We start from the raw sequence: 72089 nt of genomic DNA, 5'->3' as shown, positions 1-72089 counted from the left end.
TTGAGGTACATAACGATGGCCTGAAGGCATCAAGTGAAGCTGAGACCGAAAGTGTACTCATCAATGACGTTTCTAACAGTAGCTCCAAGAAAAAGAACGAAGCTGGAGACGAAGCTGGCGGCACCCTGACTGAAACAGTCATTCACGAGGTAATTACTACATCTGAAGTCAAACAGACCACAAGTAAAACATCACGCGCTGAAATCAAATTTGAGGTACTTAATGATGGCCTGAAGGCATCAAATGTAGCTGACACCGAAAGTGCACTTATCAATGACATTTCTAATAGTAGCACCAATGAAAGGAACGAAGCTGGAGATGAAGCTATCGACGTGACTGAAGCAGCAATTCCCGAGGAAACCAAAGAAAAACGTCACAAAGGCCGCGTCCGCAAATTTTTCAGCGACTGCTTCTCATGTTTCAATTTCCTCAAAAGGAGGCGTGGTCGGCGATCTTAAGTCATTCTGTTCCTATAAATGCGCACTCTCACACAACACACACACAAATACATCCCCCCACATAAATAATAAACACCCTTACATCCATACGCAACCAGAACACTCCCACTCCATCCAACACACCCCGACACCTCCACATTATACAAAGTCATACCTATATTATACATCCACCCACATCCCACATTCACAAAACCATTTTAATAGTGTGCAGAGGAACAGTTTGTCCTTTAGAATTTCGGCAAATGTTTGGCCATTAAACTCTTCAATGGCAGAGAAATCAGGACCATATAAGGTCAGAGGTGCTGTACTTCATAACACTGGGTAAGCGACAGCAATGACCACTTCTAAGCCTCGTGCAACAACACCTGCTAGCTCTGAAGCCATCATAACAACCTGCTGAGCAACCCGACTCCTGTGGAGATAGCAAATATGAGGGAAAATACAGTGTCGTCATTATGAAAGGTAGGCAAACAGTAGCTGGAAGAGTAAGCATGTTTTTTTTTAACTATGTCTCTCACCCAGATGACATTGTTATTAAATACTATTTCATTGTCATTAAATGATTCCCTTTAAGATAAATGACCAAGTTTTGCGTAATCTCTCACAAAATTACTTTTTTTTGCATTTCGGTATAAAATTTTTACATATTTTACAATTTGGCAATGTTACTATTTTGTTCCTTATGATTCGGTACGAAAGAACACCGCAAAATGGCCCTCCTGTCTAGTTACACGATCTGGAATGCTAGGCATGAGCTGGGGCTCCGAAGATCAGCCCCACATCAGTTTTTGATCGCACTCGTCGCCCTGCCATTTTGTTGGGTTCTTTCAGTCCTGCTTGGTATTCCTGATGTGTTCCGCTTGTTTGTATATTCTTGTATATTTTTGCTAATGTACAATATGTCACCCTGCATTAATTTGGGCATCATGTCCAGATTTTGTCCTGGGTTTTTGTTCCTTATTCTTAAACGTGATCGGATCATGTTGATTTTTTTTAAAGTTTAACTTAATAGCAACCATCTTGGATTTGATCCCTTTAACCTCGTCAAAACAATTGGCAGCATAGTTCATTTGATTCAGTGGTCCATGTAGATTGGATTTCAGTTCAAACACCAAAATAAACATGAACTTCTCACCAAATGACGTAAGGCTCCAGACTAGGCCTACAATAATCTGTTATTTATGTGTGAATGAAGAAGTCGGTCTTCAGATTTTATGACGTAGTCTACAATCTACATCCTCCTTTAATCAGTTCCCGACCCAGCTCAGTAAAATCAAGTTAAAGACCTTTTAACGGCTAGCAGCTGCCCAGCAAACACAAAAACGTTTTTAAAACGTTTTTAATAAGTGATATTTTGGCTTTTGGTTTACATAAAAACATTTTAATAACATTAAAATGTCGGGTTATATAAAGGTCATGAAAACGTTTTAAAACGTTCAAGTATGAAAACATGAAAACTACAACAATATTTTTAAAATGTTTTCAAAAATGTTATTGTAAACTATTTTTGCAAAATTTTTTTTGCCAAATATTTTGTCAACACTGAAATAACATTATGTTAAAACATTTGCACCCAGCAAACACAGAAATGTTTTTAAAATGTATTTTTCAAAACGTTTTGATAACATTTAAATGTCGGGTTATATAAAAGTCATGAAAACGTTTTTAAAACGTTATTGCAAATATTTTGGGCAAACATTTTTCGCAAAATATTTTTTCAACCCCAAAATAACATTCTGTGTAGAATGTTTTGTATCAAGTTCTCAAAAATATTTTTTGGAATGTTATTAAAACGGTTTATACCCTTTATATAACCCGACATTTAAACGTTTTCTGTAAAACATTTTTTGCTTGCTGAGCAGTAGATTATCAAAAAATGATTTTTAATGTTATGAAAACGTTTTATACCCTTAATATACCCTTTATATAACCCGACATTTAAACGTTTTCTGACAACCTTTTATAACCTTTTGCGAATGATGTCGAAAACGTTTTGTGTTTGCTGGGTGTATGTCTCAAGTTTTTTTTTATCAAACATTGTGTTTCCTTTTTCTATTCCAGATTACCACATAGTCCATCTCTAGCTCTCTTCACGTTCACACGGTGACAACGGTAAACCATTGATTTCAACAAACAGCAGCCATTTAACAACATGGCAACTTCCGTCCGTGCATATGGGAGAAATTCTTGATTCCTTGGCTGTATCTGCGAGAAGCGGCGTTCGCTGCCTGATGTGACAAGCGCTTCCACCGTGAAACAATAATGTCATTCATTTCATTTGGCTGCAAAGCTAACTGGACTCGCTGACGACAAAACTGGTATAGTACGAGGTCTTGGCTCTGGCGATTTTCAGGAAGGGTATCAAACGTTATGGAGCGACCGTCTAGAAAGAAATCTCCTTTGTTATTCCAGAGCATGTTTCAATAGAATCGTATCGCACCGGCACCAACTAAACCATCAAAAAGCTCAATGTTTCAATGTATGTCAAGCTATTATATCCTAGATGTATTTTATATAATCTACCTTGATAACCTTCAACATATGCCCGTAACTCTTTCAGTTCCAGTGGGGACGATAAGGACGACCACGAAGAGATTAAAGAATCGGACAGGGTAATGAAAATGGAATCGAACACAGAATTGAAGGCAACCGTGGCAATGGCAAAAAATGCCAAAGTGCCATCGACGAAGCGAGTCAGATAAGTGGAAATCATAGAAGGCGACCAGTATGAAAAGAAAGATCGAGTTTATTGAGGTATATCTTGGTTTATTGAGGCGTATCTTGGTTTATTGAGGTATATCTTGGTTTATTGAGGTATATCTTGGTTTATGAGGTATATCTTGGTATGAGGTATATCTTGGTTTATTGAGGTATATCTTGGTTTATTGAGGTATATCTTGGTTTATTGAGGTATATCTTGGTTTATTGAGGTATTTCTTAGTTTATTGAGGTATATCTTGGTTTATTGAGGTATATCTTGGTTTATGAGGTATATCTTGGTTTATGAGGTATGGCCGTGCATTTTGAGTTGGGCCAGTAAATAGGTGGAGATGTTACATGCGCGCGACATTTTAGGGTTCATCTTTTTAATTTTCTCAGTTAATATGTAGCCTATGTAGTCAAATTTGGTGTCAAATTAAAGCTTGTGATGAGACCAATACAGTAAACCTTAAAAAAGTTGTATTAACATTTGAATAATTTGCATCTAATTAGCATAATGTGCGGGGTGGAGGAGGATCAGGAGGAGGAGGATCAGGAGGAGCAAATTTAATAAAAGTGACCCCAGGGGTCATATGATGCAAGAGGTCCATTTCTTTTTTCACATTTTTACAATTCACTTTAAACTGCATACTATAACACCATACACTCATATTCCAGGTAATTTAATTTGCTTTGAGAAGCAATTTTGCATATTTTATTTTCCGTTCGGGTTACACATTGAAGTCAATGGGAAAATATGCCTTGAAAGAGGCTGGCGCAAAATCATTTTAATTTTATTGAACCCTATGATGTTATATATGTATTTAAAGCTCTGACTGAGAGGAATTCAAATATGGAACTTTTAAATATGTGGGGTGAAGCTAACTTTTTTTTTTAATTTGTCAAATTTTACATTTTTCCCTAAAATATTTGGTATTTTCAGTTTCATAACTCCTTAGTGTTACACCCTATGTCATTTTAAAGTGCATTTTTGGATTCCTTGGTTCATTTGCAGCCAGAAAATGCATACTTTTATATATGTTGGGTATAATATGTGAAAGATATTCATATCTAAACGAAAAACATGCAATTTTCATCTCGCGAAAACATGTAACGCATTACCGGCCCAACTCAAAACGCATGGCCGTATATCTTAGTTTATTGAGGTATATCTTGGTTTATCGAGGTATTTCCTGGTTTATTGAGGTACATCTTGGTTTATTGAGGTATATCTTGGTTTATTGAGGTATATCTTGCTTTATTGAGGTATATCTTGCTTTATTGAGGTATATCTTGGTTTATGAGGTATATCTTGGCTTCTTGAGGTATATCTTGGTTTATTGAGGTATACTAGTATCTTGGTTTATGAGGTATGTCTTGGTTTATTGAGGTAGGCCTATATCTTGCTTTATTGAGGTATATCTTGCTTTATTGAGGTATATCTTGGTTTATTGCTCGAGGTATTTCTTGGTTTATTGAGGTGTATCTTGGTTTATTGAGCTATATCTTGGCTTTTTGAGGTATATCTTGGTTTATTGAGGTATATCCTGGTTTATTGAATTATATATCTTGGTTTATAAGGTATATCTTGGTTTATTGAGGTATATCTTGGTTTATGAGGTATATCTTGGTTTATTGAGGTATATCTTGGTTTATTGAGGTATATCTTGGTTTATTGAGGTATATCTTGCTTTATTGAGGTATATCTTGCTTTATTGAGGTATATCTTGGTTTATGAGGTATATCTTGGCTTCTTGAGGTATATCTTGGTTTATTGAGGTATATCTTGGTTTATTGCTCGAGGTATTTCTTGGTTTATTGCTGAGGTATATCTTGGTTTATTGAGATATATCTTGGTTTATTGAGGTATATCTTGGTTTATTGAGGTATATCTTGCTTTATGAGGTATATCTTGGTTTATTGAGGTATATCTTGGTTTATGAGGTACATCTTGGTTTATGAGGTATTTATCTTGGTTAATTGAGGTATTTCTTGGTTTATCGAGGTATATCTTGGTTTATTGAGGGTTTTCTTGGTTTATTGAGGTATATCTTGCTTTATTGAGGTATATCTTGCTTTATTGAGGTATATCTTGGTTTATTGCTCGAGGTATTTCTTGGTTTATTGAGGTATATCTTGGTTTATCGAGTATATATCTTGGTTTATGAGGTATATCTTGGTTTATGAGGTATATCTTCCTTTATTGAGGTATATCTTGGTTTATGAGGTATATCTTGGTTTATGAGGTATATCTTGCTTTATTGAGGTATATCTTGGTTTATTGAGGTATATCTAGGTTTATTGAGGTGTATCTTGGTTTATTGAGGTATATCTTGGCTTTTTGAGGTATATCTTGGTTTATTGAGGTATATCTTGGTTTATTGAGGTATATCTTGGTTTATGAGGTATATCTTGGTTTATTGAGGTATATCTTGGTTCATGAGACCTACATCTCGGTTTATGAGGTACATCTTGGTTTATTGAGGTATATCTTGGTTTATTGAGGTATATCTTGCTTTATTGAGGTATATCTTGCTCTATTGAGGTATATATTGAGGTATTTCATGAGGCATATCTAGGTTTATTGAGGTATTTCTTGGTTTATTGAGGTATATCTTGGTTAATTATTGAGGTATATCTTGGTTTATTGAGGTATATCTTGGTTTATTGAGGTATATCTTGGTTTATTGAGTTATATCTTGGTTTATTGAGGTATTTCTTGGTTTATTGAGGTATATCTTGGTTTATGAGGTATGTATTGCTTTATTGAGGTATATCTTGGTTTATTGAGATATATCTTGGTTCATTGAGGTATATCTTGGTTTATTGAGGTATTTCTTGGTTTATTGAGGTATATCTTGGTATATTGAGGTATATCTTGGTTTATGAGGTATATTTTGGTTTATGAGGTATATCTTGGTTTATTGAGGTATATCTTGGTTTATGAGGTATACCTTGCTTTATTGAGGTATATCTTGGTTTATTGAGGTATATCTTGGTTTATTGAGGTATATCTTGGTTTATTGAGGTATATCTTGGTTTATTGAGGTATTTCTTGGTTTATTGAGGTACATCTTGGTTTATTGAGATATATCTTGCTTTATTGGGGTATATCTTGGTTTATTGAGGTATATATTGGTTCATTGAGGTATATCTTGGTTAATTGAGGTATTTCTTCAATAAACTATTTCTTGGTTTATTGAGTTATATCTTGGTTTATTGAGATATATCTTGGTTCATTGAGGTATATCTTGGTTTATTGAGGTATATCTTGGTTTATGAGGTATATCTTGGTATATCTTGGTTTATCTTGGTTTATGAGGTATATCTTGCTTTATTGAGGTATATCTTGGTTTATTGAGGTATATCTTGGTTTATGAGGTATATCTTGGTTTATTGAGGTATATCTTGGTTTATTGAGGTTTATCTTGGTTTATTGAAGTATATCTTGGTTTATTGAGATATTTCTTGGTTTATTGAGGTAAATCTTAGTTTATTGCTCAAGGTATTTCATGGTTTATTGAGGTATTTCTTGGTTTATTGAGTTATATCTTGGTTTATGAGGTATATCTTGGTTTATCGAGGTAAATCTTGGTTTATTGAGGTATTTCTTGGTTTATTGAGGTATATCTTGGTTTATTGCTCAAGGTATTTCTTGGTTTCTTGAAGTATATCTTGGGTTATTGAGGTATATCTTGGTTTATTGAGGTATATTTTGGTTTATTGAGGTATATCTTGGTTTATTGAGGTATATCTTGGTTTATTGAGGTATATCTTGGTTAATTGAGGTATATCTTGGTTTATGAGGTATTTCTTGGTTTATTGATGCATTTCTTGATTTATTGAGGTATATCTTGGTTTCTTGAGGTATATCTTGATTTCTTGATGTATATCTTGGTTTATTGAGGTATATCTTGGTTTATTGAGGTATATCTTGATTTATTGAGGTATTTCGTGGTTTAATGAGGCATCAGAACCATTAATGATTATTTGAGGTAGTTGCACTGTGATCCGTTTGTTGTTTTGCTTTGGTTTTAATTTCTTTTAAAGTTGCAGCAGTTCAGGGTAGCGAGGCCACTTGTGTTTCACCTTGTTCTGTTGTTCTTTAGAGATTTATATTTGCATTTTTTTGTTCATTTATTAGTTTGTTTAGATACAATTATAATATCTTTTAAAGTTGCAGCGGTTCAGGGTAGCGAGGCCACTTGTGTTTCACCTTGTTCTGTTGTTCTTTAGAGATTTATATTTGCATCTTTTTGTTCATTAATCATTTTGTTTATATACAATTATAATATCTTTTAAAGTTGCAGCAGTTCAGGGTTGCGAGGCCACTTGTGTTTCACCTTGTTCTGTTGTTCTTTAGAGATTTATATTTGCATTATTTTGTTCATTAATTAGTTTGTTTAGATACAATTATAATATCTTTTAAAGTTGCAGCAGATCAGGGTTGCGAGGCCACTTGTGTTTCACCTTCTTCTGTTGTTCTTTAGAGATTTATATTTGCATCTTTTTGTTCATATATTAGTTTGTTTAGATACAATTATAATATCTTTTAAAGTTGCAGCAGTTCAGGGTTGCGAGGCTACTTGTGTTTCACCTTGTTCTGTTGTTCTTTAGAGATTTATATTTGCATATTTTTGTTTATTTTGTTTAGATTTAAATTTGTATTTATCAATTTATTTTATTACTATGATATTGTCATGTGCATGGCTGTATCATTTGAATGGTTTTTTTTAAATTGTTGCTGCTTTCTTTATGTTTAATGTTACTGTTGAGTTCGAAATTGTCTGTGTTGCAACTACCTCTCAAATGTCATTTCTTGGTTTATTGATGTATTTCTTGGTTTATTGAGGTATATCTTGGTTTATTGAGGCATATCTTGGTTTATTGAGGTATATCTTGGTATATTGAGGCATATCTTGGTTTATTGAGGTATTTCTTGATTTATTGAGGTATATCTTGGTTTATTGAGGTATTTCTTGGTTTATTGAGTCATATCTTGGTTTATTGAGGTATTTCTTGATTTCTTGAGATATATCTTGGTTTATTGAGGTATTTCTTGGTTTATTGAGGTATTCCTTGGTTTATTGAGGCATATCTTGGTTTATTGAGGTATTTCTTGATTTATTGAGGTATATCTTGGTTTATTGAGGTATTTCTTGGTTTATTGAGGCATATCTTGGTTTATTGAGATATATCTTGGTTTATCTTGGTTTATTGCTCATGGTATTTCTTGGTTTATTGAGATATATCTTGGTTTATTGAGATATATCTTGGTTTATCAAGATATATCTTGGTTATTGAGGTATATCTTGGTTTATTGAGGTATATCTTGGTTATTGAGGTATATCTTGGTTTATTGAGGTATTTCTTGATTTATTGAGGTATATCTTGGTTATTGAGGTATATCTTGGTTTATTGAGGCATCATATCTTGGTATATTGAGGTATTTCTTGGTTTATTGAGGTATCTTGGTTTATTGAGGTATATCTTGGTTTATGAGGTTATATCTTTGTTTATGAGGTATATCTTGGTTTATGAGGTATATCTTGGTTTATTGAGATATTTCTTGGTTTATTGAGGTATATCTTGGTTTATTGAGGTATATCTTGGTTTATGAGGTATATCTTGGTTTATTGAGATAGTTCTTGGTTTATTGAGGTATCTTGGTTTATTGAGGTATATCTTGGTTTATGAGGTATATCTTTGTTTATGAGGTATATCTTGGTTTATGAGGTATATCTTGGTTTATTGAGATATTTCTTGGTTTATTGAGGTATATCTTGGTTTATTGAGGTATATCTTGGTTTATGAGGTATATCTTGGTTTATGAGGTATATCTTGGTTTATTGCTCAAGGTATTTCTTGGTTTATTGAGGTATATCTTGGTTTATGAGGTATATCTTGGTTTATTGAGATATTTCTTGGTTTATTGAGGTATCTTGGTTCATTGAGGTATATCTTGGTTTATTGAGGTATATCTTGGTTTATTGAGGTATATCTTGGTTTATGAGGTATATCTTGGTTTGTTGAGGTATATCTTGGTTTATTGAGGTATATCTTGGTTTATTGAGGTATATCTTGGTTTATTGAGGTATATCTTGGTTTATTGAGGTATATCTTGGTTTATGAGGTATATCTTGGTTTGTTGAGGTACATCTTGGTTTATTGAGGTATATCTTGGTTTATTGAGGTATATCTTGGTTTATGAGGTATATCTTGGTTTATGAGGTATATCTTGCTTTATTGAGGTACATCTTGGTTTATGAGGTATATCTTGGTTTATTGAGGTATCTTGGTTTATTGAGATATTTCTTGGTTTATTGAGGTATATCTTGGTTTATTGAGGTATATCTTGGTTTATGAGGTATATCTTGGTTTGTTGAGGTATATCTTGGCTTTTTGAGGTATATCTTGGTTTATGAGGTATATCTTGGTTTATTGAGATATTTCTTGGTTTATTGAGGTATATCTTGGTTTATGAGGTATATCGATTCTGAGCTCGATTCCATTTTCATTACCCTGTCCGATTCTTTAATCACTTCGTGGTCTTTTGTATCGTCACCACTGGAACGGTAAGAGTCAGGAGCATATTAATTTGAAAGTCATCAAGGTAGATATAGGAATACATGGGATTATAATAGCTTGACAGACATTTCCTAAATAAATAAATAAATAAATAAATATAAAAAGGAGGATGTCTCTTGAAGAATTTTTCTCATTCAGTGTGACTCATAAGTTAGGGTGATATACATGATTGTATACATATCTGTGAATATATTCCGTGAATGCCTGTATAGAATGGTAAACAAATTATATCATCCAGGTGTCGAATATTCAAAGAACTCATGAATATTCAAAAGCCTCATAGATATTTTAGAGCTTCGTGGATATTAACAATGCACTCATGCATATTCAAAAGCCTGAAGAATATTCTCCGGGGAATATTCAGTGGACAATAGCTTTCGATAGTCTCATGGCCATGATGATTGATTCATATCAGGAGCCTCGTGAATATTCAATAGTCTTAATGAATTTTAAGTGGACTCACGAATATCCAGTAGCCTCATCAATGGACTCATACATTTTCAACAGCCTCATGACTATTCATGAGTCTCCTGAATATCCAATAGCCTAATGAATATTCAAGTGCATGGCCCATGAATGTTTAATAGCCTAATGAATATTCAAAAGCCTAATGAATATCAGTGGACTCATGGATTTTTAAAGTCTCATAAATTTTCAAGTGGACTTGTGATTGTGAATATTCAATAGCGTAATGAATATTCAAATTGATTAATAAAAATCCAAAATGGATTCATGAATATTCAATAGCCTCATGAATATATTTGTTATTGCCTTAGTGAAGGATAAGTCATTAAAATTGCCAATTAGATATTTTGAAATGAAAAGTTTGCCCCCAAAAGAGGAAAACAGCAGTAGGGGGGGGGGACTATTGACAAAATTGAAAGTAAATCTTATTTTGTTTTTAAAATAAAATACACGTTCGGCTTTTGTATGGTTTAAATCACTAGAAAATCTTAATCTTTTTATACGATCATCCGGATGAGAAAGTCACTGAATAGGCATTACAATGAACTTATTAAAGTTGACAATCATTTTATAAAAATACAAAATGATGCTCTTTTACACAATGAACTCAAAATAGATGGTGCAAAGTTATTATTGTCATTTTATGCCGTCGTATCTGATATTTTGAACAAATCAAAATGGCATTTTATGTCATAAAACGCTGGTAGGGCCTAAATATAACCAGTTTTAATTATTGTTATTACCTACCCTAAGGCTGCGATCACATAGAAGTATACTATTCGGGTATACGGTGCACGTTTTGCCGGTGCACGCGTTATAGCTTAAATCGAGCAAGGTAATTTCATAGTACCGGGTCACATAAGAGATATTCGAAAAGGCCGTATACCTGCGTATAGTTTAGTATAGTGGGAATCGTGCGTGTTCGATTTTAGTGCAGCGTATACCGTCCTAATTTTAATAAAAATTCCCTTTAAAAGGGAAGGCCAGCCTCAATGCAGAAGAGGTCTTGTAAATAGTTTGGGTCACCGTGAAAGGCATTTTTTAGGATCACGCTTACATCCATGTTACATGACAGTTCACCAAACCATCAATGGTAATAACATGCACACTGAAACAGCAAAAAACATTAACTCCTATAACTCCTGTCATCTCTTTAATTCATTACTCCAAATTGTTCTGCATTTTTGTCTTTACTGCTTTACCCATGCTTATTATTAAAATCAAGAAATACACTGCAGTTGTTAGTTAATTCGCTATGTAAACTCAACTTACATGCACATTTTATTTTAAAATGATTTTATATTATTTCGCAATGTATAGTTTACTATAAAGTAGATAGTGGCAAGCACATGATAAAGGACTGATCATTCACTACAATCTTCACTTTTAAACTGTATTTTTTGAATGTGTTGATTGTTAGTCCGAAACTCCTGCAAAGCTATGGACATGGCATCTTACCTACTCCATTCTGTAATAGTCTGCATTGTGTGTTTTCTCAGTCTTCAATCATTTTGTTGAATGTAATTTTATGAATCAAATAAAAAGATAGAAAGTGGCTTCACTTTAGTTATGTGTCATTTCTATAAGTGCATGTCAAAATATGGGATATATTGTTCAATATTATAGCTAGCCCCTAAAAACTTTATTTTCCATCGGATTTTTCCAGTTGAAAAGACAAAACTGATGTTAGAGATAGCAATAACATTTTGAGTCAATTTTATCCATAAAACGATACAGGATAGGATAGATAATTACTTTGACTTCAATGTGGTCCATATAATGAAGATTGTGATTCTACAACATTATTAGATCTGTTATCAACATATCAATTATGCACTCACAGGCAACCAAACATCATGCTATGCTCAGTAGTCCACTGATATGACCTCGTTCCAGTGATCATTCCCCGCTAATTACTAATTGTTGACCATGTCATATTTTTGATATGCTGATTGCTGAACAAGTTTATGTTTATATGTGTAGGCCTAACCTATGATAACTTTTTAAGTCATAATTAATTCAAACATAACTTTGGCAATACTCAATCGTTTTCGTTCGTTGAAACGGCAAAACATACTTTCTTTTCCTTGCAAATCGAATTAGCAGACATCAAAAACATTTCCACCACAAGAATTAAAAAAAAAAATTCATACCAATAGAAGAAGGCTATAATCTTAGCTAATCTTTAGTGTACACAAATCCCATCTCAGAATTAGGTACCAGCCCTATGGGCTGGCGAAAACCTAAACCATATGTGGGTAAATTCATTTTTTAATAGATGCACTATCTAATTCTACACATTATGACACCTCATTGAATGCAGAGTGGGTTGACATTCAAATTTTAGATGCCTCTTGGACATACATTAAAATTGGGTATCGCTATAAAATGTGTCATAAAAACAAAACGGTAAATAAAAACAAAACGGTAAATTCCTTGATTTTTTCACAAAAGGTCACTAATGGATATATCATTTATAAAATGTTTTCAAACTTAAACTATTCAGCTCGGTTCTTGAATAAAAATGTATTCTTTTCTCTATTGCACGTTTTGACTCGCCCTGTACCGCTCTTCACTGCACCTGGTTTCCCAACTTTTCCAGTCTTGATTTGAAATAGTCTTTCTTTTTACAGTCTATGATTGATGCAACATGGGCAGTAAAATCTTCCACAGTGGGCGTGTGGATTTTAAATGACGAATAAAATACATGTACAAAAATAATAATCATAATAATGACGAACTTGTTTAGTATTTCAATTTTACAGTTATCTGAATTTGTGGTTACAGTACAGTAGGCCTATTGTACTCATTTCAATCAACAACGTGGGTTATGCACTTTCAGTGTAATAGATTGAACAGGAAACTTAATGGCAGGTGCAAAAGGCACGGGGGGGGGGGGTATTTTTTTTAAGGCAAGGCAAGTTACGCGCGTGACGCATTAAGGGTCTAAAAAACACTGATTTTCAAGAATAAGGGTAGTTTCTGAATCTGAACAACTTGTTTAGGGTACCTTTTCAAATTGTTGGTAAATTACGAATCCAAAAAGGGTACATTTGTTGCATAGGCCTACTAGCCAAACACTCAATAGGGGTCAATTTCATATTAAATTACCTTATTAAGGGGCTAAATTTGCTGGTAGGGTAAAACTCGTTTAGGGGGTGTTTGAAAAAAATTTGGTCACGCATACGTAGGGGAGAGCGGGGAGTGTTCGCCCTAGGGGTAGGTTCGCCCACCCCTTGTTTCTCAGCACTACGGCTATCGGGGAATTTGGTGATGGCAAAAGTAGGTGACATAGGTCATTATAAACTTCTCATATTAGCTACGCGACATATAGGGATGTGTTCATCGAACTGCAGCCAAAACAAAAAAATTACACCCAAACGTAATTTTTTCTTGCATTAATAATGTTGTATTATCATTGATACATAAATACAGATGGTTTTAATGGATATCTGTATTGGGAACATATGGGATTTGTCAAAGATTTAATGCAGTTATAAATTCCTTATTCGATTTGTATTTTGCATACCCTGAAGAAAATACAAAAATGTGCACAAGGGGCTAGTTCGCCCTTTTGAAGATGGGGCATGTTCGCCCTGTATCTTCCCCGGGCGGACTTACCCCAAACTGGAGGGCGGACCTGCCCCATCAGCGTATTATGCAAAATATTTTTAATTATACCATTAAACAAGGTAAAACTAATGAAAAGCATGTTTTTTAAAGTTATGTGGTATCAGTATTACTCATACCACCGTTTATGTCCTAATCCATAATCTCCCCGAAGTTGTAAACATGATACGTTTACACTCACTTTGGACCCCGACATTTTACCCTGACCCGATACCTGCAACAAATTTAGTGATTCCCCAGAAGAGAATGAAATTCCTGTATACTCTTGCTAAATGTTTGCACTTAATATGTTATTGTTATGCTATGTTTAAACCTTTTTTTTTTGTGATTAGGGTGAACTTACCCCACCTTATGGGCGAACCTGCCCCAATATGGGGCAAGCTCGCCACTTTGCAAAACTTTTTTGTTTGCTCTATCCTGTTGCTATTGTAAGGACTATAGTGCTGGGATTGTGGCTGTATATAGCTAAGACATAGGGCTTTCACATGGGCTAATCAGGTCATCCCTAACCTTAAAATTGACATCGCTAGGCTGGTCAGAAAAATATAGGGCGAACACTCCCCGCTCTCCCCTACACTGCCATATTTGAGTGGTCCCCCCTGGGGCCAGACAACGGCAGGTTTGGAAACAGGCAATTGTTAACAAACTGGCAGGTTTCTATACGTCTACTAAGTTACACCTGCCGGCAACTAAACCAACTTAACGTAGCTAGCCAACGTAGCGTCCGCGTGCCAACGCGACACTTCAACCAAGTAGGCCTACAGCGCAATACTAAGTAGGCCTAGTTTGCATGTGTATTAGCTCAAAACAGACGGTCATGGCAAGCAAAAAACAACGTAGCAGTGAAGCACCCAGCAACGAGGTAAGCAACAAAGAGATACCGGTAACATGTTTATCAGCAGTGGCACCACTGGGGAGGGCAGGGGGAAGGTATCCTGGAGGGGGTTCTCCCTGGTTGAAGGTATACGGGGATGTGCCACGGGTTTTGGGGTACCTTTTCAGCAATTTTGGTATATCAATGGGTGGGTTTTCAGTGGAGACCAATGCGCCCAATTGGGAGCATTCGGGAAAAGTGCCCCTAAAAGTGCCCAATTAGGGCAAATTTGGGTGCTTTTTGGGTGTTTTTTGTGGAAAATTGGTATAGGCCTACTGATGAGTGGCAAAATCAGCAAAAAGTAGGTATAGAGAAAGACAGCATCCGAAAGTCTGCGTGGCACATCCCCGTATTTTTTTTCGAAGACCCCCCCCCGGGGAAGGTACAAAGTGAATTCAGTGTGGGTGGGGGTGGGCAAAAGCAATAGTTTGTAAATGTTCGTAGTTTTGGATTTTTACGGGGAATAGAGAACGTTAATCGTTTAAAACGTTAAAGCTTCAATTAATTTTAATAATTTGTGATAAAATTTGTATTATATCGCGAATTAAAAAAAAAAAAATTATTTGGTATCAAAAGGACATTCCTCGTAATCATATTCAAAATTCAATTCGATATGTCTGATGTGCTCTTATGTCCCACAAAAAAAAAAAAAACCCAAAAACTAGAGCGGTTACCGCACCATAGCTGAACCATGGACCTTTGGCAGTATATTATGGTCGATGTGAGATATGGGGTATACCTTCTTGAGATTTTGAGATAAGACAAAGACCCAAAATATGAATATTGACCCGAGTCTTATGAGGAGTGTCACCCCTGAGCGGGGAAATTATTTTTATTATAATTATTCTTCACTTTTTTCTCTTTCGTTTGACACACCGTGCGGGTCATAGCTTCTTTGGATCTTGAAAGGACTCAAAATAGAAATATTGACCCGGGTCTTATGATAATTAGCACCCCCGGGTGTGGAAATATTTCTATTAAATTCTTTATGTTTTCCTCTTTCATATGACACCACTCATGGGGTCATACTTTCGTGGCATTTAGAGATATGTCCATATCGGACCAAAAAGTTAGTCATAGTGCACTTACGTCCATGGCGAATTCACCGTGACCTTTCCAGCCATAAACCCGCTTATTGAAGATTAAACCGATATATGCAGTACTAAACCATTATATTGTAATCTATTGTCCAATGCAAATTTATTACCACCTGATAATATGGATCCAATGAGCGACAAAATTGTCCGCTACGGACGACCAATCCAATCGATAATGACTCTATTGACATGTACGAACGGAGCCCCACTGATCGTGTTTTGGGATATTTTTCACTGGCTTGCAGCTATTTGCTGTCATTTACTCATCAAGGCGGAGTACCGTTATTATAAGGACTATGCCAATTATTTAAAGATTGACATGTAGAGAATAAGCTATTATTGATTGACAGAAAGTACTAAATTTGTACCTATGACGGTTTTATGACGCCAATATTCAAAATACGATCAAAAAATGGCTGCCCGGTGAAGTAAAATGTGCATTGGAATAACACGGCGAGTTTGGATAGATGGTAGGATTCTTTTTAATAAAAATGTATGTTCCCCCGTTATTAAAGATTGTACCGGGTTGAAGATTCAGATATTTGGAAAAGAATAAGTATTTGAAACAGAGAAAAAGTACTAAAATCATAGCTTTTATACTTTTTGATATATGATACTAACTATAGTTCGTCCTCAATAGCTACAACACGGCGCTACCAGTAGGGTTCAATTGCCTATTGTGAGTGCCCCTGTGTTGTGTGCATACATGTAGTTAACAATAACTGCATGATGTTAGTAAAGCTAGTATTAAAGTAAGCTACAATCTAAAAATTATTGTGTTGGGACACGTGGTCAATTTTACTCCTTGATTCCATCCCCACACAGTGTCATCGCCCCGATATCTTCATGGCAGAAATCGCCATGGTAGGTTGAATCCACCGCCACGCATGGCCATTTTGTTCCGACCTGTTTAACAGTTTTGAAACGCATAATGGACCGAAGGACATCTGACTAAGGCTACTGGCAATAGCCCGGTGACTGACCTTGCTGTGTGTAAGTGAGCAAGGTATACGCCATAGTTCATCTGCTTTTAGACTACCTCCACGATTGGCCTACACTGCACTATAGTTCGGCACATATAAAATCAGAATTTTGTCAAGTTTTTGAGTTCAAGACGCAAGCTTCTTTCTCAAGACGCTAGCTAACGACTATCATATCCGTTGAACATATATATTCAAGTGCAAGGAACCAAATTTGGTTTCTTTAGACGAAATCATTTACGGGAGATATTCATCATTTTCTACCCCGGTATCCAAAGATTTTCGTCTAAATATGAAATCCTGCATAGCACATTCACGTGTATCGATCCCGGGTATTGATTTTAGTATCTCTGCAGTACCAAGTAATTATTATCCAGGCGATGTCGGTGTGCCCCAGTCACGTAAATTTTGATGGACGTTTTTCAAATTTTAGTTCATGGTCCTAAACTGTCCCAAAACTAAATTCTATGATTGTAGTCATATGGAAAGGTTTCTATACAAAAACGATTCTCTTATAAACCATCATGCGCACAGTTTCCACCTCGATACACCTGAGCACCAATAGCTTCCAAGCAGAGAACAACAAGCAGCGAATTGTCTCCACACAGTCTTTAATTGCACTGCACGGTTGAGTGCATAGCAATGTAAGAGCTGTGGAGCTTCAAGCTGAAAAATGAGCCTCTTTGATTGGTTTTTGTCGAAACCTCAAGTGTTCCCTTTATCCAATCAGAATTTTTTAATATCAAACGAAAGCTAACACTTCCCCCTAAAAACACCTTTCGTCACTAGGTCAACAGATAACGCAATTCAATGTTATAGCAAGGCGAATGTGGAAAATTTGTTGAAAACTACCTATCCAAGCACATTTTTTGACCAAAATGTAGGTTTTAAAAGTCAAAACCTCAAGTGTTAATGCTTACAATATTTTTTCAAATTTTATGTCATTAAATGGAAAAAGCACACTTATAGTGTCCATATACTAGCGTCACTAGAATGAGCAATGGCCAATTCTCTTTAAATTGCCAATCTTGTGCATAAAGTTATTATTTTCGCCTGTTTTGTCGCGGTTGTAAATTTAATGAACTACGACTTTGCTAAAGAGTGCCTACAAATTACAATATAGCAAACAATGAACTGAAGTGAAGCTAAGTACAACAAATAATTTTCATTGCAAAATAAACTATATAAAATGAACTGCTTTAACTACAGCAAAATTGTATAAAAACCGGAGATCTCCGGTCTTATTCAGAGTTCACCGAGTGCTTGCTCGTGAATGTCAGCTCATGTATAGGCCTACACACGTATTATTGATTCAGGTGACGTATAAACTGTGTGCATATCGCTATTCGTCTTACGTCTTATTTATACGTCTCAGCTGCGTGAAGCTCCGCTCCATATCATGATAATACGATTGGCGAGCTAATACGCGCATTGTATAGTAGGTGTTGGATTGGAATGAAATAGTATTTTTTTTTGTTTTACCTCATTTGGCTCGAAATTAAAAGGAGACAATGTGATCAATGAAAACTAGCATTTAAATAGGAATCTGTTCTTTATGCAAATCACACATTATATTGCTTTAAACATATTATATTGCCTAACATTGAATCTCTGACATAATACTCTTTTAAAATAGGCAACGTACGAGTGTTCGAACAAAGATAAACCATTGAAACGGCATTGGTATGTTGATACGGCTGATTACGGCAAGGATTACGGTGATTGGTTCCTGTCCAGGAAAGATGGAAACTGGGTGCTTCAACCTGCTGTTGACGACGGTGAATTCCCAGGTACGTAAGCTTACCCATTACCTATAATGTGACTCGACCAAGCAAAATGAAGACAATGTCGCCAAAGTTGTTTTTGAGATATCAAGGTTTTATTTACCATTCAAAACTCTCTCTCTCTCTCTCTTTCTCTCTCTCTCTCTGTTGGGACAATTGCAGCAAACCAAAAACCTTATGAAATAAATACGAGATATGGTTCAAAGCAGGAGAAAAAATGAAAGGGAACATTTACAACCCTTTACATTTTAGTGCATTAAAAAGTTGTTCTTTTTGTGACTCGTGTTACATGTTAAAATTATTCAACTTGCCATGCCATCATGGCTGTTACCAATACAGCTTCCCAATTTGTCATTCTTTATATTAATAAAATAAGTATCAAACAGCCCTGTCATAAAAAAGAAATATTTTTTTTTTTTTTTTTTATTCCGGGATACAGTGCAAAATGTGCATGAAGGTCGTATTCATAGGTAATTTAAGTTGGTGCAACATGTATCTCATTTTGATAACGCTAGTCAAACACCTTTTACACCAATCAATAATTCTATTGTTGAAGAGGATAATAAGCTTCTACCTATGTCTATTGAATTCTTAAATAGCTCTAGCCTTTGTTTGCTTCGGCTTAATCCTGTTCAAGTGGTGGGTTACAAAGCATTGTATTTTGTCTAGGTATGTATAACCAACAATGAACAATAAGAGGACATTCCTGAACCTCGTTGACTTGGGGATGATTTGAAATGACCGCCAATTATGACTGTTTGATATTTATTACCAGCAAGGTGGAAAAGAGCCACATGTAAAACCGAAAAGGTACCATTTTGTTGAAGGAGCAAAGTTCAACAAACCATAACCCCCGCTTCTGGATATTTTTACCCAAAAATGTCTTTACAGAGGATATAACATCTTCAAGGATCCTCCGCAATTAATTTCAATCTTCTCCGTTACGTAGCCGTGGGTTTGCCAATATTGTCGACATAAATACATGCTGCGACACTAAGGACACACCTTCTCTATACTTTTATGACAAATCCCTCTCTGCCGGCATTTCAAATGATGAAACACATACACCGCAACAATTATCTGCAAAACTGCCGCCAGAAAAAGAATAGTATAAGGTCACTCAAGCGTAACAAATTCTTCATTTATACAAGGATTGCTTCGTGACATCATAATTAATTGATAGATATCGACTATTTTGTAGAAATAAGAACATCAGATCAGAACAAAACAAATGTACCTGCATATCATTTTCCAAATAACTTTGTGGTGAACGGTTAGTAATTTTCAAAATAGGTTGTTTTGTCCAAACTTCTTTTAGTAATATCCTGTAACTTCTATTAGAAATGTTCAATATCTAAAATCTAACATTCCTCAGAAAGCTGAATATAATTATGTAGATTTAACACAAATTAAAAATACTACCAATAGTAATGATCTTCATGCCTTAAAAATGCAACTTTCCCAGTATAGATCATTCTGGGACACCCTGTATATATACAAAGAAACAATACAAAATTGACCGGGCCGACTTTACGGCTCATTCGTGGTGTACGGTCACATATGAGAAAGAAAAGACAATTACTTTTGACTATCTGCTGTTAACAAAATGTTGGTAAATACATGATATCCCTTACATCGACGCAAAACAAATAGCTGATATATTCAGTTGAAATTGTTATTTTGTTAACTTTAAAAGCTTTTAAAGGTGTATACTCAAAATATATCATCAATTTTGTAAAGTTCATATATATTTAAAAAACAAATCCGTTTTAACATGGAATTGCCCTCTTCTGTTTTCCTCTTTGTTTCAAAACAGAGGAAACATTTCAAGCCGAGGAAACATATCACAGAGGACACATATTTCCTCAATCTTGAAAAAACTAATAAGGTTAAAAGCACTGTTAGATGTGTCCTTAATGATGATGGTACAGAGTGTGTAGATAACGAAAGTATTCTAAAAGAAATTAAGAAATTTTACTCTACATTGTATTCTCCAAAGGAAGTGGATTTTAATACACCTCATGCTCATGAATTTTTGAACAGTCCATATATTACTAAATTATCTGATGATGATAGTAACATGTGTGAGGGAGAACTTTCCTATGATGAGTGTTATAAGATACTTTGTAAAATGAAAATTGGTAAATCACCTGGCAATGATGGTCTTTCTGTATTATTTTATAAAACATTTTGGGTAGAATTTGGTGTGTATTTAGTTAATTGTTTAAATGCTAATTATCGTATGGGTGAACTTTCAAATTCATAAAAGCAAGGAGTTATTACACTCATTTTAAAAGATGGTAAGGATAAACGCCGTGTTGAAAATTATAGGCCTATAACACTCCTTAATGTTGATTTAAAAATAGGTTCCAGAGCTGTCGCTGAACGTATCGCCATGGTAACACCCAAGCTAATTGGCCCATATCAGTCTGCTTTTGTTGAGGGAAGGTACATTGGGGACTCTGTGAGGACTGTCGCAGATATGTTGTATTAAACAAAAGATAAGAACATCCCTGGCATTTTATTGTGTATTGACTTCGAGAAGGCGTATGATTCAATTGACCATGAATTTTTGCATAAGGTTATGAAAGCATTCAATTTTGGAATCTCCATTCAAAAATGGGTTAAGACCTTCTATACCAATATCACCAGTTGTGTAATGAACAATGGAATGTCAACTGGGTACTTCCCCATTCAACGCGGTCTCAGGCAGGGCGATGCGCTCAGCTGTCAGCTCTTTAATCTGGTTCTTCAAATTCTATGCATTCAGTTATACAATAGAGATGATATCAAGGGTATTCAAGTGGGTCCAAACACACAGGTGAAACTCTCTTGTTATGCTGATGATATGTGTTTATTTTTAAATGGAGTTAATGATGTTACATGTGTATTGCAGGTACTAAGGGATTATCAATCCCTCTCGAGTTTAAAAGTTAATTATCATAAAACGGAAGCAATGTGGCTGGGATGTATGCGCAATAGTACGACAAAACCAGGGGATGTTCAATGGACAAATATTGTAAAGGTGTTGGGCATTTATTTTACGTATGATGATAATGCAATGGTTAATTTGAATTACAATGAGAAACTTAAGTCTCTTACGAAATGTTTGAATATGTGGAGAATGAGGGATCTTTCTGTTATGGGAAAAATTGTTATCGTGAAAACATTTGGGTTATCTAAATTTTTGTACACTTCGTCTATGATTGGAATGCCAAATAAGATTCAAAAGAAGGTGAATGAAATTATTTATCAGTTCATTTGGAGTGGTCCAGACAAGATAAAACGCTCTGTAAGTTGTAGAAAGTTGAATGAAGGTGGATTGAATATGGTCGATTTAAAATCAAGGGTCAATACTCAATCTGTTATGTGGCTCCAACGCTTGGTGATGCCAAATGAGGCTGGCTGGAAATATATCCTTTTATCTTACTTGAATAAATTTGGGGGACAAAATATTCTCAATTGTAGTTATGATCCCAAATCATTATTTGGTATACTTCCTCCATTTTATTTTCAGTGTTTTTTATTGTGGTCTAACCTTAGTTTAAATAACCCAAAAAATGCTAAAGAGGTGTGTCAACAAGTTATTTGGAATAATAGATTTATTCTCATTGGAAATCAGTCTGTTTATTATGCAAAATTTGAGGAAGCAGGTTTCCACACAATATATGATTTCTTTGATGATAATGGTTATATAAAGAAGCCTGACTTACTTGGTGGGTGCAACTTTAGCGGCATTGATATTATTAAGGGGCTGTGCAATAATTATGAGCCCTGGGGGGGAGGGTAAAATTGGGGGGGGGGGCAAGAAATTTTTGGCGAGACGAAAAGGGGGGCTTGCAATTTTGGCAAGCCGAGAGGGGGGGCAAGCGATTTTGGCACGCATTCACGGGGCACCTTTTAATAAAATGCTTTAAAAGGCTTAGGAAAACGGTACGGAAACGCTTAAATATGCAAATTTTCCTGCTCGCTGGGCTCGCAACATACATCTAGACCATTCAAAGTTTGGAATTTGGGATCCCAAAAATTTGGCATGTTCAAGGGGGGGGCAAAGAATTTTGGCGGGCCGAGAGGGGGGCAAGCGATTTTTGGCGGGCCGAGAGGGGGGCAAGCGATTTTTGGCGAGCCGTTCGAAATTTTACCCCCGGGGGCTGATAATTATTGCACAGCCCCTAAGTGGTATGGTCTTATTGATGCAATTCCTAAACATTGGCGTGATATGATCCGAAATGAAGGTATTTTTAGACCTAATAATATTGATGAGGGCTTGACCCTATCAAATGGCACAACACCAATACCACTTATCAAATTAAGATCAAAATATATTTATTCTTGTTTCATTGATGATATCAAGAAAGAACCAGTGAGTCAGTCTTCTTTGAAAAGAGTATACAATCTTTCTGACAGTGAGTGTTGTAAAATTTTTATTTTGCCATTCAAAACTACTCTTAATTCAAAATTGAGGTGGTTTCAGTATAGAATTATCCATAACATCCTTCCAACAAACGCCTGGCTTTTTAAGATTAATTTGAAGGACATTGATGTATGTACGTTCTGTCATAAAGAAAGGGAAACTATTACACACATATTTGCATATTGTGAAGTTGTTAATTTATTGTGGCAAACAGTTAAGGAATATTTTGATGTGATACCTGACCTTACAGCTTTTATTAAATTGTATGGTCTTATTGATACAGATTCGGAGGATTCTCTAATAATCAACCAAATCATTCTCATTGTGAAATATTATGTTTATAAATGTAAATGGGATGAGTCTAGATTGTCTTTTAATGCTGTTAAAAATATGATTGCTGATGTAGAAAAACTTGAGAATTATTGTGCTAAAAGAAACTGTAAAGAAGAATTTCACTTGAATAAGTGGAGTCCTATCATACATTTGATTTGAATATTGAATTCGTTGCTGGGTGGACGTGGTGGCGTGATACAGCTTCAATGGTCGTTGAAGGGACACAGTGAGGTATCGGCTTATATCTTTTACCTGATGCGTCACTGTGTAAATTCAGCGACTGGATCGCTTTTACGTCGCTGCGTCTTTTCGGCGATGAATTAGTCTTATTGTATCTCATTAATTGATTTTTAAATTTCGGTAACGTATATTTGTAATGTATTTGTAATATCATTTCCCATGTTTTTATGTGCCATTTTGTTGCAAGAGGAAAATAAAAGCCCTGTTTGGGGGCATGAGAAACAAAAAAAAAATATCACGGCGTATACAGGGCTGTCAACTTTTTGGAATTGCTTGGCGTGAGACAGAGACGTACCGGGATTTGCCGACTCCAATGTTCATTTTGTACCATGATTATTTGAGCCACGGCGCTCGAGAATGTGAAAAGCGGGGGGGGGGGGGGTAGGAGCAACAAATTATTCATGACGATGCGTGAGATTTTACTCATTTTCCAGCTTTTTGCGTGAGCTTTACTACCTTGGCGTGAGATTATACTACCTTGGCGTGAGACCGTGAGAAAGTGACCCAATGCGTGAGACTCACGGCCAATGCGTGAGAGTTGACAGCCCTGCGTATATCCAACCCTAACCCTATAGGCTGGCTGATAGACTTGTTTCCAGGACGAGATACGTCTATGGCAAGCTAAGCGGCTCATTACGTGGAGCCTGCTACGCGTAGCTTCTTTAACGTTACTCGCAGCTTATTAACCAATCAGGTTCGGTGTTTACAATCACGTGATTTACCTCACTGAATTTTTAAAATTCCTTTTTTACACGATTAAATTGTACTTTATTAAACCAATATACCCTGCAAAAATCAAGACTCTAAGTGCTGTAGTTTTGTCAAAATCCGAGATTTTGAATAAAACGCCGGAACCGGTGCTATATTATTGCGATGGAATTATTACTCGAACGCATACACGATGTTCATAACACACAGTACGTCACGGCGTGCGCGACGGTGATATACACAACAAAGGGTCGTACCACAACATGACCGAAGGAGTGGTACGTATTGGCGACATGTGCGCTGGTGGTAAATTCCAATTTTCTTTGCTTTGCCGTAGTTGTTCGGCTCAATAATAAAAGGGAATATATCTGACAGTAAAAGCTAACATTTTATGGCAAAGAAATGCTAATCTATTTTGTTTGAAAATGTTATAATATTGCTTTAATTTATTCTTGCCCTTTTCAGCCGGAAGCCAATTCTTGGTGTATACATTTACTGCCTCGACCTCCCCACAAGGGTTAGCAATTATGCAAATTCAGGCCGCTTCGTACAAGTCGACGGCTAAGGATTGCCTGGCAGTACCAGAAGAGACTTCATCGCAGCTGGATATATTAGTGAGTTTAGCTCCTTTTTTGCTGTTTGATTCTTCAAAGTGTATTGATTAATTGTTAAATTAACTCTGTATATATATAGTGTGGGCATGCACTCTTATGTTTTTTACATGTTCCTCGTATCATGCTCGACAATATAAGGTCTTGCTTTTTATTTATTTCACCCGTTATGTATTTCTTTATTTTTGTTTTAAGGGTAGGTCCCTATATAACTATAGCGCCCTCTATTATTTTGGACCTATTTCTTCGTGCGAATTGGTATTCACCGATTCATTCTTTCCTATTCGAAGGTGGTAACCACTATTCGCCTGTTTTTTCATGATTTCTTCTGAAATACATCGAATTGGATCGTCAAATTTCAGAAAATATAATATAACAGTAAGAAATGGTGGCGGATGCGATATCGCCATGACGCATGATGCAGTCATGTCTACAGTAGAATTCAATTCGACCTTTGCTTTAACCCCATTAAAAGCTATTAAACCAAGATAACACTCATTGAAAACAGCTCAATTGATTAAATCATATCTTCTCTGGTTAAATACACACAACATATGTGTCTGCTTTACACGTACAATGGAGCAATGAGCTGGGATTATACTTTCAGTTGGGTGAACGATTATAAAGCGAGCGCTAGAGAACAAGTGTGTGTGGTCTTTGTTTACGAAATGAGACAATACGTGCTTATTGTTAACCAGCGTTCTTGAAAATGAGAAACATGGTGGTTTGCAGACTTAACACGGTTTGGAAATAATTTCTTCATATTTTTGGTGTTATCTGTCGTTTACATATCCTTCCTAAAACACCAAAGTACGCATATTTCCAAACATCTAAATTAGCTAAAATTTAGGGCATGTTACAAAACTATAATTATTGTCTAGAATTTTAGAAGAGTACTTTTAATATTGGCCGGTTATTTTTCACACAGCGATGTTAACTAGGCAATGTACTATTACCTATAACATTAACTAAAACACCAAAGTACGCATATTTCCAAACATCTAAATTAGCTAAAAATTTAGGACATGTTACAAAACTATATTTTCTAGAACTTTAGAAGAGTACTTTTAATATTGGCCGGTTATTTTTCACACAGCGACGTTAACTAGGCATATCCCCATACTTTTAACGTAGGCTATTTGTAGAGGTCACGCGTCAATGAGAAAGAGCACTGTGTATTTTGTATAGGAAAACGGACAGTAACTGCAGTATGGTCGCCATTAATTGGATTAACACATAACTATGAAATCTTCACAAACAATCCTAAATTTGTTATGTGGTGTCAAAGCAAAATTATCTCGTACGTCACGTGTCGCGTGTCCTATACCGCCTGTGCATCCATTATGCGCCAGTTCGGCCAGGTAACATGTAAAGTCAAACCGTAGCAATGCACACGTGCCGAAGTGCTCATATCCCTTGCCTTGGCGTTTTGGACCAGACTCCCCTGAATTAACTTGTTGGGAGCAGGTGTTCGCCACAACTAATCTGTTTTACCTTCCCAATACTATAATATGCCGATACCCATTTATGCACTTGGGTGAGGAGAGACAATAGAAGTTAAGAGCTTAGTCTAAGGGCACAATGCGATAGCACCGCCGCCGGGGTTCGAACCCGCAATCTTTCGATTCACCGTACCCTCTCAATATAATATTTATTTATTTATTTATTTATTTATTTATTTATTTATTTATTTATTTATTTATTTATTTATTTATTTATTTATTTATTTATTTATTTATTTATTTATTTATTTATTGCATTATTTACAGGATTTACCAAACAACCTGATCACAGATCGTATCGGAGCAAATCGTAGACTTCTTGAGGCAGTATCCAAGAAACAAAATGAAGAGTTGCTGGAGGGCATGAATACGTTTGAAAGCATATATCACCGTGGTGAGTAGCATGATATAACATTGACAACCTCTCAGCTTTCATTAGAGAGTTTGCGAAATGCGGTTCAGAAACTTCAACGTTTAGAAGATTTATCTTCATACGGCGAGCAAAAATAAACGAATTTGTTGTAATGGTTTGTTAATTTTCCAAAAGACAAAATGGAAAAAAAAACCTGATGTATTATTAAGTTGTGGGTTTTTCCCAAAATAAAAACACCCCAAGATAGTGTAATATTCTTCCCATGTGTCCTGCGTACGAGTCTATATAATGACAAATTCAAGTGATTTAATCAAATCAATACAGAATTGATCTCAATTGACATCTGTATTTGAAGTGGTTTGGTAGGTTATTCACTTGCATAGTTAATCCGCTGGAGTGTATTCACCACGTAACCATTGTTATTCAAATGATTAATGAATAATGCAAATTGAGTTGTCAACGTTTGGACTACGATCTGTTTCAACACCATGAAATTAATATCTTAGCAAAATGTGAGTGTAAGCAGATATTTGAAAAACCTCCATTGGTGCTCCCCATAATGGGTAGGTCACAGTAAGGCTTTGTACCCCAGCCTCTTGTCTTGTAATGAGTACTGCAGGTTAGTTTGCGAAGCTCCCCTGGTCGGGACCTTCTAAAAACTAATGGCAAGTTTATATACAAAATTGTACATACATTGTATACTGAGTATACATTCAACGAAACGGCTACTTTTTTATTTATGGATATTACTTCGTTATGCTAATTAAAATGTAATTTGCATAAATTTAACTGAGTACAAGTGCAGTGGTGTTATATGAATGACTGTTATACGGTTGCAGGAGCCCTCTATAATTTTCTCTTGACATGTAACATTTGCATTTAAATCGAGCTGTAAATGCATTTGTTCCGTAATTCTATCTGAGACTATTAACCAACTCAGATTCTACATGTATGTTGTGATCTTTTCGATAGTGTTTCTAGAATGTCCATGGTATTCCTTTTGTTTAGCTCGCTGCCCGAGACCGTTATCTTGAGCTGTTGTGTTGATAATGGTCTCTGGGCAATAGCTACCTCCATTACTCTAGGTAATGGTCGAGGCAAGGAACCTTGAATAAAAGAAATACAATGGATAATCTGTGAATAGAAAAGGGCTAGACGTATTATGTAAGATTAACGGTTCAAAACACACCATTACCATAGATAATCGGTGTCTTGTTGAGGTATGGATCGCATGTTTACATGCTCACCATACGCTGGCGAAGTTACGTAATAATCGGATTAACTACCATAGCAATAGGTGAAAACAATTTTTGAATATACCGCGCTGCACTGATACGTTCACGCGATACCTCTTCATTGAACCATATCATGCTGATTACTTGCACCTGTAAGATTAGTATCTTTAAAAAAGATCAGTATTGTATTCAATCTATGATTGCAGACATACACAGGTGATGAGTGTAACCTGCTTGTAGTGCAGCGCGATATGTTCAAAATTGTTTTCACCTATTACTATGGTAATTAATCCGATTAATTACGTAACTTCGCCAGCGTATTCCTCAACAAGACGTCGATTATCAATGGTAATGGTATGTTTCACCCTTTATCTACTACAATGCCACTTTGCCATTGAAGTCTCTAGAAGTCGAAGTGAACGTGAGCAGTAAAATATGAACAAAAATATGTCAATTTAAGGACATTTAATAGTTTCCATAATTCCCATTAACTGCAAAATTACCTATTATGTAATAATATCTAGTTAAAATAAATAATTAGGCCTATGGGAAATCTAATTTGGTTTGTGTAAAAAAAACACACCACGTGAAGTTGAAAATTTGAATTAGGTTAAAATATTTTTTTTTTGTTCCAAATGTCAAGCTTGGTATATAGGCTACTTTTGTGTGTGCTCCTGACGTAAACAAATCAGTTTGCGAAATCTCTGCGGGTTCGCGTTCAGTGAAAACTTCAGCGGCGAGGGGATTACTTTTTTTATAACCATTTACTAGTATTTTGATGTAATAAATATCAGTATAATTTCGAGTTCAACTGAATGTGTTCATCATGATTAATAGCATATTTTTATTTATCAAAAATCGACTATGGTATAGCCTAGAACCTTCGTAATATTGAGGGTTCAGAACCAGAAATGCTTAACTCACTTTTTGGCCATTTGGAGATGTTGGTACCAAAATAATCGACAGCACCCACTGGAAATCGGAAAACATTAACCCAATCGAATTAACTACATATTCCAATTCATTGACATTTTGCTATAATAAATAGGATACAACTTCCAGTAATAGGACTATGGGAAATCTACAAGTTGTGTCAAGTCTACAAGTATGTCAAGTTTTACAAGTCAGAGATTGGGCAAGACCGTCCCAACACAAGATCAACATGTGACACCTTGCGCCTTAGGATCCCCTTCTGCAAAACGGAAGCTTTTAAGTCCATTTTTTTTAACCGCATTGTGCCAATTTGGAATCAGCTTCCACTTAGTGTTAGGTCCTCTTCATCTTATTCTGTTTTTAAAAGCAATGTGGTTAATTTTTTGCATTCTCATTTTGAGTTAAATTTTCGGCCGGCTGACATTTGTACGTGGGTCTCCGTATGCAGCTGTGCTATTTGTAGGGTGTCTGAATTAAATTTTTGATCTTGAGGTGGGATGGTCTTAGAGGTGATATGCACCTGTTCATCCCAATCCTCTACACTGGTATCTCTCCTACATGTGCTGGATCCGTGGTGCGTTTTATTCACATGTATATATATATATATGTCTTTTATACTTTTACTCTGTGCAATATATTTATCCATCTCTTTTCTAATTTTGTTATTTGTTATTGTAACCAGTGTATGAAGCCAAATAAATAAATAAATAAATAAAATAGGACCACATTTGAGTTAAAGACCCATTCAGTGATTCCAGCGCAAGGGTAAAAAAAATAAAATTGTTTATAATTGTTTATAAATTGTCATTTGGTATTTTGAAATGACAAATTTGGGAAAAACGAAGAAAACAGCAGTACTGACGAAGTTGAAGCCCCATTCAAATACATGTAGCTAATTTAGATACTGTCAGTATCTATATAAATTACAGATTCGTGTGAAATGTCTGATTTTGTCTTAAAGGTGAACCTCATTGAAAATAAAGTTATATATCAATGGAACGCTTATGATGTCAGGAAGCAGAAAAGAATATTTTTTATTTGCCTAACGTACCAGGCTAGACATAATCTCCATGCAAAGATTGGATATTGGCACCTCCCCCCTAAATTACAAAACGAAATCGTTCAAATTGGGCGCTTTCCTTTATGACGTCAGCTCGGGGACACACAGTTACTTCCGAGTTTGATTGTAAACACAATGTCCATGCATTACTGTGGCATGCATCGGGCCAATGTACGAATTCAGTCATTGCCAACTTACTTTACATGAAAAATATCTTCAATAAAATAAGAATAACATGAAGGAAACATCATGATCAAATCAAGAATGAAGTTCCTGAATAAAGTGTGTGGATAAAAATGGAAAAAGTGCTGGCCGGGGTGATTTGGGATAGGCCAAGCCATCCACGATATGTATAGGGAATATTACAGTAAAGCACGAAGAGCGAAGATTCGCCGAAGAACCGGAATGAAAACAGATTGCAAAAATAACTGATAAGTGCTACCAGTTCAGATCGTCACACCAAGTTGAGATGAACTTATCATAATGAGAAAATGAAGGAATAGAATAAGGTACATGTACAGGATTTTTTTTTATTATTTCTTAGCTATACAACCGGTCATGTATGATAGGCTAACTCGTAGATACATATACGTACGGGGTGGACGCAGTCAGTGACTGACTGAGTCTCAGTCGCCGAGTGTTCGGTATCCGCGACTGTACTGTACTTGCAGACAAACTGACCGATTTGATATTCACATTCTGATATTTCCAACTTATTGCTACTTCATCAGCAAAATTTTTCTTGTAAATGTTCCAAATATCAAGGAACGATTGATCAAATCAGCTAATACACAGCAGAAGTGAAGCGAAGCGCTAGCGCTGTTTGGGCATATCCGCCTCGCAGACATCAGCTCCCTGCAATTTCTTCAGTATTTTGCTACTACCATCATCCATACAACAATTACTTGGATGTTTGTCTTTTTCAGTAGGGCTACACCGATCATGAACTGTGACAGAAATGACAATATTCTAATTTAGATTTCAGAATTCCATCAAATATTCGATCTACTAAGCCTAAATTGTATATATTTATAAAGTATTTGTTTCTTTCATGTAAATTCATGGAAAGAATATTTTGCGCAATGAATGATTTTCCGACCGGGGAATGATCACGGCGCTAGATATGAAAACCTTTTTATGAGCTGGATTTAATGAAATCTTTTTTGATTACTGCAAGACAAATTTTTTTTAGAAATCAGATATTTCAAAATGAATCAAGAACAGGGAATGTCACTTGATAAGCAAGTATTTAATTTGATGTATATATTTATATTTTGCCATGACCGGTCACCGGTCGCAGCAAGCATTTGCGCATGGAATTGATCACAGCGCGAAATTCGAACTCAATAACCCAATTATACCCAGCCAGTTTCGACTGATTTTGTCCAAAATTTACGGAAAATTTATGTCTTCACAATAATTCTATTTGCAACTAGGATATTCCTCTAATTTCAAGCTTTATTGAGAAAATGCATACAAAAGCAGACTTGATCAAATCTGCTGCAAGTCTGCAACACACACCGCAAGTGCTACCGGACGAAGCGACTCGCTGTGTTTGCGCCCGGGGTTTGCGCATGTATCCACCTTGGTCGGGTCCATGCCATTTCTTCAGCAGCAATTTACGCATCGTGTTCGGTAATCTATAAACATGAATGTTTCACTTTTTTAGTACCGTACACTGATTGTACTATCATTAAAGAATCGTGACACAAGTGACAATATTTTAATTTTATTCAGATTTCAGAATTCCATCTACTAAGCCTAAATTGTACTTATTTTATAATAAAGTATGTTTCTTTCAATCGTGATTTCGTGGAAAGAATGTATTTACCGCAATGAGCTAAATATGAAAACCTTTATGGGCTGGATTTGATGAAATCGGCGTTTTTTTATGAATTGATTACGGCAAGACGATATTTTTAAATATCAGATATTTTCAAATGAATCAAGAATAGGTAATATCACAAACAAGTATTTAATTTGTTTTTCGATCATGTTTATTCAGTCCATGACATGAGCGGTAGCAGCAAGCATTGTGCATGGAATTGATCCCAGCGCGAAATTCAAACTCAATTACCCAATTATACCCAGCGAGTTATGACTGATTTTGTCAAAAATTTACGGAAAATTTATGTGCTGACAATAATTCTATTATTTCTAATATATATAGAAGGAACCAGCAACTTGACGATTCCTCTAATTTCAAGCTTTATTGTGAAAATCAGACTTGCCGGACAGCTTGCAAAGTACAGGAAGCAAGACTTGTTTACATGTTTCCGAGTAGGTTCACGTGACTGCGAACCCTGAGCTTAATTACGTCACGAGCATTCCCAAGGTCATAGACGATTGATTTGGGTGCTTTTTGGGCGCCTTAAAAAAACCCAAAAATTCATTCCTTTTTTTAATTTTTCAACTTTATTGGCCATCAAAAAAAAATCGAAAAAATAGTTTTTAGTATCCTGACATCATAAGCTTTCCATTGATATATAACTTTATTTTCAATGAGGTTCACCTTTAAATACACGGCTTTCGGCTGAACCACTAGTAGGCTATGTTAGCACATCTATGACAATGACAAATGTACCAAAATCTGAATTTTGATGATTTTTACGATCGTCCGGATGAATAAATCACTGAATGGGCCTTTAATTTGTTAGTTATAAATAGGTTTAGTTCGCAAAAATATTAAAATTTGTTTTTCTCTAAATGGCATTTCTGAAGTTGAGTTAAGGCTTTCTGGTTCTCAACCTTCGATATGGCACTATATTAATAGTATAATACTAAATAAAACGAACAGAAAAATCATCAAGACATCAATTTTCTTTTTTCTTTTTTCAGGCCATTATCTTGCATATGACCCGAGCAAAATAAAGAGGGAGACAAAATCCATTCCGGTAGAATTAATCGAGTATAAATGGTGGCATTGGATGAAGTACAAGCGAGTCTTTAATGCATATGATACTACATCGGGTACAGATTCGAAGAAATACAAGCGAGGCTTTACTGCGCATAAAAAAATCGGGTGTCTGCACTAGAAGCGGTTCCAGGAAGAAAAAGATGGCGACTCAAGGGTCGCGAGCCCCACGTAAAGCCAACAAACAAATGTGAGTCAGCGCGACTCTCCATATCAATAAAGAAATAGATTTTGTATTTATTTTCCACAAAATGTTACTAGTAGTTTTCACTCTTAGAAATGTCCCATTATAATTTTCAGCCGAACAAAATTAAATTAGCCCTAGGTGTAAAATTTCCAATGGCGTGCCAAATATTGTTTGCTGCCTTCGCAGCCTGCCAACCTTGCATGCCCTCATTCTAGGCTTGCCAAAACATTGTCCCTCTTTGCACGTGCCAAATTTTGATAACCAAATTTTCAAACGTTAATGGTCATTATAATAATTATCATGCGAGCGCAGCGAGTAGGAAATTTTAAACTATTTGAACATTTCTGTATGTTTTCCTAAGCTTTTTTTTTACAGCTGTGCCGGTAAATATGTGCCAAAAATAGCTTGACCCCTTCCTCCGATATGCCAAAATTGCTTCCCCCTTTTTGGATTACCAAAAATGTTGCTCATAATTGTACCCTCCACAGTACGGAACGTTTTAAGTGCCATCAGACAGCAAGGTAATTATCTTGACAAGATGACATAATATAGGTATCATGTCGCCATTTACATATAATATTTGTAATAATACCTAGGCCTATATTATGTCATCTTGTCAAGATAATGATCTTGCTATCTGATGGCACTTAAAACGTTCCGTACCACAGGGCTCATAATTATTGTACAGCCCCTTCGGAACTGTGGACTATGATGCCATTTTCATTATGCCTACTTGTCTAGAACTAGCCCGTTCACAAACCGCGACGCCTCTCGAATAGCGAGCGAACCGGTACTTGGATCATCATACACAGAGGGCACAATGAGGGTTTTGTTTTTATTGGGACATCCTGTACATAACGTTAGGCGTTTCTTACATTCGGTTCGTAATGCGTCTGACTTCATACCCGGGCTTCATTCTGCAGTCGGGTAAAGTGTAGTATGCATGCAGTTTACATTCACCTGAACTACTTTATATTATTACAGGTATATAAATTAATCTTGATATAGTAAGAATATTTATATGAGGTGAAATTTCACGGGATGGGACCGTGCATATTTTACCGAATGAAAGTAGGCATCTTCTTTCCATTGAACGAATTGAAATACGTCAAGCCGTTGCTCACATCGTTGGTTACTGCACTGGTCAACATGCGTAGTGACGAATGCCCTTAAAGCCATCCTATAAACACAAAACATTTTCGACATCAATCACAAAAGGTTACCAGAAAGCGTTTAAATGTCGGGTTATATAAACTGTAGATAAAAGGTATAAATCGTTTTCATAACATTAAAAAAATAATTTAACATAATGTTATTTAAGTGTTGACAAAATATGTGGCAACAATGTTTGTAAAAAATAGTTTACAATAATATCTTGAAAACATTTTAAAAATATTGTTGCAGTGTTTTCATACAAAACGTTTTAAAACGTTTTCATAATCTTTATAACCCAACATTAAATGTTATAAAACTTTTTTTCTAAACCAAAACCCAAATTATAACTGTGTTTGCTGGGATGTTGTAACATTTCCATAAAAATAGATTAGTATTTCTTTTTCCATAAAATGTTAGCTTTTACTGTCAGATATGTTAAGCAAAGAAAATGTGAGTTTGTTACCAGCACTGATGTCGTCAATGCATGTCACTCCATCGGTCATGTTATGGCACGGTTTTTTGATGTGTGTTGAGTGTCCAGCATGCCATGTACGTAATGTGTTATGAACATCGAGTACGTGCTCGATTAATATTTCCATCGTAATATTTAAACGACGGTTCCTAGCTGCGTTTTATTCAAAAGCTCTGATTTTGACTAAACTAAAGTACCTAGAATCGTGATTTTTGTGGGTATTTTAGTTTAATAACGTACATTATAATCGTGTAAAAAGTTTGAAAAATATGGAGGGCGTCTTCCTCAGTAAATGTTACAATATTGATTTAATGTAAGATCTATATTTTGAACATAATTAGTGAATACTTTGTAAATTGTTGAGATCATTCTCTTTGCTATATAAATTATCTACTACGTAAAAGTAGTATAGATTGCACCGAATAAATAACAAATCTGTAACTGCAATTGTGTATTATAAAGTCTCACTTGCTATTATTTCGAGTCAGTGGTAATGCGTGTAACATTCAAACAAGCTATCTACTGCTGATAGCAATGCGTGTAACATTCAAACAAGCTATCTACTGCTGATAGCAATGCGTGTAACATTCAAACAAGCTATCTACTACTGATAGCAATGCTTGTAGCATCCAAACAAGCTATCTACTGCTGATAGCAATGCGTGTAACATTCAAACAAGCTATCTACTGCTGATGGCAATGCGTGTAACATTCAAACAAGCTATCTACTGCTGATAGCAATGCGTGTAACATTCAAACAAGCTATCTACTGCTGATAGCAATGCGTGTAACATTCAAACAAGCTATCTACTGCTGATAGCAATGCGTGTAACATTCAAACAAGCTATCTACTGCTGATGGTAATGCGTGTAACATTCAAACAAGCTATCTACTGCTGATAGCAATGCGTGTAACATTCAAACAAGCTATCTACTGCTGATGTGATGCGTTAACATTCAAACAAGCTATCTACTGCTGATAGCAATGCGTCTAACATTCAAACAAGCTATCTACTGCTGATAGCAATGCGTGTAACATTCAAACAAGCTATCTACTGCTGATAGCAATGCGTGTAACATTCAAACAAGCTATCTACTGCTGATGGCAATGCGTGTAACATTCAAACAAGCTATCTACTGCTGATAGCAATGCGTGTAACATTCAAACAAGCTATCTACTGCTGATAGCAATGCGTGTAACATTCAAACCAGCTATCTACTGCTGATAGCAATGCGTGTAACATTCAAACAAGCTATCTACTGCTGATAGCAATGCGTGTAACATTCAAACAAGCTATCTACTGCTGATAGCAATGCGTGTAACATTCAAACAAACTAACTAGGCCTACCGCTGATAGCAATGCGTGTAATATTCAAACAACGAGCTATCTACTGCAGATAGCAATGCGTGTAGCATTCAAACAAGCTATCTACTGCTGATAGCAATGCGTGTAACATTCAAACAAGCTATCTGCTGCTGATAGCAATGCGTGTAACATTCAAACAAGCTATCTACTGCTGATAGCAATGCGTGTAACATTCAAACAACACGCTATCTACTGCTGATAGCAATGCGTGTAACATTCAAACAAGCTATCTACTGCTGATAGCAATGCGTGTAACATTCAAACAACACGCTATCTACTGCTGATAGCAATGCGTGTAACATTCAAACAAGCTATCTACTGCTGATAGCAATGCGCGTAACATTCATACATGCTATCTACTGCTGATAGCAATGTGTGTAACATTCAAACAAGCTACCCGGTATCTACTGGGGGTAGCAATGCGTTTAACATTCAAACAAGCTATCTACTGCTGATAGCAATGCGCGTAACATTCATACAACTCAGCTATAGACCTGCTGATAGCAATGCGTTTAACTTCAAAACAAGCTATCTACACTCATAGAAATGACTTGTTGGCCTTGTTGGCGCAATTCAAAAAGAGTAAGTTTGGACAACTCAACAATAGTGTAAAAGTTGCCAAACAAAATTCATTTTAGTTATCCGAACTTAGAAAATGCTGAAAAAGCTCAAAAAGTTCCGTCATCTGATCAACTTTGTTGGCATTACTTAAAAAGTTGATGTAAGTCGTTGCGTCAACTTTTTAAGTAATGCCAACTTCTGAATTCAAGTTCAGGGAACTTAGTAAAATAAACAAGGTTCAAAGAACCAATTGGTTGAGTTATTGTAACTCAACATGTAAGTTGATGTAACTCGTTCATATTAAGTTACTGGTACTTATTGTTTTGAGTTATTCCAATTTAGTACTTTGTTACTTAATTCACGTAATTGGATCATTTTCTGCACAATTAGCAGTATTCAAATATTTATTTTTGTAATCAGTGCAAAATTTTGTATACTATAGCACACCTCTAGAAAATTATGCTAACCTAGTTTATGAGTGTACTGCTGATAGCAATGCGTGTAACATTCAAACAAGCTATCTACCGCTGATAACAATGCGTGTAACATTCAAAGAAGCTATCTACCGCTAATAGCAATGCGTTTAACATCAAAACAACCTATCTACTGCTGATAGCAACGTGTGTAACATTCAAACAAGCTATCTACTGCTGATGGCAATGCGCGTAACATTCATACAAGCTATCTACTGGGGATAGCAATGCGTGTAACATTCATACAAGCTATCTACTGCTGATAGCAATGCGTGTAACATTCAAACAAGCTATCTACTGCTGATAGCAATGCGTGTAACATTCAAACAACAAGCTATCTACTGCTGATAGCAATGCGTGTAACATTCAAACAAGCTATCTACTGCTGATAGCAATGCGTGTAACATTCAAACAAGCTATCTACTGCTGATAGCAATGCGTGTAACATTCAAACAAGCTATCTACTGGGGATAGCAATGCGTGTAACATTCAAACAAGCTATCTACTGCTGATAGCAATGCGCGTAACATTCAAACAAGCTATCTACTGGGGATAGCAATGCGTGTAACATTCAAACTAGCTATCTACTGCTGATAGCAATGCGCGTAACATTCATACAAGCTATCCACTGCTGATAGCAATGCGTGTAACATTCAAACAAGCTATCTACCGCTGATAGCAATGCGTGTAACATTCAAACAACAAGCTATCTACTGCTGATAGCATTGCGTGTAACATTCAAACAAGCTATCTACTGCTGATAGCAATGCGTGTAACATTCAAACAAGCTATCTACTGGGGATAGCAATGCGGTTAACATTCAAACAAGCTATATCTACTGCTGATAGCAATGCGTGTAACATTCAAACAAGCTAACTACTGCTGATAGCAATGCGTGTAACATTCAAACAAGCTATCTACTGCTGATAGCAATGTGTGTAACATCCAAACAAGCTATCTACTGCTGATAGCAATGTGTGTAACATCCAAACAAGCTATCTACTACTGATAACAATGTGTGTAACATCCAAACAAGCTATCTACTGCTGATAGCAATATGTGTAAAATCCAAACAAGCTATCTACTGCTGATAGCAATGTGTGTAACATCCAAACAAGCTATCTACTGCTGATAGCAATGTGTGTAACATTCAAACAAGCTATCTACTGCTGATAGCAATGTGTGTAATATCCAAACAAGCTATCTACTGCTGATAGCAATGTGTGTAACATCCAAACAATCTATCTACTGCTGATAGCAATGTGTGTAACATCAAAACAAACTATCTACTGCTGATAGCAATGATTGTAACAATCAAACAAGCTATCTACTGCTGATAGCAATGTGTGTAACTTCCAAACAAGCTATCTACTGCTGATAGCAATGTGTGTAACATCCAAACAAGCTATCTACTGCTGATAGCAACGCGTGTAACATTCAAACAAGCTATCTACTGCTGATGGCAATGCGCGTAACATTCATACAAGCTATCTACTGGGGATAGCAATGCGTGTAACATTCAAACAAGCTATCTACTGCTGATAGCAATGCGCGTAACATTCATACAAGCTATCTACTGCTGATAGCAATGCGTGTAACATGCAAACAAGCTATCTACCGCTGATAGCAATGCGTGTAACATTCAAACAACAAGCTATCTACTGCTGATAGCAATGCGTGTAACATTCAAACAAGCTATCTACTGCTGATAGCAATGCGTGTAACATTCAAACAAGCTATCTACTGCTGATAGCAATGTGTGTAACATCCAAACAAGCTATCTACTGCTGATAGCAATGTGTGTAACATCAAAACAAACTATCTACTGCTGATAGCAATGATTGTAACAATCAAACAAGCTATCTACTGCTGATAGCAATGTGTGTAACATCCAAACAAGCTATCTACTGCTGATAGCAATGTGTGTAACATCCAAACAAGCTATCTACTGCTGATAGCAATGTGTGTAACATCCAAACAAGCTATCTACCGCTAATAGCAATGCGTTTAACATCAAAACAAGCTATCTACTGCTGATAGCAACGCGTGTAACATTCAAACAAGCTACTGCTGATGGCAATGCGCGTAACATTCATACAAGCTATCTACTGGGGATAGCAATGCGTGTAACATTCAAACAAGCTATCTACTGCTGATAGCAATGCGCGTAACATTCATACAAGCTATCTACTGCTGATAGCAATGCGTGTAACATTCAAACAAGCTATCTACCGCTGATAGCAATGCGTGTAACATTCAAACAACAAGCTATCTACTGCTGATAGCAATGCGTGTAACATTCAAACAAGCTATCTACTGCTGATAGCAATGCGTGTAACATTCAAACAAGCTATCTACTGCTATAGCAATGCGTGTAACATTCAAACAAGCTATCTACTGGGGATAGCAATGCGTGTAACATTCAAACAAGCTATCTACCGCTGATAGCAATGCGCGTAACATTCATACAAGCTATCCACTGCTGATAGCAATGCGTGTAACATTCAAACAAGCTATCTATCGCTGATAGCAATGCGTGTAACATTCAAACAACAAGCTATCTACTGCAGATAGCGATGAGTGTAACATTCAAACAAGCTATCTACCGCTGATAGCAATGCGTGTAACATTTAAAGAACAAGCTATCTACTGCTGATAGCATTGCGTGTAACATTCAAACAAGCTATCTACTGCTGATAGCAATGCGTGTAACATTCAAACAAGCTATCTACTGGGGATAGCAATGCGGTTAACATTCAAACAAGCTATATCTACTGCTGATAGCAATGCGTGTAACATTCAAACAAGCTAACTACTGCTGATAGCAATGCGTGTAACATTCAAACAAGCTATCTACTGCTGATAGCAATGTGTGTAACATCCAAACAAGCTATCTACTGCTGATAGCAATGTGTGTAACATCCAAACAAGCTATCTACTGCTGATAGCAATGTGTAACATCCAAACAAGCTATCTACTGCTGATAGCAATGTGTGTAACATCCAAACAAGCTATCTACTGCTGATAGCAATGTGTGTAACATCCAAACAAGCTATCTACTGCTGATAGCAATGTGTGTAACATTCAAACAAGCTATCTACTGCTGATAGCAATGTGTGTAATATCCAAACAAGCTATCTACTGCTGATAGCAATGTGTGTAACATCCAAACAAGCTATCTACTGCTGATAGCAATGTGTGTAACATCCAAACAAGCTATCTACTGCTGATAGCAATGATTGTAACAATCAAACAAGCTATCTACTGCTGATAGCAATGTGTAACATCCAAACAAGCTATCTACTGCTAATAGCAATGTGTGTTAACATTAAAACAAGCTATCTACTGCTGATAGCAATGTGTGTAACATCCAAACAAGCTATCTACTGCTGATAGCAATGATTGTAACAATCAAACAAGCTATCTACTGCTGATAGCAATGCGTGTAACATCCAAACAAGCTATCTACTGCTGGTATAGCAATATGACTACATCCAAACAAGCTATCTACTGCTGATAGCAATGTGTGTAACATTCAAACAAGCTATCTACTGCTGATAGCAATGTGTGTAACATCCAAACAAGCTATCTACTGCTGATAGCAATGTGTGTAACATCCAAACAAGCAATGTGTGTAACATCCAAACAAGCTATCTACTGCTGATAGCAATGATTGTAACATCCAAACAAGCTATCTACTGCTGATAGCAATGTGTGTTACATTCAAACAAGCTATCTACTGCTGATAGCAATGTGTGTAATATCCAAACAAGCTATCTACTGCTGATAGCAATGTGTGTAACATCCAAACAAGCTATCTACTGCTGATAGCAATGTGTGTAACATCCAAACAAGCTATCTACTGCTGATAGCAATGCGTGTAACATCCAAACAAGCTATCTACTGCTGGTATAGCAATATGACTACATCCAAACAAGCTATCTACTGCTGATAGCAATGTGTGTAACATTCAAACAAGCTATCTACTGCTGATAGCAATGTGTGTAACATCCAAACAAGCTATCTACTGCTGATAGCAATGTGTGTAACATCCAAACAAGCTATATAGCCTACCGTATACCGTGCTGATCAAAATGTTCAATTGCATGATCGCCGGCTTTTAATTTTCATTCTAGCTACATACGCTTTAAGTATAGGCCCCCTACATATCATTAGATTTATAAAGTTTACTTTGAGGACTTTTGATAATTTGTCATAAAATTTGTATTATCGCGCGAATCTGCGAATTTCGAAAGAAAAATCAAAATTATTTGATATCAGAATGACATATCCTCGTATGATACAATTCGATAGGTCTGGTGTACTCCCAGGTCCCACAATTCTGTGCCAACGCGTAAAACGTTAACGAAAAGTGGAACCAGCTACCAGTGAAAAGCGCATTCCGAGTTTGTAACTATTATTAATTTAATTTTGACCATAGTTTGAAAAGCTATTAACATGAAGAGCACCGCCATCCAATACGATTTTATTGGATCATTCCTCAAGCTTTAAATGTTCACGAGATAGAGGACGCTATACCGCTTTTATACTGGAACCAGGACTGACTGGACCCAAGCTGATTGGACCCAGCCATTGATATTCACACATGAATCACAGAGATAGGCCTACGTGATAGCAATCTGCACCTGTTTACATCGTAACATAACATCATGATCATCATGATTTTATTCAAATCAAACATACAAAATATAAAGACACACAATTTGAATGAGGATGTGCTGACTGCTGAACAGGCCAGAGGCCTGAATGATGCACTCAGCCTTTTGACTGATAGCCTACAACCATACAAACTAACCAAAAAGAAAAAGAAAAGAAGAAAAGAACATGCAAAGAAAAAGATAAAAAATAAAAACAAGAACAAAACAAAAAAACAATATAAATATTCATGACATTGTAATAAATCGAGGGTTGAGAACCAGAAAGCTTTATAACTGACAAAGATATATATTATGTTCAAAATGTTGAATGATCAGAAAGTCATAAAATCAAAATTATGCACGTATATACTTCATACTCACAACCTACAGTTGGTGGTGGGTGACTTTTGTCACAGGGGTAAGTGATGCGTCTAGTGCACATAGTTGTAGTTGTAGATGTAGATGTAGTTTGCTGCTGTTTCCCTATCCTTCATTCTTAGCTTTCTACCCGTCTAACATTCTCCTAGCTTCTCTTCTATCATTCTCCTCGCTTCTCTTTTTTGCTTGCTTGAAACGCTTCTATACTGCGGACGAACCCAACTTGCCGCTGGCTAGCCGAAAGGCGAAAAGGGAAGCAAATTATGTAAGCCTTCTCCTGCCAGTACATAGCCTCTCCTTACTCAAGACTCCTCATGGCCTCCCAGCGGTCACTACCGGGCAACTGGCATCTTGCGATACCAGGCAGACATGAGGGGATCTGGGAGCAGCAAAGGGCCCCAAAGGTGTGGTACGCAGGCCCACCGGCGCGTGGACACGCCCTGGTTACACACCAACCTTTGCCCCAACTATGGGTCAAATAGTTGAGGTAGTTCACTACCTCAGGCGGACAGTCTCGAGTACCCGGTATTGTTTCGGCAGAAGGGCGCCATGGATTACATGCATATCGCGGCCAGTGAACACAAACAGGGAGTCCTGGGACCTGTACTACTTGCCATATCTGGTTGGAGACGGGATGGTAAGAGTTAAGGGCGATGTGGATCAGATAGTTTCTCTTTTGCTTCGGCCACTGGACAGCTGTGAGAAGGTAAACTCCAATGTCAAACCATTCTGTAGGAGTTGCGACCACAGATATTATAGAGCAACAGAAAAACTATGACAGCAAACCCATATAACACTAGGGTTAAAGTCCCTAACAAAACATCAATTCCTGGAACTGACGCTGATTCAATGAAATCAAATGACGATTTTTCCTCAAAGCCTTATGGAAGGGACAAGTCTGATAAAAGCGTTTGTAACAGGAAAAACCTAATGAACTGCAAGAAAATCATCAACATCTCCACAATGAATGTGAGAACCATCCGAGAGAACAGATGTAGAGAAGAGCTAGTGTCAAACTTGATAGAATACAACATCGACATCCTGGGGATCCAGGAGCACCGCATAGTGCATAAAGAACCAGTCAAATTTGAAGACATCCTGGGTCAGACTCTTATCACAACATCAGCTACCAGGAATAGAGCAGGTGCAGCTACAGGGGGAGTAGGAATAGTGCTAAGTGCAAATGCAAATGCTTCACTGGCTGGTGTGGTACCACATACAGAAAGAATATTGGTTGCCAACTTTCAAGGAAACCCTGCAACTACTGTTATCGTTACTTACTGTCCCACCAATGTGGAAGACGAAGACAAAGTAGAAGATCACTATGACAACTTGAGGAGAACTATAGATTCCATCCCTGCGCACAATGTCTTGATGGTTATTGGAGATTTCAACGGCAGACTTGGACCAGAGGATGCAAAGTTCACCTACCATGACATAACTAATAGGAATGGGAAGTTCTTGGTTGATCTGGCAATTGAAAAGAACCTGATCTGTGCTAACACTTATTTTAGGAAGAGAAAAGGAAAGCTATGGACTTTCTGTAGCCCAGCAGGAAACAAGTACCAACTGGATTATATCCTTCTTCGCAAAAAGTGGAGAAACAGTCTACTAAATGCAGAAGCGTACAATACCTTCTCAAGTGTAGGATCAGATCATAGAATTGTGACATCAAGGATCAGACTCAGCCTAAGAAAGAACAAGACCCTGCCTAGAGGGAAGAACCATGACTGGAAAACACTCTGCTCAGACTCCAAGCTTCAGGAGTTATATACTGTTGAAGTACACAACAGATTTCAACCCTTGGAGGAAATGGAGGAAACAGCCACTGAGAGGTATGAAAGATTCATAAAAGCCAACAGGAAGCAGCAGAAAAGGTTATTCCAGTCAAAAAGAAGAATAGGAAGGTACGGCTTTCAAGCGATATCAGAGTGGTGAGAGCAAGAGATGACATCAGAGAAACCTATGATGCGTACCAGTTGGATGCAACTGAGAGAAACAGACACAGATATAAGGAAGCCAAGGCAAACTTAGAGGAAGCATATAATACTGCTACGGAAGAAGATCTCAGTAAAAGGCTAAGAGCGGTTGAGGAAGCGCATGACAACTGCAAGCATGGACAAAGCTGGAAGCTAATTAATGAAATAACTGGAAGGAAAGCATCAGTGAAAGGTCAGCTGAAAGGAGACACACAGAATGAAAGAATTAACAACTGGTTCACCCACTTCAAAGATCTCCTAGGTAGCCCTCCAGAAATAGATGGAGAAGATGAGGATATTGTACCAGTGGCCAAGGATCTAAACATCAATGTGGCACCATTTAGTCAGGAGGAATTGCAAAGGCAAAGACTGCACTGGTAGAAGGGAAGAGTTGCGGAGAGGATGGTATACCACCAGAGGTACTGAAAAGATGCGATCTGGATGGCATAGTTCTGGAGTTTTGCAATAATGCACTGATTAAAGGAAGCAAGCCTGACCAGTGGTCTATTCTCAACATAGTACCAATTCCTAAGTCAGGAGATCTTAGTCAAGCAGGGAACTATCGAGGGATTAGCTTAAGCTCAGTTGTTGCTAAGATATTCAACAAAATGATACTCAACAGGATCAGGCCTGAAGTAGACAAAGTTCTTAGGATCAACCAGAATGGTTTCAGGGTTGGCCGAACAACAGTAAGCCACATACTGGCCCTAAGGAGGATCATAGAAGGAGTGAAGGCTAAAAACCTGCCTGCAATAATAACCTTCATAGACTTCAGGAAAGCCTTTGATACCATTCATAGAGGAAAGATGCTGCAAATTCTCAAGGCCTATGGAATCCCTAATCAACTTGTGGAAGGCATAGCAAGGATGTATGAAAATACCAAGGCAAAAGTAGTTTCACCAGATGGAGAAACTGAACCGTTTGACATTCTTGCTGGTGTACTGCAAGGAGACACCCTTGCCCCATACCTCTTTGTGGTGGTATTGGACTATGCATTGAGGGAGGCAGTTGAAGGCAAAGAAGAGCAGCTTGGATTCCAACTGGAGAAGAGAAGGAGTAGACGGATCGGACCTGAAGTGCTAACAGATTTAGACTTTGCAGACGACATAGCCCTATTGTCTGAGGAAATCCACCAAGCACAAGAGCTACTGCAAAGGGTTGAATCATCTGTTGGAAAAGTAGGCCTCAAAATGAACGCTTCAAAAACTAAGTTCATGTCTTTCAACCACAATCAACAGATATTTATACAGACAAACAACGGCACCAAACTAGAAGAGGTGAGTGACTTCAAGTATCTGGGTGCATGGATGGCTAGTACGGAAAAAGATGTAAAAACACGCAAAGCAGCTGCATGGAGAGCATGTAACAGCCTCAACAAAATCTGGAGGTCAACTCTCCCAAAGAAATTCAAGAGCCGTTTATTTGCTGCTACCGTCGAATCCGTTCTAACCTATGGATGTGAAGCGTGGACTATGTCTCCCAGACTATGTAAAGAACTTGATGGTTGCTACACAAGAATGCTTAGATCAGTATACAACATCAATTGGAAGCAGCACATCACGAACAAAGAGCTATATGGTGACCTACCGAAACTTTCGCAGAAGATCAGAGAGAGGAGGACACGTTTTGCTGGGCACGCATACAGAAGTAAAAATGAACCTGTAGCTAAGCTGATCCATTGGACACCAAAACATGGAAACAGAAAACCTGGTAGACCCCTCTAACATACGTGGATGTATTGAAACAGGACACTGGACTGGATGTTATGGATTTGGGAACGGCCATGCAGGACAGAAGGGTTTGGCGTGCTGTTGTAGTTCGAGGACACCACTCATCTTAAGCAAGTAAGTAAGCACAACCTACAGTAGGCCTAGTTTTGTACAGAGTGGGCAGAAAAATCGACAAAATGTACATACGTACAAAGCTAGTAGTAGGGATAACCATCAAAATTTCATGTTGCCCCTATTGCTACAAAAGATCGTTTTCTGGATAGAACATCAATAGAAGTATTTTGGTGGTTAAATGGTCAAAATCGGTCAAAAACTTTTCGAATTATGAATTTTCAAAGTTTCCCATTCTGACCGGTCATTGGAACGAAATGAAATGACAAGGTCCAAAAATAGCAATTGGGAGCAAAATTGGCATAAGCATATATTTACCTTTATATATTTCTTTATTTTAACATATATGCAAACATGAAACAACATATTGTGAAAGTATCAAAGGGGTTTCTTATGAAATGGCACGTCAATGGCATAAATTATTTTTTTCAAACCGAGGCATTGAAATCATGCATTTAGAGAACATTTGGCAAAAATCATCCAAGATGGCCGATATGGCACAAAATCAAAATTGCACTAAGTACAGGTGAACTTTTTTTTTCACAACCAAAAATCTCAATGTTATTGGGTTTAATATGACCAATTAGTAGGTGTATGCAAAGAAAATCTTAAGTGTCATTGAAGGTCATTGACTCATTCACAACAATAGATGTTATCCACTTCACCAGGGATCGATACAAAGGGATGGGCATCCTAGTATTACGTAACCAACCGGAAGATGTAGTTTAAGTCTAGACAATAGGCGGATTAGCGGCCATTTTGTCTTCTACATGATTTTATTCACGTGTCCTTATACTTTAGTACACAAGTATATAAGTTAACAGGTTTACAATTTTAAAATTATATTTTGTGTATACAATATATTCTGTAGTAAATCGATCAAATGACGGTGATTGTTCAGGTATTATATGCTTGATAGAATTAAATTGTCTGACCAGCTAGTATTCTCCTCCGCCGTCATTGTGATTCCAGTCACTCCACGTACCGTCGTACCGTGCTGCGAAGGTGGAGGAGACTAAAGCTCTATTGACGAACACGCATGCGTTAAAAATGATGTAGCCTTAGTCGAACAATAGCGTGACGTAGTTTCCGGCATTGTTCCTATGCACTTTCACCCTCCTGCTTCACTCATCATGCTCATGTGTGACTTCTAACAAAAGGTGCTGGTTCCCGTAGTATTCCTTATTCAATACAATTCAATGCATGACCTCGAAGTTAGCTGCATGACTTTCGCGGGCTATTTTGAAACAGTTATGGTTGCACATTCAGGTACTTCTTTTAAAAGTTCTAAACAAGGTAGGCCTATAGCCCGCAGCAAGTTGTAGATGGTATAGGCCTAAATATAAGAAAACGTTTAGGGTTGAAATCAGGTGAACAATACATCGAATGAGCACGAAACTTCACATTTACAGGGCTGTCAACTCTCACGCATTGGCCGCATCATCATGAATAATTTGTTGTTCCTACCCCCCCTCCCTTTTCACATTCTCGAGCGCCGTGGCTCAAATAATCATGGTTCAAAATGAACATTGGAGTCGGCAAATCACGATAGGCCTCTGTCTCACGCCAAGCAATTCCAAAAAGTTGACAGCCCTGCATTTATGTTCAGAAAGGTGTCTTCTTAGCATGATTCGAAAGGAGTATGGAAATTCCAAAGGGAAGCTGGTGATTTAATTTGTAACTCGAGATCTACTTGTTCAATTTTTTAACCTTTTTACAGAGGGTATGATAGAGGCACACCGACATCGCCTGGCTAATAATTATTTGGTGCAGCAGAGACATTAAAGTGAATACACGGGATCGATACACGTGAATTGCTATGCACGATTTTGATATCAGACGAAAATCTTCGGATACTGGGTTACAAAATGATGAATATCTCCGTAAATGAATTTTTCTCAAGAAACCAGATGTGGTCTCATACACTTGAAAATACGTGTTGAACAGATATTATAGTCGTTAGCGTGCGCTTTGAAAATTGGCCGTGCGCTTTGAAGTCAAAATTTGACCAAAACTCTCCATTTTATATTGCGTTGGTCCTAGGCCTATATGGACTACACTCACTCAAGTGGAGAGAGTATAACCATTGACCGCAATGTCGTATACAAGCTTGCTCACAGAGCGAGAAATCAAATACCCCGTCTATACAGTAGCCTTAGTCAAGTCACTTCGCTAATAATATGCATCTCATAAGGTCCGAATAAAATGGTCATAGGTGGCTGTGGATTCAACCTACCATGGCGATTTCTACTATGAAGATATCGGGGCGATATCACTGTGAGAGGTATTACTGGCAACTCTGCCAAATTACAGCTCAGTAGGCTACGTTGTTCACCTGATCTTATTGACATGAATATTTTGTGCCATTCTTGAGCAGTGCTGAACTCAGCCACTGGCAATTAAGCGCACTGTGGCGATGGACCAATTTTGACTCGCACTTACAGAAAATTTGCAAGATAGTTACAAAACATAATTGGCATTAACATCCCCAATTTTTACAGAAAAATTATGAAAAATAAAAGAATGAGCTCAATTTAGAAATGTCTGTGCAAGCAGTGCACAGTTGAGCTCCCTGCATGTCTATGGGGGTGTTCTAATCAAGTTGATGGTTCATTGGTCATCCCTACTAGTAGGCATACCGGTAGGCTATATCATGACTTGCGTTTGGTATAGGCCTACATATTTACAATTAGGTCTACCATGGCTTTAATTCTGTAATATTGTATGCCTATAGGCCTACAGTACTGTTGAAATACTGTCAAGATGAAAAGTATCAGCTGCTTCAAATCTCAAAAGGTGAATAGAAAATATTTTTTGATCAAGAACTAATTTTCAAGAAGAAAATGTAGGCCTATATTTGTTTATTTTCAAGTTAAATTTACAAATTTGTATTAATCATTTGAGAATAGAGATATCTGTTGTTTATCTGGAAAAATTAACATTTTGGATTTCATAGAGTAGTATGCCTAGGCCTAAGCTTCAATTTGATATATTAGTATTCCATAATTCATCATTCACAAATATAATTATTCCTATTTCTCTAGTTCTTGATCATGTTGATACGTACGACAAGTTGCGCTTTTGTACTTGCCATCTGCACGAGAGGGCATTTGAGACGTATGCTATAAGGGCGCACATCACCAAATCAATGCGCCATTTGTCTAACCCTAATGACTTCCGGTAAAAACATAATCATATTTGAAGTATTTTGAGCCTCTCTGTGGATTTGTAATCAAAAATAGAGAAGCATGTTATAGCTTTAAAAAATAAAAGATTGAGACCTATAGGCCTACATGAACTCGGATTGCCCAAAAAGTTGCAAAACACAATTTTTGAATTAAGAAATTGAAAAATGGCCAGAAACGTGTTTTTAGGGTAGAGAAGGGACGTCGAAAATGGTCATGGTGCTGAAACGCCCATATCTCGAAATTTAATCACAAGATAACCCGTACAGCTCTCAACTTATCATACTTTTCCTACATTCGACCTTGAATGATTTTTGAGTTGACACAGTCATGAAAATAACTATAGATACTTGGCAAGACCATTAGTAGCCCAGTTCTGAACCTTTTCATTGATCATTCATAACAATAGGTATCTGATGGATCAGTGAAGATAAGAAGGGATTATAATATCCGTAACCTTGATATTATAGTACATCTCGAGGAAAAAGTGCAATGGACATGTTTTCATTTTATGAAAATTGAGTATTTAACCCAAAATGGAAAATGGAACAATTTATTGGAAATCTGTTTTAACAGATTTTTTTGACATCTTTTTCTGCACTGTATTATACCTAAATTAAGAAATTTGATAAATATTCAAAGAAAATATAGGTCATCCAAAAAATTGTGATTTTTACACATTTTGGGGCAAAAAAGGAAACATAAGCAAAAATATCATTCATTCATCAAGTCATAACAAACGGCCTACATGCTTAATTTCTAATAAAATATTGAAATTGTGAAAAATATAGGTATTTATTGATTTTCATGTTTTTTCTTGCAAATATGCTAATAATATGCAAATTATGAAATTGCAAAATAAAGTTTCTACATAGCATACATCTTTCAAGTATGATGTTTAAAATGACAGACATCAAAAAGAGATTCGATGAAATGTAAAGGTGTAGTAACAATTTTGGCATGGACTGTCTGGTTAGGCAAAGTACGGTAAGTTGAGCTGTACATAAAAACATTCCATGTCAAAACAGACTGAGTGTACACCCACCCTCTTGGATTATGCTCTCCTTTGGCTCAGGGGTACCTTTCATGGACCCCTAGGTGAGGTCACAAGAAAAAATTCAAATTCAATTTCGTTTCCGAATGGCGGGCCATCTAAGTTTGGCGACCTTGACCAAAATTGGGAATTTAAGGTGTCCAAATGACAAAGCGCTCTCTTTGAGAGGCATTTTCTTCTTAATTAAATCAGTTGTGACCCTCTTTTTGAATGTGGTCACTCACTGGCTGTGTCTGAAATGCCTAATGCCAAAAAAGATTGATTTCGGAATTTCGTTGGGATTTCAGAGGGGGTCAAACTCAGCACTTCATACTGTTCAATCAAATTATCTTTGATTTTGAAGGACCCATGATAATGCCACAGTGTACTTATAGGTCCTAATTATGTTCAGAATGGATTAACCATGTGCCAATGTCTATGAGCAATTCAAAAAAAGAGACATTTCTAGACCCCTACAGAATTTTAGGCCCCCTAAAGTGGTTCAGCCACAAATGGCGCTTAAAATCGGCAAATTTTGACACCTAATAACTTTAGGTGTACACCAGATATGAATTTCTAGTCTTTTGCATCTGAAAGAATGTAGTCTAATGTTACTAGGAACATAAGATTTGTTTTGTATTTTTGTGTTTTGATACTTTCAAAAGGTCATTGACCTATGAACATTTTTCGTCATAGCGCCCTCCTGAAAGGTCTGACACATAACAAACTATACATTTTTGGAATCCTCATGACCATACGAGTAATTTGATATATTACTTGACATAATTGGGAGCATTCTGAAAATTTGACCCCATAACCTGTACTTTGCATGTGCATCGTTGCCAGGAAGTGCATTTTTGACCCCTTAAAAATCCATACAGAGGATTAGAAAGTAGTTTTTCTTATTACTTGACTCAAGAGCAACTTGAAATATCAGGATAAATAATACAAATGGCTATAAAGTGATCAAAAATATAAAAAATATCATACTAAAATTGGCATTTTGTACCGTATCCTGTATGCATGGTATGTTAGGCAAAAATGACTATTTTTGAAAGCGTCAACTTAATACTAAAACACAAAAAATACAAAACAAATCTTATGTTCCTAGTAACATTAAACTACATTCTTTCAGATGCAAAAGACTAGAAATTCATATCTGGTGTACACCTAAAGTTATTAGGGGTCAAAATTTGCCGACTTTAAGTGCCATTTGTGGCTGAACCACTTTAGGGGTGGCCTAAAATTCTGTAGGGGTCTAGAAATTTCTCTTTTTTTTTAATTGCTCATAGACATTGGCATATGGTTAATCCATTCTGAACATAATTAGGACCTATAAGTGCACTGTGACATTATCATGGGTCCTTCAAAATCAAGATAATTTGATTGAACAGTACGAAGTGCTGATATTGACCCCCTCTGAAATCCCAACGAAATTCCGAAATCTATCTTTTTTGGCATTAGGTATTTCAGACACAGCCAGTGAGTGACCACATTCAAAAAGAGGATCACAACTGATTCAATTAAGAAGAAAGTGCCCCTCAAAGAGAGCACTTTGTCATTTGGACCCCTTAAATTCACAATTTTGGTCGAGGTCGCCAAACTTTGATTGCCCGCCATTCGCAAACGAAATGGAATTTGAATTTTTTCTTGTGACCTCACCTAGGGATCCATGAAAGGTACCCCTGAGCCAAAGGAGAGCAAAATCCAAGAGGGTGGGTGTACACTCAATCTGTTTCGACATGGACTGACCCATATTCAATTTTCATCGATCTGCAATCGATTGGTAGTATAGTATTTTTATAGTCAATTTGTTGCCAAAACGGTCTAAAATCGCGCACAGAAAAGGCGGGTTTTCACGTGTGTTTCAATGGGACGCTGAATTGGTGGCGTGCGCCCAGAAGGACACAGGATTCGCGTATAATTACGCGTGCGTTGAGTGCGTCAACTTGTCGCGTGGCAACAAATGGTCAACATGGTCAATGTAATCATCCCGCGTGATCGTGGCAACGCTTCAGACACCGTACTGAACTCAATGAGCCCAGTGCACAGTCCCGCAACTCTGCGAATTTCAAGTTTGTTACAGACGTTTAGTTCGTGATTTACTTGAGTATTGTCTTTTTTCGTTTAGTCGAAGTTATAGACATTTAGATAAAGTCAATTTTCGACGTGAGAAGTCGGTGAAATATTATTTAGTTGGCGTTGAGTGACGAAGAGTTTCGGTAAGTATATTTTTCTCTAGCATAATTTATGTTGAATTAGGCGCAAAATATGGGAAAGATATAGGCTTGAAAAATTCTGAGGTATAGGCTAACTCAGTTTATGATGTAGACCTCAGGTCCGTACGCAGGATTTCATTTGGGGGTGCTGATTCTGAAAAAGTGGATATTTTTCCGACAGGGGAGGGGGCAATTTTGTGAAAAGTGGACTTTCTTCCCAAATCCTACGCTCGCATATTCTGACCTATTGCTAAAGTATATAGATGGAAACACTTTCGTGTTTTCTTTAAAAAAAAAAAAGAGCAAACCCCAATGTTTTTAAATACTACTGCAATGTCGAGCTTCTCTCTCCATCTTTCCTCTTCTCCTGTCTATCTCTTTCCTTTCCTTTCATTGGTGTAGCGTGAGTCATTCTGCATATGGGGCAACGGCCATAGGGGTGCATGGGGCGCACCGGGCCTGATTGGGGGTGGGCACACCGACATTGCCTGGTTAATAATTACATTGTACAGCAGAGACACTAAAATGAATACACGGGATCGATACACGATTTGATATTCAGACGATAAATCTTTGGATACCGGGATAGAAAATGATGAATATCTCCCGTAATTTTTTTATTCTAAAGAAGCCATATTTTTTCCCTTAGTGAACCGAATCATTCACCGAGTTACGCTGCATATTCACCTCATTTTTAAAAATCTTAGTGATTAAAGTCTAAAAATGAGCAAAAAATAGTTTTGAAAATATCCAGGGACCTCAAAATAGTGAGCATCAGTTACCATGTCCGCCTAACAACTACATCGCGTCAAACAAAAAAATATTGCGTCTTCGCATATCAACACGCCGCGTCAAACAAAACGCGTATCATTTACTTCGCGTCATCTCGCGACATCGCGTCAACACGCTGTCTCTACGGGAAAATCAAAATGAGTGAGCGGAGTGCATGGGTGCCATGGGTTGGATATTATTTAACAATCCGCGATGCATGAGTGACCATCAAACTTTGCGAACATGGCAAAAATACAAATTAATAGCCGTTGTAAATTTTTTGAGCATAGGACCCCGGGATAGGACCTAGGCCTACTTATACTGACGTAAAAATTGTACATTTTACGTTTCACATTCACAAATTTTTTAGCAGTTGACTAGGAAGAAGTACTAAAACCATGATACTTGGGACAGATAAGAGGCAGATCGGATAAGACTGAGGGAGAAGAGGGATGTGAGCTAGGGGGGGCAGTGGAAAGAACGGGAGGATAGGGGACAACATGGGGAGGGGGGGCACAAAGAAGACGTTGATTAAAATGAATTAAATGAAACGACTGATCAATCGGTGATAAATTAAGGAGTTGGTAAAATAAAACTCGGATCGGGGTGGCGATGCATTTGGAAAATTGCATTTATTTACGAACCGCGAAAGACGGGTGACCGCTAGTCTTTTTAATTCATGGCGCATAATTATTATAGCTTATGCAATACCGCAATTCTTTTGGCCGCCCCTTCTTTTTCGGCGCGCATCTTTTTGCCGCCCCTTCTTCTTCCGCCGCCCCTTCGTTTTGGCCGCTCCCTGCTTTTACCCCGGGGGCTCGCGCCCCCAAAGCCCCCCCCCCCCAACTACGCGCATGGGGGAGGAGCGCCCCCCTTAAAAATCACAATAGAAGGAAAATTAAGCATAAAATTGTCCTGTGCATTTTGTCTTTGTAGTATCAAAAACACTTGTTTTGGGCAAACTTTTTGTAGGGTAAAATTGCAAATTTGATCCACAAAAGTGCAAAACATACCTCATTTGGGGCTAAAATGGTCTGAAATTAAACATTTTGGGCGCTTCGCGGGCGCAGAAATATCCCAGTATAGGCTTAAAACCGGAACAAAATATACTCGTGGTGGATGCACCATCACCTAAATATTGATGCTTTCGCCGACGCCGCGCCGCCGCCATTGCGAAATTAACACTACATCTAGTTACGAAAACACCACCAGGGGGATGAGACTGCATAGGGTTAAATGTCGGGACCTAGGTCAGAATTTGAGAAGAGATGAGGTCCGACCAACGGCCATTTGCGGAGCGGAAGTAAAAAGTCACGTCTATGACATACATGTACCACATAGTCTGCCTATGAAGAGAGATGATTAATATCCTGCATATTTGATGCCTTAATCAGTTACTTGGTATAACTGATTTACTATAGAATACTTCTTATACGATGTTTTAATATTTTATCATACATGTATTGATAAATTGTGGAGCAAATATTTATTAAATATCTTCCAGGGTCTATGGTAAGACCGATATGCCTACTAAGCATGCCGGGAAATAAACTGACCTATGTCAATTCAGGTCGCAGAGATGAGGTCCGACTTGTGTGAATCGTGACCTTTTTCAGTCGCAATTCCCAGAGATCTAAGTTCCCCGAGACAACTTACCTTTACCTTTTCTTTACTTTTTACTTTCAACCAACCAGAGAGAAATATGATAGACCCGTCTGAATTGAAGAGAGTGACAGACCGACTCGGAAACGATGTAGTCATCGGGAGTGGTACATTCGGGGACTGCATCATGAGGAGATATCGGAACAAACTCGTAGTTGAAAAATTACTGCGATTGCATGATGTTCAGATCATGAGTAAGTTCACTATAAATTATTATAACCAGAACTGGGCTCAAAAAGAATCTTGCAATTGTTCAAAGTCTTAATTATCTTAAAATCCTGTCCATCAAAATGAACCAAAATTACACACATGATTATCTCAATACTTTCAATATGTCCAGCTCTGACACATGTCAGTAACTAAGCAGTTACCCAACTCACACAACAGTTTCCTGGACCACATGTGACAGCCCGTTTGATGTAGGCCTATACACGTGTAGAGCAATTGTAACATCAGCAATGTGGACTTTCCAGTCTCAGGATTGCCCCACAAAAATGACACTCTTACCCAACCATAGCAACGAACATACTCCGACATAGGCCTATATAGGCGAGCACGGATACATGTATACATATACGCCCAACACTTTCTCACGAATACATTTATTGGTTTTGACTTAAACCTTTTTCAGGACCCTGGGTCAGACAATTTAGGGTCCACGCGCTACACCCCATTACCACCATGATGACCATAATGATTCATTTCAAAACACTGCCTCACTAAATGTTCCCACTTTCCTTAAAGGAGTATTTCGTGATCCTAGCATCCTCTTTTTATGACATTTTTCAGTACATATCCACGAAAAAGCCTATTCCCAAAATTTCAGTTGATTCCGATTTTGCGTGTGCGAGTTATGCATGATTATGTGTATTACACTGCTCCATAGACAATGCGTTGTAATTTCGTTCTGGTGCACCAGAACGAAATTCAAATTTCACGATATTTTTGCAAAACGAATTAATCTGCAAGAAATATTTTGTACATAAACATTATGTAGCCAGAGGTTTCCAGTGATATAAAAATCTCAACTTTTTTGAGAAAAGTGGGGGATGAGGCTGTGGATCACGAAATGCCCCTTTAATTGTTTGTCTTCGTTTAACTTTCTTCCCCCTAGCTCCCTGCCTGGAACTTGGGTCCAGGTCCCGGGTCCATCTGGCCCTATTTGTTAATCTGACCTTGATGGCGTATTATAGTCTCTTCAAGAGGGGTTCAAGTGAACTTGGATCTCGAGGGGTATCTTTGCTTTTTTTATGTCGGGCATAATATAGGTAATAACAGCTGAAATCTATAGGAGATAACACTGACGAAACTTCGGCCAGGCACAAGTGCCCTGGTGAAGGGGATCACCGTAGATAGCCGGTCGGGTGTATTTTACAAGACCGGCAAGTGTAGCCGACAATCGGGCGTTAACTTGATCGGAACCGAGTGTAACGAGGTCTTTGTGTTTGCTTAATGTTACAGCTTTACAGGCTGCCGTAGCTAAGCGTACAAAAGGACTGAACGAGGAGGTGAAAGCGTTTAAGGCTGTCTCTGGAGTTGCTGGATTCCCGAAATTCTACGGGGTAGTCGATCGTAGCCCTGTCGATGCATTTGTCATAGAATTCATTGGAGACCACTACACTTTCAAGACCTGTACTCTCAATGACGTGGAACTAGGACAAAATTGCCCAGCACTAAATCAATGGGAAATTGTGAAGGTAAGTGGTCTAAACCTTAATAAATTTTGTGCAGAACGGTACACACCGACATCGCCTGGCTAATAATTACTTGGTGCAGCAGAGATACTAAAATAAATACCCGGGATCGATACACGTGAATTGCTATGCACGATTTTGATATCAGACGAAAATCTTCGGATACCGGGGTAGAAAATGATGAATATCGCCCGTAAATGATTTCGTCTCAAGAAACCAGATCTGGTCTCATACACTTGAAAATACGTGTTGAACAGATATGATAGTCGTTAGCTTGCGTCTTGAGAAAAGGCCGTGCGTCTTGAACTCAAAATCTGACCAAAATTCTAATTTTATATTGCGTTGGTCCTGTATGGTCTACAGCGCGCAGGCTATAGCTGCACTCACTACTCCAGTGGAGGCAGTATGACCATTGACCGCAATGTCGTATATACAAGCTTACTCACACAGCGAGAAATCAATTACCCCGGCTATTGTCAGTAGCCTTAGTAAGGTCACTTGGCTAATTATGCGTCTTATAAGGTCCGAACAAAATGGCCATGCTTGGCTGTGCAGCTGGATTCAACCTACCACGGCGATTTCTACCATGAAGATATCGGGGCGATGACACTGTGCGGTAGTAAGTCGATGCCTATTGTTAAACAAGGCTCACTCAGTCAATAAATTCATGAATAAGGCGCTTGAAACGATCGAATTCGGTGATAAGCATAATTAATTTTCTCGGTCAAATGAAAAGCAATAGGCTTATTGTCATTTCTTCGGGAAATGTCAGAAGAAAACTTTAATGCTTAGTAGGCCTACTCTGTAAACCCTCGGGTGTTAAACTTAAGTGTGACATTTTGCTGGTTTCATACTACCCTGCCGCTTGCCGCTGAGCGGCGTGGCGCATGCGCATTACAGACAAACGGACACAATAAAGGCTTGTCATTGGTTGAAACGCCCTGCCGCTTACCGCAGCGGCAAGCGGCAGGAAAGTATGCTGGAGGCTTTAGGCTTCTAGTGTACTCTCTAAATGTAAACGAGTGAAAAACTCACTCCCCAAACGAGTGATTCACTTATAAAACCACTCAAAAATGAGTGAAATGTGTTTTTTAAACTTTAAAACCACTCAAAAAAGAATGAAAACCACTCTAAAAGAGTGAATTTCAACTCGTTCAACACATTTTTAGAGTTGTCCTTCATTTAATTCCTTGAACATGTTGAAAGAGTTAAAATTCACGCTTAAAGAGTGGTTTTCACTCTTTTTTGAGTGGTTTTAAAGTTAAAAAAAGCATTTCACTCCTTTTTGAGTGGTCTTATAAGTGAATCACTCTTTTCGGGAGTGAGATTTTCACTCTTTTACATTTAGAGAGTAAACCCAGCGGCGTGCCTTGATTTTTTAATGCGGGGGAGGGCATATGCCTAGTGAGAATTATGTTGGCCCAATTTTATTGCTGCTCAGTTTAGGAGGTTTCGGCCTATGCTCGTACGTCTGTATGGGTTTTTCGGTTTTTTAGACTAAAAAAATTCATTATTTTTTCATTACCACAGTTGTTGTTGGACGTCGCCGAGGCACTAACTGGGCAGCAAACTATCGGCTTTCTTCATTGCGATCTGCACACGAGAAATATAGTTATTCATCAAGTTATAGGGCTATGGCGGGCAAAGATTATCGACCTCGGCCTTTCCGTAGAGGTACCGAAGGATAGGTACTACAGCAAGCCAATCAACGTCTTCAAACCAGAAGATTTTAACCAAAATCTGACAAATTTCCCGCATGTTGCTCCGGAGATGTTACTAAATACAAGTGGGGATACATTAGCTACAGAAACCTATGCCTTCGGGAACATGATCACAGAGATAGGCAATGCACGTCAGATTCAAATTTTAGTTAATCTGGGTTTCATGTGCAAATTAAGAGATGCGAGACAACGCCCGACAATGGTAGAGGTGGTAATGAACCTTAAGAAACTCTTAGACCAATTGGATAAACATCAGGTAAGTTGACTAAGATGGCACACACTATGGACCACAATAGCTTCATCCCAATGGCATAGTTCAATAACCTCATAAAACAATCAAAGTGCAAAATTTGACCTCAAGTTGCAGAGTATGAGTTTCTGTACCCAAATTTTCAAAGGTCACTTAATGAATGTATAGAAGTTAAAGAAATGTGCCCTGATAGATGAGCATGTTGTGGATCCTAGGAACATTTTATACCCACTGACACTGCGACAACACCGCACCGTGACCATGCAGACTCAACCTACCCACACATTCCTATTGGGCCGCCTACAGTACAGGCACACCGTCGCCAATGTAGGACTACAGTATCACTGCTGGTGGGTCCTGTGCAGTACCAGCATTGGTACTATATTAGGTACTGTGTGTTTATACCAATTACCAGTACCTTGGTGATGGTTTCCCTGTACAGGCGGCCACAATAGGATTCTAGTGCACCACAACACCCCGCTCCCATGTCATGCATGTACACCCCTACACATATATTTTATGTAGTGATTGACCCGCATATACTCAGCCATTTATGTAAATCATAGTGCCTGAATATTGGCTTTTGCTCAAAATTTGCTTTGTATATTATTTCTATATTAATATTTGATAGATAGATACTAGATCTCTTGGTTGATCAATATTCAAATCAAATCTTTTTGTCCAAACAAATCGATTCATTTGGAATATGTTGCCTCTTGTATATATTTTAATTCCAGCCAAAGCCTGGTAAGGTCCGGATCCCACAGAAAGCCGCGTTGCCAACTGCAAGCAATCCAATCGTGAGCGAGCTAAGTTTCAAGCGGAAGTCTCACGTCACGCCACCGTTTCTGGCAAGAAAGCCAAGACCCAAAGCTGCCAGACTCAGACCACCTGGGCCAAGTACACGAAGTATCACCACCGTTGTCAACAAATGTTTGCCCATTATATCTGACCAATCCGACTCTTCAATGTCAGGGAAATCAAAGTCGTATAAAGCATCAGGATCACCTAAGGTCGCAGTACTTCAAATCACAGGGTCAGCAACACCAAAGGCAACCACTTCAAAACCTCGTGCAACAAGTCCTGCCAGTGAATCTGTAGCCATCATAATAAAACCTGCTGCTACGGATAAGTCCGGCTTAGCTGAGCAACCTGATTCCTGTGGCGATAGCAAATATCAGGGTAAAAATACAATGTCGTCAAACATGGATTCTTCAGCAGCAACCAATTTGAATCTGACAAAGGGATACACATGTGGCGCAGGATCCATCATAAACGATGTTTTGGATCAGAAGCTACCTACCACCATGACCACCCCAAGATCGCCAGCATTGGTTGTTAATAACCAAGGACGTGGTGCTGACATCGACAGTCAAAATCCTGAATCGATTTCATCAAAGGAGGAATCACGTGATGACATGAGAGAAGCAGACCAGTTGTGGCCAAGAAAAGCTCACCAAACATCTCAAGGTCTCATGAAGGTACCTCAAGTCGGTGTGCTGCCGAGTCGGATAGACCAATCTCACCTACCGCTACTTCTCCTGCAGTCATACCGGTGATGGGCACATCCTCTAATGTAGAACGACCCCGTGTAAGCACCACACCATCTCCGTCCATCACAACAGGTTTTGCTGACAGATTGTCGATTTCAAACAGTACCATGGCCGCATCTAGATCAGACAGGGATGTGAGAATGTTCAGTGCATCGGGCTTCGCTTTACCAGACTACCGCTACAGCTATGCATCAACCGGGTCTCAATCCTCTAACAACATAAGCAAGGATTCCTCATTGGCCAGTTCGAGTTCATCAGGACATACTTCTAACACTCTGTTAGCACGCAACAAAGCTTTGAAATCACGCTATTTACGGTCAAGCTCATCTAATGTTTTTTCAACTGATAATCGTAAGAACTTCGGAGGATCACGCATGTCTAGTACCGGGAAACTCTTTCAACAGAAGCTGCTATCACAATCAACCAGTTTGAATGACTACACACTACAAACCGCATCCAACATTGCCGTCAAACTGCAACTATCAAGGAATGACCTGAAGACGACAACTGTATCCGAAGTCAAACAGACCACAAGTTATACATCACTCGCTGAACTCAATTTTGAGGTACCTAACGATAGCCTGAAGGCATCAAGTGAAGCTGAGACCGAAAGTGTAGGCCTACTCATCAATGACGTTTCTAACAGTAGCTCCAAGAAAAAGAACGAAGCTGGAGACGAAGCTGGCGGCACCCTGACTGAAACAGTCATTCACGAGGAAATGACTACATCTGAAGTCAAACAGACCACAAGTAAAACATCACGCGCTGAAATCAAATTTGAGGTACCTAATGATGGCCTGAAGGCATCAAATTTAACTGACACCGAAAGTGCACTTATCAATGACATTTCTAATAGTAGCACCAAGGAACGAAACGAAGCTGGAGATGAAGCTATCGACGTGACTGAAACAGTAATTCCAGAGGAAACCAAAGAAAAACGTCACAAAGGCCGCGTCCGCAAATTTTTCAGCGACTGCTTCTCATGTTTCAATTTCCTCAAAAGAAGACGTGGTCGGCGATCTTAAGTCATTCTGTTCCTATAACTGCACACTCACACACAACACACACACCCACCTACCCACATAAATAATAAACACCCTTACATACACACTCAACCAGAACACTCCCATTCCATCCAACACACCCCTACACTTCCACAAATACATGCCTAATATTATACATCCACCCACATCCCACATTCACAAAACCATTAGTGTGCAGAGGAACAGTTTGTCTTTTAAATTAGAATTTCGGCAAATCTTTGGCAGCTTTTGGCCATAATATGTAAGCCATCCAACTCTTCAATGTCAGAGAAATCAGGAGAGATCATCTATTGAAAGGTCCAGAGGATGATTTAAGCACTTCCAAGCAAGTCTTGCGGTTAGCACAGCTGTGTGAGTGAACATGACACCACTGCCCGACCACTGCATACACACGTGCATGGTGAAATTTGAACAGATATATTTACAATAAATACACCTTCAAAAGGTTGGTCGATTTCACATTTTATGTTATCTACAGAAGGTGTGAATTGTCCGTCATGCATACATCACTCCCGGGGGTCACTCCCATTGTGGCCTGTACACCATCCGCGATAATCAACTTTTGAAAAGCACCCTAAACAAGGATTTAACCCTTGGCTAAAACGACACCCTAAACAGGGATTACATTCCTAACATCAAATTTCATACCCTAAATTTCATTTCCGCGTATTTAGAAATTGCAATTTTGCTACCCTTTTTTCCAATTTTTCATGTTTTTGACACCCTAAACGCGATACGCGCGTATCGTGCTTACCCACGAAAAACGACCCTTTTACGCGTTTTCATTATCGCGGATGGTGTACAGGCCACAATGGGAGTGACCCCCGGGACATCACTTTAGATCTGAAATCGACCAAGTAATAATGACACACGGGCAATTCTAAAACAACATCTTTTGCACAGAGTTCAATGGGATTTGAAAAGTACAGTGGCAGTTGAAACTCTAGTGATAACACTTTTACAATGCATGATGGGGCTTCCTTAAATCATCCTCTGTGAAAGGTCAGAGGTGCTGTACTTCATATTACACCGGGTCAGCGACACCAACGACCACTTCTATAAGCCTCGTGCAACAACACCTGCTAGGGAATCTGTATGTAGCCATCATAACAACCTGCTGTTACGAGAAGTGCAGCTTAGCTGACCAACCCGACTCCTGTGGAGATAGCAAATATCAGGGAAAATACAGTGTCGTCATTATGAAAGGTAGGCAAACAGTAGCTGTAAGAACTAAGTTTAATAATTTTCATACTTATGTGACTTCGTGTATTTGTTATAAATATGCAGCCCTGATGCCTTCCGCTAGGAATGCGACGAACATCATTCGAACCTAATACCTATACTATAGGCTATAGATTTATATCTTCCGCTCTAGCCTCTCCAACGTGCCTCTTATAGCTCAGTTGGTTAGAGCGTCGTGCTACGAAGGTCGTCGGTTAGAATCCGGCCGGATGCACTGGTGTTTCTTTTTCAATGTTTATATGCACTGGCATACTCTGGGATACGATTAAAAATTTGTTCAGTAGCTGGAAGAGTTATCACTTTTTTTAAGTATCTCTCTCTCATAGGGCAGTCTGCACTAACAAATTTCTGCATAAGATTGGTAGAATTGATTCCCCACTTTGCTATTTTTGTGATAAATTTGATGAGACTCTTATCCACTTATTTTGTGAGTGTGATAAAATTATTCCTTTATGGGATAATTTGTGGGACTTAATTGAAAGCAAAACTGGTGAGAATTTGCAATTTTCCAATTTTCAGAAGATGTTTGGTTTGGACATTGAAGATTCTGATCATAAAAATACTATTAATTTTCTCATCCTTTGTATGAAATTTTATATTCATAGATGTAAGTTCCAGAAAGTTGCTCCTAATTTTCAAGCCTATAAGAATTTGGTTAAGATTAAATTTAATACAGAGAAAAAAATAGCTGAAAACAGAGGCAAATTGTCCAAACACTTAAAGAAATTTTCTTTTGATCCGAGTTCTTAAGAGGAATATATAATCTCCTGCTTTTCTTTGCATAAGTATTCAAATGTTTTTATTTATTTATTTTTTTAAATTTATTTATTTATTTATTTATTTATTTATTTTTTTTTTTGCATCAGCCATAGATATTTCTACAGAATCTTTGTCTGTTTTTTGAAAGGGAACAGTTACCATTCTTGTTTGTCTCTCTGTTTTGTGTGAATGTGGTGTGATGTGGGGATTGTGGGAGGGTTCTTGTCTGGGGATGGGTCTGTTGTTGTTTTTTGTTAAAAAAAAACCTGGGTATGTAGATTTGATCGAGTGTTTGTTCAACCATATGATTATCATGCCTTGAATTTGATTCTCTCTTGAATGTGATGTCTCTTTTATATTTCAATTGACACTCACCGCTTATGACAGTGCTGGGATGGTCTTCGTTTTGTGCTTTTGTCAGGCCTGGTTCAGCTTCTGCTTTTTTACCATTCTTTTTCTTATGTCCTGGCTTCAGCTTGTGTGGTGTATACACCACAGCACTTGTGAGTGGTGGGTGTCAATAATTACGAGTGTAGCTGCATATCATACTTTAATTTGGGCTTAAAGGAATAATTGCATATTTGTTTATAATATTGTATGGCTGACATGAAGAAGGGGGCTGGTGGTTTACTGTAACTTTTCTCCACCCACCAGTCCCAAGTACAGGGCAATAAAAATGGAATAAAAAAAAAGTATCTCTCTCTCACCCACATGACTTTATTTTTACATTATTTCATTTCCCTTTAAAAAAATCATGACCAGGTTTTGCGCAATCTCTCACAAAATAACTTTTTTGGCATTTCGGTATAAAAATTTGACATATTTTACAATTTGGCAATGTTACTTTTTGTTCCTAATTATGATTCGGTACGAAAGAACTCAGCAAAATGGCCCTCCTACACGATCTGGAATGCTAGGCAGGAGCCGGCCTGGGACTCGAAGATCAGCCCCACATCAGTTTGTGATCGCACCCGTCGCCCTGCCATTTTGTAGGGTTCTTTCAGTCCTGCCTGGTATTCCTGATGTGTTCTGCTTGTTTGCGTATTCTTGTGTATTTTTGCTAATGTATATAGTATGTCACCCTGCATTAATTTAGACATCTTGTCCAGATTTTGTCCTGGGTGTTTGTTCCTCCACTGGGTGGGAAAAACCTCATGCACTTTCGGCCCTTGAATATGCGGATACAGCCTTGTAGGTGTAGACTTTATATTGAATGGCTGCTTCATCCATGTTCAAAATGTGCTTCATTATTTCATGATGAGGATCTTCTACTTTCACTCAACAAGCAGATCTCAATCAGTGCAGCGACGTAGCAAGCGTAGATGAGGTTTTTACCGCCCAATGACGATTGCTTATATTTTGTATTTTGCATTTCCTGAATAAAGGTTGATACAACACAGGAAGAATTTGAGGTATTGTTCAACGTGATCGGACCATGTTGATTTAAATTTAAAAAAAAACAAACTTAGCCACTTCATTAGAAAAATGGGCAGCATGGTTCATTTAATTCAGTGGTCCATGTAGATTGGATTTCAGTTCAAACACCAAAATAAACATGAACTTCTCACCAAATGACGTAAGGCTCCAGACTAGGCCTACAATAATCTGTTATTTATGTGTGAATGAAGAAGTCGGTCTTCAGATTTTATGACGTAGTCTACAATCTACATCCTCCTTAAGTCAGTTCCCGACCCAGCTCAGTAAAATCAAGTTAAAGACCTTTTAACGGTTAGCAGCTGCCCAGCAAACACAAAAACGTTTTTAAAACGTTTTTAACAAGTTATATTTTGGCTTTTGGTTTACATAAAAACATTTTAATAACATTAAAATGTCGGGTTATATAAAGGTCATGAAAACGTTTTAAAACGTTTCGTATGAAAACATGAAAACTACAACAATATTTTTAAAATGTTTTCAAAAATGTTATTGTAAACTATTTTTGCAAACATTTTTTGCCAAATATTTTGTCAACACTGAAATAACATTATGTTAAAACATTTGCACCCAGCAAACACAGAAATGTTTTTAAAATGTATTTTTCAAAACGTTTTGATAACATTTAAATGTCGGGTTATATAAAAGTCATGAAAACGTTTTTAAAACGTTATTGCAAATATTTTGGGCAAACATTTTTCGCAAAATATTTTTTCAACCCCAAAATAACATTCTGTGTAGAATGTTTTGTATCAAGTTCTCAAAAATGTTTTTGGAATGTTATTAAAACGTTTTTATACCCTTTATATAACCCGACATTTAAACGTTTTCTGTAAAACATTTTTGCTTGCTGAGCAGTACTGTAGATTATCAAAAAATGATTTTTAATGTTATGAAAACGTTTTATACCCTTATATACCCTTTATATAACCCGACATTTAAACGTTTTCTGACAACCTTTGTATAACCTTTTATGATGTCGAAAACGTTTTGTGTTTGCTGGGTGTATGTCTCAAGGTTTTTTTTTATCAAACATTGTGTTTCCTTTTTCTATTCCAGATTACCACATAGTCCATCTCTAGCTCTCTTCACGTTCACACGGTGACAACGGTAAACCATTGATTTCAACAAACAGCAGCCATTTAACAACATGGCAACTTCCGTCCGTGCATATGGGAGAAATTCTTGATTCCTTGGCTGTATCTGCGAGAAGCGGCGTTCGCTGCCTGATGTGACAAGCGCTTCCACCGTGAAACAATAATGTCATTCACTTCATTTGGCTGCGAAGCAGGCGATTTTCAGGAAGGGTATCAAACGTTATTGGAGCGACCATCTAGAAAGAAATCTCCTTTGTTATTCCAGAGCATGTTTCAATAGAATCGTATCGCACCGGCACCAACTAAACCATCAAAAAGCTTAATGTTTCAATGTATGTCAAGCTATTATATCCTAGATGTATTTTATATAATCTACCTTGATAACCTTCAACATATGCCCGTAACTCTTTCAGTTCCAGTGGGGACGATAAGGACGACCACGAAGAGATTAAAGAATCGGACAGGGTAGGCCTAATGAAAATGGAATCGAACACAGAATTGAAGGCAACCGTGGCAATGGCAAAAAATGCCAAAGTGCCATCGACGAAGCGAGTCAGATAAGTGGAAATCATAGAAGGCGACCAGTATGAAAAGAAAGATCGAGTTTATTGAGGTATATCTTGGTTTATTGAGGCGTATCTTGGTTTATTGAGGTATATCTTGGTTTATTGAGGTATATCTTGGTTTATGAGGTATATCTTGGTATGAGGTATATCTTGGTTTATTGAGGTATATCTTGGTTTATTGAGGTATATCTTGGTTTATTGAGGTATATCTTGGTTTATTGAGGTATATCTTGGTTTATTGAGGTATTTCTTAGTTTATTGAGGTATATCTTGGTTTATTGAGGTATATCTTGGTTTATGAGGTATATCTTGGTTTATGAGGTATATCTTAGTTTATTGAGGTATATCTTGGTTTATTGAGGTATTTCCTGGTTTATTGAGGTACATCTTGGTTTATTGAGGTATATCTTGGCTTATTGAGGTATATCTTGCTTTATTGAGGTATATCTTGCTTTATTGAGGTATATCTTGGTTTATGAGGTATATCTTGGCTTCTTGAGGTATATCTTGGTTTATTGAGGTATACTAGTATCTTGGTTTATGAGGTATTTCTTGGTTTATTGAGGTATATCTTGTTTTATTGAGGTATATCTTGCTTTATTGAGGTATATCTTGGTTTATTGCTCGAGGTATTTCTTGGTTTATTGAGGTATATCTTGGTTAATTGAGGTATATCTTGGTTTATTGAGGTATTTCTTGGTTTATTGAGGTGTATCTTGGTTTATTGAGCTATATCTTGGCTTTTTGAGGTATATCTTGGTTTATTGAGGTATATCTTGGTTTATTGAGGTATATCTTGGTTTATGAGGTATATCTTGGTATGAGGTATATCTTGGTTTATTGAGGTATATCTTGGTTTATTGAGGTATCTTGGTTTATTGAGGTATATCTTGGTTTATTGAGGTATATCTTGGTTTATTGAGGTATATCTTGGTTTATTATTTCTTGAGGTATATCTTGGTTTATTGAGGTATTTCTTGGTTTATTGAGGTATATCTTGGTTTATTGAGGTATATCTTGGTTTATGAGGTATATCTTGGTTTATGAGGTATATCTTAGTTTATTGAGGTATATCTTGGTTTATTGAGGTATTTCCTGGTTTATTGAGGTACATCTTGGTTTATTGAGGTATATCTTGGCTTATTGAGGTATATCTTGCTTTATTGAGGTATATCTTGCTTTATTGAGGTATATCTTGGTTTATGAGGTATATCTTGGCTTCTTGAGGTATATCTTGGTTTATTGAGGTATACTAGTATCTTGGTTTATGAGGTATTTCTTGGTTTATTGAGGTATCTCTTGCTTTATTGAGGTATATCTTGCTTTATTGAGGTATATCTTGGTTTATTGCTCGAGGTATTTCTTGGTTTATTGAGGTATATCTTGGTTAATTGAGGTATATCTTGGTTTATTGAGGTATTTCTTGGTTTATTGAGGTGTATCTTGGTTTATTGAGCTATATCTTGGCTTTTTGAGGTATATCTTGGTTTATTGAGGTATTTCCTGGTTTATTGAATTATATATCTTGGTTTATAAGGTATATCTTGGTTTATTGAGGTATATCTTGGTTTATGAGGTATATCTTGGTTTATTGAGGTATTTCTTGGTTTATTGAGGTGTATCTTGGTTTATTGAGCTATATCTTGGCTTTTTGAGGTATATATTGGTTTATTGAGGTATATCTTGGTTTATTGAGGTATTTCTTGGTTTATTGAGGTGTATCTTGATTTATATATCTTGGTTTATAAGGTATATGTTGGTTTATTGAGGTATATCTTGGTTTATTGAGGTATATCTTGGTTTATTGAGGTATATCTTGCTTTATTGAGGTATATCTTGCTTTATTGAGGTATATCTTGCTTTATTGAGGCATATCTTGGTTGGTTTATTGAGGTATATCTTGGTTTATTGCTCGAGGTATTTCTTGGTTTATTGAGGTATATCTTGGTTTATTGAGATATATCTTGGTTTATTGAGGTATATCTTGGTTTATTGAGGTATATCTTGCTTTATGAGGTATATCTTGGTTTATTGAGGTATATCTTGGTTTATGAGGTACATCTTGGTTTATGAGGTATATCTTGGTTAATTGAGGTATTTCTTGGTTTATTGAGGTATATCTTGGTTTATTTATGTTTTTCTTGGTTTATTGAGGTATATCTTGCTTTATTGAGGTATATCTTGCTTTATTGGGGTATATCTTGGTTTATTGCTCGAGGTATTTCTTGGTTTATTGAGGTATATCTTGGTTTATCGAGTATATATCTTGGTTTATGAGGTATATCTTGGTTTATTGAGGTATATCTTGGTTTATGAGGTACATCTTGGTTTATGAGGTATATCTTGCTTAATTGAGGTATTTCTTGGTTTATTGAGGTATATCTTGGTTTATTGAGGTTTTTCTTGGTTTATTGAGGTATATCTTGCTTTATTGAGGTATATATTGCTTTATTGAGGTATATCTTGGTTTATTGCTCGAGGTATTTCTTGGTTTATTGAGGTATATCTTGGTTTATCGAGTATATATCTTGGTTTATGAGGTATATCTTGGTTTATGAGGTATATCTTCCTTTATTGAGGTATATCTTGGTTTATGAGGTATATCTTGGTTTATGAGGTATATCTTGGTTTATTGAGGTATATCTAGGTTTATTGAGGTGTATCTTGGTTTATTGAGGTATATCTTGGCTTTTTGAGGTATATCTTGCTTTATTGAGGTATATCTTGGTTTATTGAGGTATATCTTGGTTTATGAGGTATATCTTGGTTTATTGAGGTATATCTTGGTTTATGAGACCTACATCTCGGTTTATGAGGTACATCTTGGTTTTTGAGGTATATCTTGGTTTATTGAGGTATATCTTGCTTTATTGAGGTATATCTTGCTCTATTGAGGTATATATTGAGGTATTTCATGAGGCATATCTAGGTTTATTGAGGTATTTCTTGGTTTATTGAGGTATATCTTGGTTTATTATTGAGGTATATCTTGGTTTATTGAGGTATATCTTGGTTTATTGAGGTAAATCTTGGTTTATTGAGTTATATCTTGGTTTATTGAGGTATTTCTTGGTTTATTGAGGTATATCTTGGTTTATGAGGTATGTATTGCTTTATTGAGGTATATCTTCGTTTATTGAGATATATCTTGGTTCATTGAGGTATATCTTGGTTTATTGAGGTATTTCTTGGTTTATTGAGGTATATCTTGATTTATTGAGGTATATCTTGGTTTATGAGGTATATTTTGGTTTATGAGGTATATCTTGGTTTATTGAGGTATATCTTGGTTTATGAGGTATATCTTGCTTTATTGAGGTATATCTTGGTTTATTGAGGTATATCTTGGTTTATTGAGGTATATCTTGGTTTATGAGGTATACCTTGCTTTATTGAGGTATATCTTGGTTTATGAGGTATATCTTGCTTTATTGAGGTATATCTTGGGTTTATTGAGGTATATCTTGGTTTATTGAGTTATATCTTGGTTTATTGAGGTATTTCTTGGTTTATTGAGGTATATCTTGGTTTATGAGGTATGTATTGCTTTATTGAGGTATATCTTGGTTTATTGAGATATATCTTGGTTCATTGAGGTATATCTTGGTTTATTGAGGTATTTCTTGGTTTATTGAGGTATGTCTTGATTTATTGAGGTATATCTTGGTTTATGAGGTATATTTTGGTTTATGAGGTATATCTTGGTTTATTGAGGTATATCTTGGTTTATGAGGTATATCTTGCTTTATTGAGGTATATCTTGGTTTATTGAGGTATATCTTGGTTTATTGAGGTATATCTTGGTTTATGAGGTATACCTTGCTTTATTGAGGTATATCTTGGTTTATGAGGTATATCTTGCTTTATTGAGGTATATCTTGGTTTATTGAGGTATATCTTGGTTTATTGAGGTATTTCTTCAATAAAATATTTCTTCGTTTATTGAGGTATATCTTGGTTTATGAGGTATATCTTGGTTTAGCTTGGTTTATGAGGTATATCTTGCTTTATTGAGGTATATCTTGGTTTATTGAGGTATATCTTGGTTTATGAGGTTTATCTTGGTTTATTGAGGTATATCTTGGTTTATTGAGGTTTATCTTGGTTTATTGAGGTATATCTTGGTTTATTGAGATATTTCTTGGTTTATTGAGGTAAATCTTAGTTTATTGCTCAAGGTATTTCTTGGTTTATTGAGGTATTTCTTGGTTTATTGAGTTATATCTTGGTTTATGAGGTATATCTTGGTTTATCGAGGTAAATCTTGGTTTATTGAGGTATTTCTTGGTTTATTGAGGTATATCTTGGTTTATTGCTCAAGGTATTTCTTGGTTTCTTGAAGTATATCTTGGGTTATTGAGGTATATATTGGTTTATTGAGGTATATTTTGGTTTATTGAGGTATATCTTGGTTTATTGAGGTATATCTTGGTTTATTGAGGTATATCTTGGTTAATTGAGGTATATCTTGGTTTATGAGGTATTTCTTGGTTTATTGATGCATTTCTTGATTTATTGAGGTATATCTTGGTTTCTTGAGGTATATCTTGATTTCTTGATGTATATCTTGGTTTATTGAGGTATATCTTGGTTTATTGAGGTAAATTTTGATTTATTGAGGTATTTCGTGGTTTAATGAGGCATCAGAACCATTAATGATTATTTGAGGTAGTTGCATTGTGATCCGTTTGTTGTTTTGCTTTGGTTTTGCCTTTGTTGGCCTGTTACTGTGTTACTGAGTGTTAGTTTCTTTGAACATTTTGACTTGTATTACTTGTTCGTTCATTTATTTTTTCAGATAAAATTATAATTTCTTTTAAAGTTGCAGCAGTTCAGGGTAGCGAGGCCACTTGTGTTTCACCTTGTTCTGTTGTTCTTTAGAGATTTATATTTGCATTTTTTTGTTCATTTATTAGTTTGTTTAGATACAATTATAATATCTTTTAAAGTTGCATTAGTTCAGGGTAGCGAGGCCACTTGTGTTTCACCTTGTTCTGTTGTTCTTTAGAGATTTATATTTGCATCTTTTTGTTCATTAATTATTTTGTTTATATACAATTATAATATCTTTTAAAGTTGCAGCAGTTCAGGGTTGCGAGGCCACTTGTGTTTCACCTTGTTCTGTTGTTCTTTAGAGATTTATATTTGCATTATTTTGTTCATTAATTAGTTTGTTTAGATACAATTATAATATCTTTTAAAGTTGCAGCAGTTCAGGGTTGCGAGGCCACTTGTGTTTCACCTTGTTCTGTTGTTCTTTAGAGATTTATATTTGCATCATTTTTGTTTATTTTGTTTAGATTTAAATTTGTATTTATCAATTTATTTTATTACTATGATATTGTCATGTGCATGGCTGTATCATTTGAATGGGTTTTTTTTTTTAATTGTTGCTGCTTTCTTTATGTTTAATGTTACTGTTGAGTTCGAAATTGTCTGTGTTGCAACTACCTCTCAAATGTCATTTCTTGGTTTATTGATGTATTTCTTGGTTTATTGAGGTATATCTTGGTTTATGGAGGCATATCTTGGTTAATTGAGGTATATCTTGGTATATTGAGGCATATCTTGGTTTATTGAGGTATTTCTTGATTTATTGAGTCATATCTTGGTTTATTGAGGTATTTCTTGATTTCTTGAGATATATCTTGGTTTATTGAGGTATTTCTTGGTTTATTGAGGTATTCCTTGGTTTATTGAGGCATATCTTGGTTTATTGAGGTATTTCTTGATTTATTGAGGTATATCTTGGTTTATTGAGGTATTTCTTGGTTTATTGAGGCATATCTTGGTTTATTGAGGTATTTCTTGATTTATTGAGATATATCTTGGTTTATTGAGATATATCTTGGTTTATTGAGGTATTTCTTAGTTTATTGAGGTATATCTTGG

The 72089-nt window shown here is 37.0% G+C and overlaps 2 protein-coding genes across 2 annotated transcripts; both read left to right on the top strand.

Annotated features, from left to right (window-relative positions):
* Nucleotides 1-14477: 14477 nt before the first annotated feature.
* LOC140169850 (uncharacterized) lies at nucleotides 14478-34348 on the top strand. Its single transcript, XM_072193161.1, has 5 exons — nucleotides 14478-14703; nucleotides 18429-18582; nucleotides 24737-24885; nucleotides 26652-26778; nucleotides 32824-34348. Exons 1-5 carry the CDS (start codon nucleotides 14632-14634, stop codon nucleotides 33018-33020), a joined length of 699 nt encoding a protein of 232 aa, XP_072049262.1. The 5' UTR covers nucleotides 14478-14631; the 3' UTR covers nucleotides 33021-34348.
* Nucleotides 34349-42922: 8574 nt separating this feature from the next.
* LOC140169289 (uncharacterized) lies at nucleotides 42923-44508 on the top strand. The gene is made up of 2 exons (XM_072192545.1): nucleotides 42923-44025; nucleotides 44079-44508. Exons 1-2 carry the CDS (start codon nucleotides 42923-42925, stop codon nucleotides 44506-44508), a joined length of 1533 nt encoding a protein of 510 aa, XP_072048646.1.
* Nucleotides 44509-72089: the final 27581 nt, after the last annotated feature.

The sequence above is a fragment of the Amphiura filiformis genome, chromosome 14 (assembly GCF_039555335.1).
Source record: "Amphiura filiformis chromosome 14, Afil_fr2py, whole genome shotgun sequence".
In the NCBI taxonomy this organism is placed as follows: domain Eukaryota; kingdom Metazoa; phylum Echinodermata; class Ophiuroidea; order Amphilepidida; family Amphiuridae; genus Amphiura; species Amphiura filiformis.
This window is presented reverse-complemented; position numbering and strand designations above follow the sequence as displayed.

Excerpts from the sequence above, each read along its gene's own strand:
- LOC140169289 (XM_072192545.1), top strand. The coding sequence starts at position 42,923 with ATGACAGCAAACCCATATAACACTAGGGTTAAAGTCCCTAACAAAACA. Across the intron at positions 44,026-44,078 it reads AACAGGAAGCAGCAGAAAAG|AGTGGTGAGAGCAAGAGATG; the intron begins GTTATTCCAGTC and ends AAGCGATATCAG.
- LOC140169850 (XM_072193161.1), top strand. The coding sequence starts at position 14,632 with ATGTGTATTAGCTCAAAACAGACGGTCATGGCAAGCAAAAAACAACGT. Across the intron at positions 18,583-24,736 it reads TGACGACGGTGAATTCCCAG|CCGGAAGCCAATTCTTGGTG; the intron begins GTACGTAAGCTT and ends TGCCCTTTTCAG. Across the intron at positions 24,886-26,651 it reads CATCGCAGCTGGATATATTA|GATTTACCAAACAACCTGAT; the intron begins GTGAGTTTAGCT and ends CATTATTTACAG.